Raw genomic sequence first — 72089 nt, forward strand, 5'->3', positions numbered from 1 at the left:
CCCTCTCCCCCCCTTCAGCTGACGTCTCATGTGTCGAATCCTGTACTCTGGCATCCACCATTTTTTTTTTGTGGGGATCTAAGCCCGGGTGAATTCGGGACCAGGTACTTATTTAGACCCGATTGTTTAGGCCCACTTTCCAGGCCTACTGCTGATCGCCTAGTGGTACTTCCCGTGGGGCCACGCTGTTCTTCCCTTTTTTTGGCGGCATTTTAAGATCTCTTCCCTCTTTTCTTATTCCTATTTCCCTTTTTTTATTTTATTTATTATTATTTCCCCCTTTCCTTCCCTCTTCCTCTCCCCTTCTTCAATTGTAGTCCCCCTTCTCAAGTTAATCACAGAGACTCGGTACAGTCAGTAAATTACATCCATGGTTATATACAACGGTTAGTTCAGAGGGGGAAAAAAAAAGGTCCATAATATCAATAGGATCAAGCCGAAGGAAGAGAGGCTCCTTAGAGAGTTGAAGGTCGGGATCCAGACGTATAAGGGATACAGTCGGTTAGCTGATTAGTTCAAAGAAATATAATACAGTTAGATATCTTGAGGGGGATAGGGATTTCTCAGTCGGGGTTATTAGGGTTATTAAGTATTGTACTCCACATTCCGAACACCCCCCCGCTTTTTTTTTTTTTCCAGATTCAATTCAGTTCACTCTGGCACAGTCCACCCTCAGTAACTGCCTCCAATACCAGCCAGGTATCTCAGTGCAGGTTCACTTCCTTTATTCTACGGTGGCCTCAGTCTGCACCCCCATAGTCACAGCCACGATGACAAACTAACCCGCCGTCAACTGCAATCTCAGGGGTACTTAACATCACCACAAAAACCTGTGAATAGTCCTCCTTAAGTTTCCACTTCCAAATAGCTGAGGTGGCCGCCCTTCAGATTTTACAATCAGAGCTGGCCTCACCGCTGAAAATCAGTAAATGTCAATAGGGATCAATAGGACAGGACCTCAGGACCTGACAAGAGCGCCCCCGGATACCATCTCTGTCCGGTCCAAGACTCTACTATTAGCAGGCGAATATCGACCAGAGCTCCCCTTTTAGCGCTGATAGTTAGTGCGCTGTGCTCCGGCCCCACCAGCCTTCATCCCGCCGGCACTTTTGTTCTCTTCCCACAGCACACAAGGCTGCGATATCTCACCACTCACAGACCGACGGCTCAGGACTTCCAAGGACAGAGATCTGGGTCAGACACCAGCGTCGGTCTCTGGGGCAATCAGGGCATCTCACGTGGATGAGCAATCTTGGCGGCCACGGCCTCGGCACGGCAAACTAGCATGGGTTGCGGTGGTCAGGCATTCCAGGCGGCGGTACGAGCGGCCAGTGGGCGGGGGGTGGAGCCCTAGCGTCCCACGTCAGACGCTCTCACGCATCAAAAAAAAAGAGAGATTAGAGATAGAGCCGAGAAACCCAGAATAGTATACTAGGTGTGTTCTCATAAAAAAAAAAAAAAAAAAAAAATTGGCAAACCAAATTTTAAAAGGTCTGCTCATCTCTAATATACATATTTAAGTCTCAAATAATAAAACAAGCAGACAAATAAAGTTTTATATTTTATTAAAACATGTTCTGTAAAAGGTGCAACTGAGCAATTTGTACATAACAGACTATGTCATAGTACTGCTCCACTTCTGCACATCCAATAAATAGTTTTTTGCAATAAAAAAATAATCATGGACAGTGGACTGTGCTTGTTTCCATGTTGAAAAAGCACAGAAACTTATCAAAACCACAGACAGGACTTTTCGTTATAGCCCGATCATATGGCATTTTATTCCAAAGTACTTTTGGATTTTTTCATACCATAACTATATGGCCAAAAGCATGTGGACACTGCAATGGGTAGGACTAAAACACCTAAATAAAGAGCAAACAGGTCAACCAGAGCCGTGTAGCCATATGTGGGTTTTTCAATTTGTGAAATTGGGTGGGTGGTTGAAGCAAGTGGCAAGTATACACTGTAGTCCTCTGTGCATCACCTCAAGCTGCCTTTGAAAGTGGCAGAACTGGGTCTCAAATATAATGAAATGGGTTTCCATGCCAAACACCTGCACACAAGTCTAAGATCACCATGTACAAAGCTGGAGTTGCATAAAGCCCACTGCCACCACTGGACTCTGGAGCAGTGGGAAAGTGTTCTCCGGAATCATGCAATTTAGGATTGGCAGAGAACATTACTTACAGGAATGAATAATGTCTACTATAAAATGTACTATACGATAAAACTTGCAAGCCAGATTTTGGCACATCAGAAATGAATAGGCACAAATTCCCAAAGACGCACTCTAAAATTCATGAAAAGCCTTTCCAGAAGAATGGATGCTGCTATAGCAGGGAAAGGGGGCCCAATACCAAAGGGGTTGTCCACGTTCAATAAGAGCTCAGGCCACCCCTGTAAATTATCTATAATATAACAAAAGAAGAGATACTTACCGTATTTTTCGCCGTATAAGACGCACCTAGGTTTTTGGGGAGGAAAATAAGAAAAAAAATATTTTTAACCAAAAGGTGTGCTGTGGGTTTGGAACTAGGTGGTCTGTGGATGGCACTGTTATGGGGGGATCTGTGCATGACGGACACTGTTATGGGGGGGATCTGTGGATGACGGACACTGTTATGGGGGGGATCTGTGGATGACGGACACTGTTATGGGGGGGATCTGTGGATGACGGACACTGTTATGGGGGGGATCTGTGGATGACGGACACTGTTATGGGGGGGATCTGTGGATGACGGACACTGTTATGGGGGGGATCTGTGGATGACGGACACTGTTATGGGGGGGATCTGTGGATGACGGACACTGTTATGGGGGGGATCTGTGGATGACGGACACTGTTATGGGGGGGATCTGTGGATGACGGACACTGTTATGGGGGGGATCTGTGGATGACGGACACTGTTATGGGGGGGATCTGTGGATGACGGACACTGTTATGGGGGGGATCTGTGGATGACGGACACTGTTATGGGGGGATCTGTGGATGACGGACACTTATGGGGGGGAACTGTGGATGACGGACACTTATGGGGGGAACTGTGGATGACGGACACTGTTATGGGGGGGATCTGTGGCTTTCACTGTTACAGGGGGATCTGTGGCTGGCACTGTTACAGGGGGGGATCTGTGGATGGCACTGTTATACATGTGTCATCCACAGACCCTCCCAGCCCATAACTGTGCCATCCACAGATCCCCCGCCGCTCCAGTATACTAATATAATATGTCTTATTCAATTAATAGTTTTTAAATATGCCTCTTTATTCCTAAAAGTACCTTAAATCCTAAGCGCTTCAGTATAATGCCGGCAGGCCGGGCAGCCGGCGCGGCGCGTCACTCACTGACGTCACTTGCCTGCGCCGCCTGCTTCATTCATAAAGTAGGCGGCGCAGGCACGTGACATCAGGGAGTTACGCTGCCTCCCGCCCGGCCTGCATTGTACGGATGCGCTTAGGATTTAAGGTACTATTAGGCATAAAGGGGTATATTTAATAACCATTCATTGAATATGACATATTTTATTAGTACACCGGAGCGGCGGGGCGGGCCTTTAGTACAGTGACTGCACCGCCCCGCCGCTATTGCCGGCCCCAGCTCCTCCTCCCAGTCCCTCCCCGAGTCCTCGCTCGCTTTACATCGCTGCTAGCGATGTAAAACTGACTGCATTCGCCGTATAAGACGCAGGGGCATTTCTCCCCCATTTTGGGGGAAGAAAAAGTGCGTCTTATACGGCGAAAAATACGGTACATCTTTTCTCACATTGTTTTCCAGTGCTGCACTCTGGTCCTGCCAAAGGTATCTGTGCAGCCAATCATCAGTACACAGGACCAGTAACTGCCTGCAGTGGTGACGTGTATGCACAGAACATTACCGCTGCAGCCAGGGAATCAACTGTAGTCTGGAGGACCGATGCGGCAGGGGAGAAAAGGGGTATCGCCTATTTTGTCATTTCAGACCATTTACAGGGGCTAACCTTGTTTTTCTTGAACTCCGACAACACCTTTACCACCCATAGTATTGGAATACAGTGTCCTGCAAGGTCATACAGGTTATGTTGCAGTATCAAACTACTTTTGGCCAACAGGACGGTTGCTGTAATGCCACGGTGTTAAAAAACAGAATCCAGCAAGAGGCAGTCTACATATTTATATGTAGTCAAAAAAACTAGTTCCAAGTAGATTATTTTTTTACCGTACAAAATAGCACATCAATAGGTCTGTGAAGGTTCTCATTTATCCAGGTCATGGTATATCTAAAGAATAAAATCAAGGCAACTGGACTTACTGTAGATTTCTTGACAAAGTTTCACTCGTTCTTTCAACAAGCTTTCTCAATTCTGAGTGACTGTACAAGAATTATCTGGGGGAAAAAATATGTAACTGAATCTACATCTAGTAATTATACCCAGAATGGGGTCAAAAAGGTGTTGATTCTATTACCCTAATTGGAGTCAGTAGGTGATAATGACCTCCCAGAAAAAGGTGTCAAGACAGCATTGTATGTGGCAGACAATAGATTTCTAACCCCCCCCCCCCCCCGCCTCTATTCAAGCTTGGCTTCTCCATTTTTACGTAGATGGCCTCCTTCACGCCTCGTTTGTACCAATCAGCCTCCTTATCCAAAACACGCACTTGACTGTCTTCAAAGGTGTGACCTGTTTCTTTTAGATGTAAGTACACGGCTGAATCTTGACCAGAGGTTTTGGCTCTTCTATGCTGAGCCATACGCTTATGTAGTAGTTGTTGTTTTGTTTCGCCGATATACAGTTCTGAGCATTCCTCAATGCACTGGACTGCGTACTATTGTCTGCCACATACAATACTGTCTTGACACCTTTTTCTGGGAGGTCATTATCACCTACTGACTCCAATTAGGATAATGGAATCAACACCTTTGACCCCATGCTGGGTATAATGACCTCTGACCCCATGCTGGGTATAATTACCAGATGTTGATTCAGTTACATATTTATTCCCAGAGAATTCTTGTACAGTCACTCAGAATTGAGAAAGCTCGTTGGAAGAACGAGTGAAATGTTTTCAAGAAATCTACAGTAAGTCCAGTTGCCTTGATTTATTCTTTACAGATAGCACATAAATAGATGAACTTGGTCTTCATTATCTCCTATGACATTTAACACCAAAGATAAAATGCTATAGACCTTAAAAATCATTTACGGTATTTCTGAACCATTTTTAAGTCTATATAAAATTTGAGTATCATACAGTCCTTTCATTTACATTTCAAAGACATATTAAATTAAGGCAGAGGTGAGTATCCTAAATCAGACTAAGATGTCAGAAAACATTTATTATTATTACTCCTTAGGCCTGTAAGAACAGCAGAGAAAACTAGGAAATCAGGTGGGCCAAGATGATTTACTAGTTCAAAAGTGATCCTCCTCATACATTCCTGAGATTAAGAGTGTCCAATGCACAGAACCTCAAAGAAGGCAGGACATTCTCTTCACAGTCTCCATTAGCTCCAAAATACAAAATCACTCATTTTCCTCAGAACTTGTTAATGGAGTCAGTTGCTCTTTGGTGATCAGCAGACCCTTCTCAAATAGCATACTGGCTACGGCAAGCTGAAATACAAATCAAATAATGCAATTAATAAAAGCAGTGTTACTATATTCTCTTATTTTATATGCTGTTTTAGTATGTGCCCCCCACCCAAAAAAAGCTGGTGATTCAAATATCTAGCCTTCATGGCTTCCACTGAAATAGTAACTCCGGTTTCCATAGGTAGGAGATTGGGGTCTACAAGGTTATGGCCAAAGCCACTTAAAGGGGTATTACTGTTATGACAAGTTATCCCTGGAATACCCCTTTTAATCGGTTCAGCGAAAAAGTAATTGTCGCCTCATGCACACGATCGTGTCCATATTGTGGTCCACAAATCAGAGATTTGCAAAACACGGATACCTTCTGTGTATAATCTGCATTTTTCTCACTCCCATCACTAAATTACAAAATACAGTCATGTGTATGAAGCCACAGTGGCATATAGCAACATCAATTAGTAATAAGCGGACATGTCTACCTTGTCATCCAGGTCTCCACAGGGAATGCCTTCTACAGTCACATAATGAGGATAACAGTGGAGAAGATATTCTATTACTTCCACATGCTGCAATGGAAAAAGTTATGTTATTGACAACACAAAGTCAGGATTTAAAAAAATTCAGACTACAATCAAAGGCAACGCAGTGACGGCTATTACACGCTCGCACTCGTGACCATGACTCCAGCATATGTAAGAAGCCTGAGAAGCAGATTCTCTTACCTCAGCATTCACTTCAATAGACTTTGGCGCCTCCTGGTGGTACACTCTGGAATTATCTGTCGAGTAGTACAATACACAGGCTTCTCCCTCACTACACAACCTGCAGAGAAGCAAAGATTGGGGTAAATTTCATAAATGCAGTGTGTATATCACAGACACGCATGACTTTCTAATCTCCTGCACCAATAACTAGATTCCATCAATACTACTCAGTTATCTGCAAATTATTTGAAAAGGCTTGTTCCATGTTGGCCCTTCCAACCACAAAGCTAAACTAATGTGTGTCCCTAGAACACATCTGAACAGGTACCTACATAAGGAAGCGGCAACATAAGGCAAAACAGTCCATAACCACTTTAAGCTCCCTGCGATGCTAGGGAGGCTCGTCCCCCGTTGCGGCTATTGACTGCTCCCCCCGTCGACGGATGTTTTAATCTGAGTGATGGGGAGATGCAGCAGTGAACGTGCAGGAATCCGTGGTGCCGGGGAGCAGGTAAGTATATTGTATACAAGGGGCTCGGGCATTGGAGGGCAGCATAAGGTAGTGACAAGGCACTATGATTTCACTAAAAGGTTGTGCCACTAATAAAACGTATTCTCTATCCTATAGGCTACATTCACACGACCGTATGTGTTTTGCAGTCCGCAAATTGCGGATCAGCAAAACACGGATACCGGTCGTGTGAATGTAGCTGGCCCTATGATAGAAATGCCTATTCTTGTCTGCGATTGCGGACAAGAATAGGACATGCTCTATCTTTTTTGCAGGGCTGCGGAACGGATCTACAGATGCGGACAGCACATTGTGTGCTGTCCGCATCTTTTGCGGCCCCATTGAAATGAATAGGTCCGCAAAATACGGTCGTGTGAATGCACCCTTAAACAGTAGTGGAGCTCTTCCACACGGTGGTGCGCTATACACGCAACTTAAAAGATACATGGGATTTAAAGAACAAAAAGGGGCCCATTTCCAGGACTGGGTGAGAATCCAGGGCAGGTAAAAGATTAAATCGTTCTTCTGGAAGGAACCATTTAGACAAATACATTGTTCCTGTTTTGTGCACATTTTTTCAGACCATTTATATGCCAAGATGCCAATATGAAAATCAGAGACATCTCCTAAATTAGGCCATCTAATAGCAATATTTCCTGCCTTATACATAAATAATTCAATCACTATAGTGAAATCAATGCATACAAAGTAAAACACTGCACAGAAAATCCTGAGCCATTCGTGGCCAGCATTTTTACTATATTTTAATTATAGAAACTGGCACAGTCTCCAGCTTGACATTTTCAAATGATCTAACTTTGCAATATATACTGTATATCTTATTAGTTAGAAGTGGCCACAAGTTTGTTGCTATCCTTTCCCTGCCTGGCGGCTCTGTGCAGGAGTCCTATGTTAAAGACTACCTGTCACTGTGAAAATGCAGTACAATCTGCAGGCAGCGTGTTATAGAGCAGGAGGAGCTGAGCAGATTGATATAAAGCTGTGGGAAAAGACCCAGTATCATTTGTATTTCATTCACTTAAATCTTTCGGAGCTCAGTAGCCATGAGGGCAGTCTTATCAGTGAGTGACAGCTTCCCGTGTCCGAGTACGTACACAGAGAAAGCAGTCAATCACTGAGAGGACCACCCACATGTCTACAGAGCACAAGATTAGCAGGGTTTTAAATATATGAATTTTAAGTTTTCCCATAACATCATATATCAATCTGTTTAGTTCCTCCAGCTCTATATCATGCTGCCTGCAAGACTGTACTGCATTTTCATGGTGGCAGGTTCTCTTTAAAAGGGATTATCCGGGAATATTGATGCCCTATCCTCAGAATAGGTCCTCTTTATAAGAATGGCAGAGGTCTGACACCCTAGACCAGGCGGCATCCTCAAACTGCGGCCCTCCAGCTGTTGTAAAACTACAACTCCCACAATGCCCTGCTGTAGGCTGACACCTGTAGGCTGTCTAGGCATGCTGGGAGTTGTAGTTTTGCAACAGCTGGAGGGCCGCAGTTTGAGGATGCCTGCCCTAGACGCTGCCGATCAGATGTTTAAAGAGGATACAGCTCTTAGGCCTTTAGTCACTGTACATCAGTCACGCGGCCTAGGTGCAGCTCAGCCCCATTCAAGTCACACGGCGGTGTGCTTGGTAAGCAGTGAGGATGCCGCAGTGTTCACCGGAGCTCCGGTAAGCACAGCGGCCTCTTTAAACAGCTGATCAGTGGCGGTGCCGGGAGTCAGACCCCAAGTGATCTACTATTCTGAGGATAGGTCATCAATATCGAGTTTCCAGATAACCCCTTTAAGAGCCAAAGGTGGGACAGGATTGTATCGTGGGAGAGAAAAAAGGCTTTCTATATCCAAACCTGTCATTCTTACGATGAACGGGCCAATTACAGGGAACAAATGTGGTGATGAGCATTTATCAGCCCATGTTAAAGAGACATTCGTTGTACTGATGTAATTGTATTATCCAGCTGGAGTAACGGCCCTCTTTGCAGGAACACTCACCAGAAATATTGGTAGGCACTAACAGATGTTCTCAGTCCAATCATTGCTATTGCTTGCCCCACTCACACTGGAACAATTTTTCATGAATTGGGCAAAAACTGTATGCAAAGTGCAGCTAGAGCAATAAAACAGGACAATAAAGGCAGGAAATCTTGCAGTCTGCACACAGATGTGACATGGGCTGAAAAAGCGCTGACTGCTTTGGTTTTAATTATTTGCTTGAAGGAAAATGAAGATCACCTGGAATGGTTGCTACAAGGTTAATTATTGGTTTCAAGGGGATGTTCTGTGTCACCAACATCATATCTGTGGGGGTCTGACTCCACTCCAGGTACACTCATGTGAGCGATACGTCCTCTTCACTGTTTACCTGTACACTGTCTAGATTGTGATGGCGGTGCAGTGAAATTACAGAATATGCAATCGGCTGCGATTACAATACACTGAAGAGGATGCAGCGCTTGCACTGTTGCAGTGGCCTCCTTAAACAGTTGATCTGCAGGGGTGCTGGGAGTTGGACCCCAGCAGATCTGATATTGATGACCTATTCTGAAGACAAGACCTCAATATCATGACACTGCACAACCCCTGGGCTACATGCACACAAACGTTGTTTGTTTCCGTGTCCGTTCCGGATGTCATGTGGTTTTTTTTCAGGTCCGCTACAAATACACACGTGAAATAATAATAATGATCCTTCACCCTCTCCAGTAATTTTGAGAAAAACTGTAAAGACTGACCTTGCTATCCCACCTCTCAGAAATCGTACTGGTGTGTCCTTCTCAAGTTGTATGATGCCGTCTTTCACTTCTCCATTTTCCCATCTGACTGGAGCTCCATGTACACTTTGGTCTCTCTCAGCTGCAAGGGAGACATACATAATGGGGGTGAAGATTTCTGGGTATGCCCGTCAGAATCAGCAGTGCAGTGCGAACTATCACTTAGTGCACATATCTGTTGGAATATGGTGCAGGTTGTACCTGGTGATATTCATTTATCTAAACAGAGATGCAGTAGTAAACGTTCACTGACCAGCCTCAGACTCTTCTCATAGGATAATTGGTCGGAGAAATACATCAGGAGTATTCTCAAAAATAAAAAAAACTTTTTTTGTGGTGGCCCACTGTATAGTTAAAGGGGTTGTGCAGCAACTTATATTGATGACCTTTCCTCGGAATAGGCCATCATTATCTGATCGGCGTGGGTCCGACACCTCCGCCAATCAGCTGTTTGACAAGGAGGCAGCGCTCCATGTGAGTGGCGCTTGTCGGTCATTACATTGTGGAGCGGCGGCATAATGTAATTACAAGCACTCGCTCCATTCAAGTGACGAAGTGCAGTGTAATGAACAGGAGCTCGCATGGAGCGCGGCTTCCCCTTCAAACAGTTGATCGGCAGCGGTGAGAGGTGTCGGACCCCGGCCAATCAGATATTGATGACCTATCATGACGATAAGTCATCAATATAAAATCACTGCACAACAGTTTTAACTGTACGGAGACCAAAACATTGTCCTTTGTTGGCCAAATGGACCCATCTACAATCACAAGGGAAGACAACAAAAGTGGATAAATTAGTAGTAACGTGACTAGAGAATCGGCTTTTATTTTTCCCTCCAGTGTGGAATAGAAAATAAGGGTGCCTTCACACGCTGCGGATTTTGTTGCAGAAAAGTTACAGATTACACGCAGTTTCATTCTTTACACGGGAGAGGGTGAAACCCACAGTATAAATTGACATGCTGTAGATTTAAAATCTGCACCGCAGGTCAGTTTCTACTTTGCTTTGGTACCGTACAACGCTGCAGATTTGCCGTATGAAAACCAGTCACTTGTGAACCCAGCCTTAGGTTTTTTTTTTTTTCCTGGCTGTGACGTTCTGCACTTCGTTTGGACAGTGCTACAGCTAGGGAGAAGGAGACGCCCATTGAGAAACCCTGGCGTCTCCTCCTCATTGTTCAGATGCTCAGTATTCGCATACTAAGCGGGAGAAATCCGGCGGGAAAACAGCAGCGCATATTTAAAAAATAAGAAAATCAAGCAGGATGGCAGCATCAGCAAGTACAGGTATATATCTCCCTTAATAAAAACTAAATCGCATGAAAGGTCCTCTTTAAATTAATTCTTAATTGCCAAGAGAAATTCCTCAAAATAGGGCAGATTTACTAATCCTATAGTCCTGTGATGGCTAACCTCCGGCACTCCAGCTGTGGTAAAACTACAACTCCCAAGATACACACTTTTTTTTTTTTTTTTTTATATACATTTTCACTTTATTTTTATAATCTCAGCAAGTTACAATTTATATAGAAAAAACCCAAGATACACACTTGCTTGGCTGTTCTTAGAACTCTATAGAAATGAATGGAGCATGCTGGGAGTCGTAGTTTCCCCACAGCTGGAGTGCTGGAGGTTAGCCGTCACTGCTATAGATGGTGTAATCTTAGACCGGCTGTGTAGACCTGCACCGGATTTATCACAGCGGCTCTGGCTGGATGATAAATCTGGTGTGGGACTAAACACATTTGTCTAACTTTATACCCCCAACTGGGTGGCTTAGTTAGAGACAGAATTTTATGCCAGGGTTGTGGCCTAATTTTTGTGCAAAATGTGGCACATTAGGCTACCCCTATTTTCCCATGAGGCCACATCCCTTTTCAATTAAAGTATAACTGTCAGCAAACAATAATAAACATGTCCAAGCTTTAGCTTTAAAGTATAACTGTCATATTTTTTTGGGAGTATTGGATTGTGGTGATTAATATCACCTTGGTGGTCCTATTTCAACTTTTCACTGTGTTTTCAATTACCCCTTAATTCCACAGTTTTGTTCCCTGTACTGCCTATTTTTACCTGTGCTTAAAATAGATAGACGGAGCACGCAGCACGCAGGGTCACATTATTGACAGCCAGGGACTGTAAGTAAATGTTTAAAGCCAGGTCCTCCACAGCAGCTGATAACAGTGCCTGGGCTGTGTGCACTTCTCCCTGTCCCTGCACTTGGCAGACGCTCCCTCACTCAGCAGACTGGGACAATGCAGAGTTGAAGCAGAGCAGGGAAGGGAGATCTGCCGTCTGCTCAGTGTATAAGGCCTCTTTCACACTACAGTATGTTGAATTCAGTGTTTTGCGTTCCGTTTTTCACAGATCCGTTGTTCCGTTTTTTGCTTCCGTTGTGGTCCTGTTTCCGTTCCGTTGTTCCGTTCCGTTTTTCCGTATGGCATATACAGTATACAGTAATTACATAGAAAAAATTGGGCTGGGCATAACATTTTCAATTGATGGTTCCGCAAAAAACGGAACGGATACGGAAGACATACGGATGCATTTCCGTATGTGTTCCGGTTTTTTTGCGGACCCATTGACTTGAATGGAGCCACGGACCGTGATTTGCGGCCAAATATAGGACATGTTCTATCTTTTCAACGGAACGGAAAAACGGAAACGGAATGCATACGGAACACATTCCGTTTTTTTGCGGAACCATTGAAATGAATGGTTCCGTATACGGACCGTATACGGAACGCAAAACGGAAAAAAAAAAACTGTAGTGTGAAAGAGGCCTAAATGTAAGCAACATGTGGTAAGAGGACCCCTTTGTGCTGCAGGAGATTAACCCTTTAGGGGAGGGCTCTGGTTACTGACACTTTTGGGGGGCTATTGTTACTGGCTAGTGAGGGCAGGCGGGATTAGCCTCAGGGTGAGGGCAGTGGCGGCCATCTTAAGTCAGTCTAATAGTAACGGATTCTGGAATATCATGTTATTAGTAATTACATATATGAAAATTGAAATTAGGGTCTAAGTGTGACAGTTATCCTTTAAGTCATGCCTCCTTGTCAGACTAGGTGCAGTAACATTAGTAAATGTGAGCTCCTCCAATAAACTTTTTTAAAAAACATTAGCAATACATCACAGCACCATAGAATTAAAACTCTAGAGAACACAATACATTTTACGAAAAAAAAACATGACCAGATCATACCAGGTGTCAGTACAGGAGGTAAGCAATCATGCAGGAATGCCTTCGCCTTCTGATCCACCGCAGCATCGACCGGCGCATATGCTGCCAACTTCCTCATCAGCACCTGAGTTTTTTCTATGAAATTCTTTCTCCGCGGGTCCGACTATACGAAAAAATAAAAAACAAAAACACTATACATTTTAAAAGCCATTAAAATAACTGATAATGGAACCAAAGATAACAGATTAAAAATAAATGGGACCGCCACAGCACCAGCCGTGCGTCCATTGTAAATTATTAGCAGTTTTCTCAAGGCCACGTTCACATTTCCAACCATTTTTTTGTATGTCCTCAGTGCAGACTTCTGGTCCTGCAGCCGCACATTTCTTCCATTTGTCCCCTACTGTGTGAAAATGTACATCTGACATGTTACCCAGAAGACAAATAGAAGGGAATCTGACGCAGGATCAGACTACACTGAAATCCGCAAAGTCTAGAGTTTTGGGAGTCAGGAGTTTTTAAAACACAGCATGCTCTGCAAACTACTTATACTTCATTTTTGCATTGGGATTTCTATTTCTATTAGGCCCCTTTCACACAAGCGAGTTTTCCGTACGGGTGCAAAGCTTGAATTGAACGCACTGTACCTGCACTGAATCCTGACCCATTTGTTTCGCAGCATGTTCTATATTCTGCTTTTTTTCAGGCAGCCCTGGCCCCATGGAATGGAGCTTCCGTGAAAAACGCATTGCATCCGGATACAAAGCGTTTTTCACTGATGGTTGCTAGTAATTCTTCATTTTATTTTATTTTTTTCACGTGAGTGAAAAATGCATGCACTAAAACAAAAAGAACTGACAAAACTGACTGAACTTGCGTGCAAGACCTTTATTTTTTCCCTAAACAGACCGTAAAGCTCGTGTGAAAGAGGCCTAAGACTCTGTTTTCCACAAATTACTTCCGCATATACAGAAAACACTATGGGGGAGATTTATCAAAACTTGTGTAATAGAAAACGGATTTGGTTTCCCATAGCAACCATGCAAATTCCAACTTTCATTTTTCAAATGAAAAATGAAAGTGGAATCTGATCGGTTGCTATGGGCAACTAAGCCACTTAGTTACTTACAACATCCTTCTAGCCCAATTAAAGGGGTTTTCTGGGAGTACAATATCAATGACCTATCCTCAGGAAAAGGATCTAATGCAGCTTTGTACCCCACGGCTCTTCAATCCTACCTGGTCCTGGCTGGACACACTAGAAATGCCAGGAAAGACCTGTTCAGCCATTCACTGGGCAGAGCGCTGACCCGTCTCACCCTATGCCTGACTGAGTGCGATTTTCCTAGCGCTTCTGCCATGTCGAGGCAGGACCAAGACGTGAAGAGCCGCAGGGAACAGAGAAGCTTTGGAACGGTAGGCGGGATCAGTGAAGATGAGCAATGCTTTTTTATTTTATTTTTTATTAACCCCTCCTGACCCGTGTTCTTAATACGACTAATGATAGAGATTGGTACATTTTCAAGGTGAAAACAGAAACAAAATGCACTTACTGACTCCACGTCTTGTACTCCCATATAATCAAGGAAATCTAGAGGAAGTCCTTTGAATGCCCCTTTAAAATAGGTCTCCTGGGAATAATACTTTTTTTGGAAATGCCCCCAGCCTGCCTCCATAAACAAAGCTTCATACTTAGGTCTCATGCACACGACTGTTGTGTGTTTTGCGGTCCGCAAATTGCGGATCCACGAAACACAGATGGCGTCCGTGTGCGTTCCGCAATTTGTGGAACGGCACGAACAGCCTTTGATATAACTGCCTATTCTTAGAACAGGTTATATTTTTTTTGTGGACCACAGAACGGAGCAATGGATGCGGACAGCACACGGTGTGCTGTCCGCATCTTTTGCGGCCCTATTGAAGTGAATGGGTCCGCATCCAAGCAGCAAAAACTGCGGCTCGGATGCGGACCAAAACAACGGTCGTGTGTATGAGGCCTTACCTGCACATCACCGCTGAAGCCAGTCATTGGCGGCAGTGGTTCACGTGAACACGACCATGCGGCAGCAGATGTAAACACCACGGGGACTGGAACATTGACATGTGGGAGGCAGCGTGGAGTACCGGAGCAGGAGGCAGCATGCAAGTACGAATCTTCGGTTTACAGAGGCAGGCTGCAATAATGTCATGATTTCTGGACCCTTTAAGATGATAAAACGAAGGCTTGAGGAAACATTGTGTCAGATGGATCCTCTGATGTGTTCACCTTAATAAATGCCTTTACAAGCTTAAAGGTACTTGAAAAACAATTGAGTCGCCTAATGCCTCACAGTACAACAAATGGTATTATGTGTGCTGGCTACCTGCCGCTTTCAATTTCCACTTAATGGCAGGCACTTACAGGCTCAGCTTGACATTGCTCTATGTTTTTATTTCTATTCTTAAAAAAAAAAAAAATATATATATATATATATATATATATATATATATATATATATATATATATATATATATATATATATATATATATATATATATATAGCAGACGGAGTACAGGATACTTTATAATGACACTTTACTCTTAAAGAAAATACGACTAATGATAGAGACCGATACATTTTCAAGGTGAAAACAGAAAAAAAACGCACTTACTGACTCCACATTTTGGACTCCCATATAATCAAGGTAATCTAGAGGAAGTCCTTTCCGAAACTCAACATCCTCTTCAGCAGCAATCTGGAGGGCAGCTGGAAGGAGCTGGAAAAAGGTCATTACAAAGGAGACAGTCAGGAAAGGTTATATGAAGAATGGCAACAGAAAATAAAGTTAAAGGGGTTATCTGACTATTTGTAACTGATGACCACAGGGGAAGCAGGTGGCATGGCAGGAGGCCCGGTTGTACCAAGACTGGCATGGGAGGGCACATATGCACCAGGGTATTCTGCTTTGTTCTTTTTTCGCTACTCACCTTTTTTTCCCCCACAGGTGAAATCCGCAAGCAAATCTGCACCAAAAGCCACAAGACTTGGTGTGACTCTGAAGTAGCAGATTTCCCTGTAGACTCCTGCAAAAACTTTCTGTAGCAATACAGCCAAGTGTGCATGTAGCTTCACAGCTGGCCTCAGGAAAAACAACATCCACAGGGTGAAACGCTCTTGGAATCTAAGCGGCATTTGTGGAAAAGGCGCACTGGATTTCTACATGGATTTATCAATATAAGGGCTCATGCACACGACCGTACACCCTCCGAGACATACGGTCCGTGAGTGGGCCATATGTCGCGGAGCGGCATACATTGTGCGCATGGGAGTACACAGCATCATAGGTGCTGTGCGCATTGGGCCGCCCGCCGGACTATTGTCCTGCACTCATATGATATCAGGACAACAGCCCCAAGGGCGGCCCAAAACGCACAGCATCATAGTAACCCATGATGCTGTGTACTCCTGTGCGCACGATGTATGACGCTCCGGGACATATGGCCCGCTCACGGACCGTATGTCTCAGAGGGCATACGGTCGTGTGCATGAGCCCTAATGAAGAGGACGTTGTTGAGCTTTTGTACCACTGGTACCGTTCTCACCTTGTCCAGCAGGTCCAGCCAACTGTTCCTCTGAAATGAAGAGACAGTTATGTGCAAGGAGTGAGCATCAGGAAGGCAGTCACCTTGGTGAATAAAACCTCTAGGAAAGTACAAAAGGTCTCCAGCTTCCAAAATGGTTTCTAGAATGGGCTCCCCAAGGTCACCATCGGTGAAATTCACTGTTGGTAAAAAGCAAAGCTCAGACTGGAAAACTGGAACAAAAAGCTAATATAAAATACTTTGGGGCACATTTATTAAGAACGGCATCTAAAACGCCAAGCCCTAAGCTGGCAGTGGTTCCGCTGAAGTTAAGAGGCCACAGCCTCTCCATGACTTTGGCGCATCCAGCGCCAATTCTAATTGTAAGCGAGTATTTCAGTATAATAAATGACCCTCCTTGTTCCTACTTTGGGGGAGGGGGGGGTCATAGATAGTTAAAGCGGTTGTGCAGTTTGTTTAAATTGATGATCTATCCTCTGATCTGATCGGCGGGGGTCCGACACCCGGGACCCCCGCCGATAAGCTGTTTGAGAAGATAGCGGCACTCCAGGAGCGCCGCGGCCTTCTGGCTGTTTACCGCAGGCCCAGTGACGTCATGACTTGTATCGATGGCCTGGGCGGGGCTAAGCTCCATTCAAGCGAACAGAGCTTAGAAGCGCTCAGGCCAGTTGATAAAAGTCGTGATGTCACTGGGCCTGCGGTAAACAGTGAGAAGGCCGCGGCGCTCCTGGAGTGGTTGTACTCTGGTGCTTCTGGAGTTGCCAGTTTTCTACTTTCAGATAAGTCTTGTCTTTTCTTATTGTTTTGTGTTTGTTATATTCCCTGTTATTTGTATCTGGGCATGAGACAGATTTCCATTCGTCCATCTTGGGTCCTGATTAAAATTCGCAATTCGAACATTCGTGATCAACACTAGTCCTAACCTCATTCCAGGGCCTTATAGGGATATAAGGGCCTAGGTATCCAGCATATCAATATTCCTACCTTCAAGGTCTATTCCTATCGATAGGTAGTTAGGGCCTGGATTAGGGTTGTTTAGGAGGTGACCTGTTCCTTCTCTAGTTTCCAGGCCCAGTTACTGTTCCCCTTCCCTCCTGTGTTTAGTGTGGAGTTTTTGCCCCACACTGATCGTGACAGCTGCACATGCTCAGTTTTATCCTTCAACTGTCTCCTGAGCTGTGATAGGGAGACCATGGACACACCCCCTTGGCTGCAGCAGAAAAGACACTCCCCTTGAGCTGTCATCTTTATATAAATCTAGCAGAGCAATGAATGGGGAGATCTCTGGACCCATGTGAGGTACAGAACTGGTTCTAGCTTGTCCTATACTATGTAATCTGTGATTTTCATTTTTTACATTAATCATGGGATAACCCCTTTAAAGCCCAAAGTAAAATTATTCTATTCAAAATATTGCATTAGGAGCCGCTCATCAGCCTGATCTTCCACCTCTAATCTTGAAAAATACTCCTTATAACATTGCTACCAATGGTAAAATAGAAGACATTAAAAGGGTCCATTCACACGTCCGCAAAATGGGTCCGCAATTTTGCGGAACGGGTGCAGGGGGGCCGGAACGTGCTGTCCGCATTTGCGGATCCGCAATTCTGCATCCGTTTCCGCAAAAAAAATAAAAAATATATAGAACATGTTCTATTCTTTTCCGCAATTGCAGAGAAGATTAGGCATTTTCTATTATAGTGCTGGCGATGTGCGGTCCGCGAATTGCAGAATGCACATTGCCAGTGTTTTGCGGATCCCCAAAACACTTACGGACGTATGAATGGACCCTAACTGGTACACTGTAAAGAAAATGTTATCTATGCAGTAGAGCAGGCTGGTCCTTACCACTTGAGAACTGAGGAAGCATTTCAGATGAGTTCCTGTAACAAAGATACAAGTCAGTTACACCAACTGCATTAAATTAAACCCTTTCAGGACGCAGCGTAATTTAGCAAATCTGGCATGTGGCACTTTATGTGGTAACTTTAAAAACGCTTATCCAGGCCATTCTGAGATTGTTTTCTTGTCACATATTGTACTTCATGACAGTGGTAAAAGAGTCAAAATATTTCATTTTTATTTATAAAAAAAATTAAAAAAAATGTACCCAATTTTTTTTAAAATTAGCAAATTTCTACTTTTAAAATAGATAGTAATACCTTCAAAAATAGTTATTACTTTACATTCCCCATATGTCTACTTCATGTTTGGATCATTTTGAAAATGACATTTTATTTTTTGGGGACATTAGAAGGCTTAGAAGTTTAGAAGCAAATCTTAAAATGAGATGATGGTTTGATTGGTACTATTTTGAGGTGCATATGAGTTTTTAATCGCTTGGTATTCCACTTTTTGTAAGGTGACCCCAAAAAAAGAGGCTTTTTTACACTTTTTTTTTTACGGTATTCACCTGAGAGGTTAGGTCATGTGATATATTTATAGAGCAGGTTGTTACGGATGTGGCAATACCTAATATGTATACTTTTTTATTTAGGTTTTACACAATAAGATGATGAAACCAAAAAACACATGTTTTAGTTTCTGCATAGTCTGAGAGCCATAGCTTTTTTCATTTTTCGGGCAATTGTCTTAGGTAGGTTATCATTTTTGCGGGATGAGATGACTATTTGATTGGCACTATTTTGGGGTGCATATGACTTTTTGATCGCTTGCTATTACACTTTTTGTGATGTAAGGTTGCTATGGACGCGGCGATGCCTAATACAGTGTGTCTGCTTTTTTTTTTTTTTCATTAAACACAATACAAGCATTTTTGAAACAAAAAAAAAACAAATCAATCAGGTTTTATTTTATTTTTTGGGGGCAATTGTCTTAAGTAGGGGCTAATTTTTTGCAGGATCAGGTGACGGTTAGATTGGTGCTACTCTGGGGGGGCATACACCTTTTTGATCACTTGATGTTGCACTTTTAGTGATGTAAGGTGACCAAAAAATGTTTTTTAGCACAGTTTTTATTAAATTTTTTGGACGGTGTTTATCTGAAGGGTTAGGTCATGTGTTACGGACGAGGAGATACCCAATATGTCTACTTTTCTTATTTACCCTATTTTGTACAATTTTTTACTTTATTTTGGGAAAAGAAAACGAGATTTTTGTATAACTTACCAGTAAAATCTCTTTCTCGCTCTTTCCTTGGGGGACACAGAAGACCTTGGGTATAGCTCATCTCCATAGGAGGCGTGACACTAAGTGAGAACTGTTAAGCCCCTCCTCCACAGCTATACCCTCAGCCTGGAGAGAGAGACTGCCAGTTGCGTGTCCAAGTAGTGAGAAAAGGCAAAGTCCAAAAGTGGAACCAACAAGCCAACTACCCAACGGGTAAAACAAACTCGGAAACAAAGAATGGGTGGGTGCTGTGTCCCCCAAGGAAAGAGCGAGAAAGAGATTTTACTGGTAAGTTATACAAAAATCTCGTTTTCTCGCCCAATTTCCTTGGGGGACACAGAAGACCTTGGGACGTTCAATAGCAGTCCAAGAGGGGAGGGACCACAGCACCAGGGCAAAGCACCCGAAGGCATCAAGAAACCGCCGCCTGCAGACCAGGCGGCCCAAGGCAGCAGACGCCGAAGCCCCAGTGCGCACCCTGTAGAACCCAGTAAGGTGTGCAAGGAAGACCAGCGACCGCCTTGCACAAAAGCATGGCCGAAGCCTTATGCCTCCGGCCCAGGAGGCACCGACCGCTCTGGTGAAATGAACGGTGACACCAAAAGCAGAACCCTGCCCTTGGTGCGGTAACCACAGCAATAGACACAGAGAGCGAAGGAAAGCCACCCTGGAGGCCGTCAACCCTTTGCGCGGACATCCTGGAAACACAAGAGACCGAACGCCGACAAGAGCCGGAGATCTCCAAGTAACAACTGCAAACCCAAACAATCTCCAAGCGGTGAAGCGCCCGTTCCCGGAGACGGGAAGGGGATGACCAAAGCCTCGTAGATAAGAAGGCAGATACCACCCTCAGTAGGAAGGGACGGGATGGAGAAACAGCCCCGTCCTGGAAAAGGACAGAGGGCACAGAACACGAAGGGCCACCCATCAGGCACCCGTCAGACATGATGGCAACAGAAAACACAACTGTACAGGACAGCAGGAGTAGGGAGAACTTCTACAACGGCACCAAGGGAAAGAGTGGAGCGCCAAGAGCTCAGTGTGTAGTTCCCAGGGCGGTACCAGGGAACGGTACAGAGGAACCAAAGAGCCACTCTGTGGAAGAAGGTCATGACAGGCCCAGGAGGGCCAGAAAACGCTGCAAGGGGAAGGACAGCGCCGACACTTGACACTTCAGTAACAGAGTCCCAGTCCCAGGGTCAGGCCGGACTAGAGAAAGACAGAACCAAGGGAGAGAAAAGCAGAGTGGGGGAATGCCCCACTTACCACAAAACCTAGTCAAGAACCCTAAGTCCGACAACCGAACCCGGACGAAGCACAGTCGGGAGCGAACACTAGCGCGCTCGCAGGAATCGCCTGGCAAGCGGGAAAAAAACCCAATGTGATCAGGCGCAGACCAGTAACACGGCCCAAGGGTCGGAAGAAAACTCCCGTCGGCCCCCGAACAACATAGTCCCGTATCCAACCGGAGTGGGTGAGCAGAAGGACAGACGGAAGAAACCGGAAGGGTCCGCCCAGCAGCCGACAGATGCCAGGACAAGACAGGCCAAAGTCCAAGTCGACGTAGCCACCACAGGAAGGAGTTCTACAGTCCTGGTGAGGGAAAGTCAAGGACAACCGTGACCGAAGGGTAGTCCTCCCAAGTTACCGAAAAGGTAAGTCCAGCAGGACCATATGCCCAGAATGGAAAGGCAATCTGCACCCAGCGGGAGGACAGAACGCAATAGGCCTGGCAAACAGGCACACAGCTAGTACTGCCAGCGAAAACGAGGGAGACGGTACGAGACCACAAGTAACACCGGAACCATCCAAATGAACAACCATGCTCACCCCCGAAGGGGAGGGGGCAATGACGAAACAGCCTCTGAGGCCTGGCCGGTGCAGAAGCCACCTCGGAGTGACAAACTCAGAGAGGAAGCCAAAACAACCGAGCCGGCGAGGAAAAGCAGTCGAGACAGAGGTCGGCATAACACCCTCCAAACCGAAAGGAGGAATGGCAAACAGGGAAGCCACAGGACAGTTCAAAAGCCGAATACCTGCTACTCTGTGAGACGACCTGCACATCGCCTCGCAGAAGGCGAAAACCCTGAAGAACCCAAAAGTGGAGGTCCCTCAGACCTGGATAGACGAGCACCCAAGAGAAGTTGGGTGACCTACCCGAGAGGAGCGGTCTGTTCCTGGTAGCAGATCAGACTGAAGTGCAGAAGGCGCCAAAGACAACGCTCTCGACCCGACGGCTTGCGCGGGGAAGCAATGTCACGAGAGGACGAACGGGTACGCATCAAGGTACCCCGAACACCCCCCAGGTGGAAGGGCCAATGAACATGGCTGGTGCAGTCACAACGGGACCACACCAGAGAATGAGTGCCACCCAGCTCGGTGCAGTAGCGAGCCAGCAGAGCCCGTCTACATATATACAAGGTATACAGCGGTGAATACATTGGGCATTCATTTGTTGTGTGTTGGACAACACCTTAGGCTCATACAGGTGGACAGAATGACCTCTTCAGAAAAGAGTGCAAAGCTAGCGACAAGCAGCCTCACCCCAAGAGAAAAAAGTATGTCGCAGGAGGAAGGGAGGCATACGTACTAGCAAACCGCAGGCAGCGAGAAGGCCAACCCACCCACGGGAGGAGAAGGCAAACACGGCCCAAACAACGCACAGAGCGCACAGCCAAGCATCCCACAGTATCCATGGAAGTGCAAGTGCAACCCGAAAGGGAGTTATGCACAAGGCTAGTACAGGGGGCATGCTATGGAACGCAAGCAGTCCGCCCAGAAAAGGGGAGAGAAAGGCACCTGGCAAACTCTGCAGACGGCAAGAGTGCAAAGGCCCGCACCAAAGGACCTAGTGAAGGGGGAAGGGCATGCACAGGATTATCCTGGCATTAAATTATTGTGCAATAATCCACCCAACACCGAATTTTGTGAGAGTGCAACGAGTAGTTCGCCAATGAAAGGGGAACGTCCAGTACAGCATATAGAAGGACAGCCGTGAATCTCATGAGCGCGCAAATTACCGCCCACGGAATAAGAAGTGGTCATGCACAAGGCCAGCACCGTTTCCAAAGGGAGTGCAAGCAGCGCACCCATGTTTAGAGGGCCATGCTCCTGGCCAGCAACGTATTCGGTGAGGGTGCAATGAACCGCACACGGCAGCATCGCATCCCAGGAGAGCGCGAGCACCCCGCCACGGACGGGGCCATGCACATGGCCAGCAACGTACTGGCGCAAGAACAAACACCGTCAGTGAAGGTGCATGTATGTCGCCTGAGGAGAGGAGGCATGCCCATGCCGGCAGCAAAGCCAGCGAGAGTGCGGTACACCGCCCAAGGAAGGGGGGGGCCATGCCTATGGCTGGCAGCGGATCCGGTGAGAGTGCAAGCACCCCGCCATGGAAGGGGGTCAAGCACGTGGCCAGCAACCTACCGCGAGAGAACAACCCCAGCCAGGAAGAGTATGTATGCCGCCCGAGAGAAGGAGGCATGCTCAAGGCCGGCAGCGAAACCAATGAGAGTGCAGCCTACCGCTTATGGAAGGGAGTCATGCACAAGGCCGGCAGCGAATCCATTGAGAGTGCAGCGTTCCGCTTATGGAAGGGGGACGTGCACATGGGCGGCAGTGAACCCAATGAGTGCAGTGTTCCGCATATGGAAGGGGGACGTGCACATGTTTTATACCCATGGCCGACAGCGAACCCAGTGAGAGTGCAGCGTACCGCCATAGAAGAGGGTTACACACATGGCCGGCAGGAATCCAGTGAGAGTGCCGTGCTCCTCAAGGAGGGGGGGTCGTGCACATGGCCAGCACCGTATCCGGTGAGAGTGCAATTCTTCTGCCCCAGAAGGGGGTCATGCACCTGTCCAGCATTAAATCCAGTGAGAGTGATGCACATGGCCAACCTGTAACTGGAGAGGCGACGTTCTGCCTATAGACGGGGCGCCTGCCTTTGGTCAGCGCCGTATCCCGGGAGATGGCAAGGGTCCGCCTAGAAGGGGAACATGTAGCTGGCCAGAACCGCAGCCGAGGAGCGCAACATGCCGCCTACGGAAGGGGGGCATAGCGTGCGGCCAGCACTACTGCATCAGGCTGCAGCGTCCTGCGCAACCATTCCGTTATTTATTAACTTTATTATTATTTTTTTTTTATTTTTTTTTTTAAAACACAGCCACTCTGAGGCAAAAAAAGGGGCCACCATACAGGGGCACAATCTCACACAGGCCCACCAGGAAGCCCAGAACATAGAGGGTGTCCTCTAGATGGGAGCCGGCCCCTGGTGGCCGGTACCCAACAGGTTAACAAACATCCGGCCTAGGGGGCGGCGCTGCGATCCCCTGGGGGCGGGGGACCTCCAGGCGGGAAGAATTCGCGCCGCGAGAAGTTCCCGCCCCCTCCAACCGAGGCTGGAAGTTTGTGGCCTAGTAGGCCGTGAAGCCGGGGCCTAGATTTTCGCGGCGCCCGGCCGACCGGGAGTACCGGCGGTCGGCCGGGACCGGGAGGGAGCCGGCTGACGCATGCACTAACGGCCGCGGGTGCCCACCCCGCGGGCCGGCAGAGACAAAGGGCCGGTTGCGGCCTTGCAGGCCGAAGCCTGGGTCAAAAGTTTGCGGCACCCGGCCGGGAGCCGGCTGACGCATGTACTAACGGCCGCGGGTGCCCACCCCGCGGGCCGGCAGAGACAAAGGGCCGGATTGCGGCCGAGCAGGCCGAAGCCTGGGTCAAAAGTTTGCGGCTCCCGGCCGACCGGAAGCCTCAACAGTCAGCCGGGGCCTGCTGGAGCATCGCGCTCAGTACATGCAGGCCGTGAGGGCCTTGCGTCCGGCAGCTTCTGGAGCCGGCAGCTTCTGGAGCGGGCCCCTGGCCCTAGACACCGGTAAGGAGGGCGGGGGACGGGGACCCTGAAGTCCAGCACTGCACCCCCTGCCCTAACGGACCAGGCGCCCGTGGAGGAGGGACAGGGCAGTCAGCGCGGGCCCCCTGTACTGAATCTGCAACCGGTAAGGGGGAGGGCCGGCATAACCCCTGTGTCAGAGGCAGCTAGGAGCGGGTCTCCGGTCCTAAGGCAGAATTCCTCCACAGCAATCCATTGCTCACCCCTGTGCAATGCCCTATGAAGGGGCAGTGTATAGTCGCCCCGCGGTCACCAGTATGGTGCTGGTGTGGGGCTTGGGCAACAGCTGGATATGAGAGACAGCCCTGGAGCCAGAAACATGGCTGTTCCCAACGACACCTCAGGGGCCAGCCTAGGTCCAGCAGGGACCAGTATGGGGGTCCAGCACGCAGGAGACCGGGGAGGGAATGAGAGGAACGTAGGGCTGGAGAAGCCTCTCTCTTACCACAGCCGTCTTCACCCTCGGTCCGTTCCAGCAGGGTCGCCCCTTCAGCTACTGGCACCGTAGTGGCAGGACGCTGGAAGAGGGACTTGGGCGTGCGGGCGACCCTTGCGCTGGCGGGATGCAGGGGAGCTGGGCTGCCCTGGTCCACCTTGCCTTCTGTGGGGGAGGCAGCAGTGCGGATGACCGGCACTGGCGCAGCTCGACCCCGGGAGAAACAGAGAGGTCTAGTGCGTCTCTGTTGTCCCTGATGATCTGAAGAAAAAGACAAAAGCAAAAATCAAAACTAAAAACCAAACAGGAGAAAAACAGCCCTGCAGTAGCAGGGAGTGTCTTGCCTCCTTGGACACTAAGCAAAAAACTGGCAGTCTCTCTCTCCAGGCTGAGGGTATAGCTGTGGAGGGGCTTAACAGTTCTCACTTAGTGTCACGCCTCCTATGGAGATGAGCTATACACAAGGTCTTCTGTGTCCCCCAAGGAAATTGGGCGAGAAAGCTTTTTTTTTTTTTTTACTTGAAACCAACTTTTCTCACTTTTTATATTTGTCCCACTGTGGGACTTCACGTTTTCAGGGTTTGATCCCTATTTCAATTCAGTACAATACAGCGACAGTTGCCTAGGAGACCCAGTCCCCAGGCTGGATCTCCTGGGCTTCCATAGCTGGCAGGCTCCAAAGCCTGTGGAAGGCATCAGGGCTGCCATGGCAACCATTGGCCTCCTGCCAACGCAGCGTGTGGGGCCGATTGAGTCAGAGGGAGCCCCCTCCCTCTGTAAACCGCACGTGCCGCGGTCAGCAGCATGTAAAAGGGTTAATCCGCCGGAATCACCACATACAGCCGGGCCCGTGATGATCATATCACATACATGCACGTGGGAATGCGGTAAGGAACCTTCGAGGTCAACCACACAGTGTGGCCTCACAAAGTGGAGTCCCAATGAAGGAACCTACCATAATGTGCTGTGCACACAATGTGAATATGCTGGACTCTTATGACAACATGTCACATGTACAGATCATAAAACATATTTAAAACGTTTTCCTTACCACTGTTGCAGCACTAACCTTGGATTGTAGACCCTCCAATGTTTCTTGCCTTCCAACTGAACCACAAAGGCCTCAATGTCATCATAATGTGGTGCAAACCCCTGAGTACCAGGAGGGGTGAGGTATCTGTGAAAAAAAGCCAAGTATCAAGGAGTTTAGCAAGAAAAATCAAACTTAAAATCAGAATTATATGTAATCAAATATATGAATAATATATGAATGACTATGAGCAATACCTCTAGTTATTATTATTTGGTTACACTAACGCAACATGATAAATTTAGTTACGCAGGGCACCAATCACATGGAACCTGGCTTTTTAATATTGATGAAGGGAGGAAATACATAAAAATAAAACTTTCTTTTTTTTTTTTTTTATCTAGAAAAGTAGATATTCACTTAAAAGTGCCCCATACCAGTAAATAGAAAAATAAGTTGCCTAATTCTGTTTTATTTCCATATTGAATTTAATAAAAATTTGTTAAAAAAAAAAATATATATATATATATATATATATATATATATATATATATATATATATATATATATATATATATATATATATATATATATATATATATATATAGTATTTTTCTTATGAAGATAACCCTGTCCATATGGTCTATTAGGGCATATGGGAGCCACACAGGAGTTGGTCCTGATTTGGGACTTTCCTTCTATGAGCCGGTACAGAGCAGAGGTGGGAATAACCAGAGTAAGCTCCAGGTGGAGGTAGGCGGAATCACAAACATCCGAGTCGGCTGTACTTCGTTGTTTCTCTGACTCCCATAGCTATAAATGTGTCCTACACAAATAGCACTATATGGTTTCTAAAACCCCTGAGCTGTTTGCATAGCACCCATTCATTATGGAAGTTATCAAAACAGAGGAGCAAAGCCAGCTCAGATGTTTCCGTAACTCTGGCCACCCCACCCCAGTGCTTATACAGGGTATATGAAAAACTGAGATAGGAATACCCCAGTAGGGATGATCCACATGCTGGCAGGCTCAAGCAGTTCACGTATTAAAGGGGTTGTCTCACTTTAACAAATGGCATTTTTCATATAGACAAAAACCATACAAGGCACTTACTAATGTATTATGATCTTCCATATTGCCTCCTTTCAGCAGCAGTGGCCATGCTTGCACACTATAGAAAAAAGCACCTATGCGCCCTCCAACAGTCCCGCCCACCAGAAAGATCAGTACCATTGACTACAGTGTGCAAGCACGACCACAGCTGCTGGATTGTAGGGTGGTCATAACCCCTGGATATGAGCAGTGTATAATGTGATGAAAATATGAATCAGGCCAGCAAAGGAATCAATATGGACAATCACAATACACTATTAAGTGCCTTGTAATAACTTTGTCTATATGATGAATGCCATATGCTGAATACCACATTTTCACTGTAGAGCAGGGATAAGCAACCTTCGGCACTCCAGCTGTTGCAAAACTACAACTCCCATCATGCTCCTTTTACTTCTGTGGGAGTTCAGAGAACAGCCAAGCAAGTGTGCATGATGGGAGATGTAGTTTCACAACATCTGGAGAGCCGGAGGTTGCCGATCCCTGCTGTAGAGTCTTCTAAAGGAGAGATGCTTGGCCGGTCATAGCCTCTGCTGCAAAATCAGCTGTTTATCAGGAGTGCCAAGACTCTGATCCACAGCAATTAGCTGATCCTTGTGGAGGCAATAAACAGAATGGTCTGTATCATCAGAAACAATCCTTTCACCCAGCAACCAAATCAGAATATAAAAGCGTACAGAATGATATAGACTTCACTGGATTTTAAAGGTAACGTGCACAGTGCATAGCTGAGGCTAGTTCCACACTAGCGCTTTTGTATCCGGCAGGATCTCTCTGCATTCCCAGAAGCTACCGCGTTGCCTTCTGGCCCCATTAACTATAATGAGGACCTGGTGGAGATCCGGCTGCACACAGTTGTGTCAATGTCCCAATATTTATGGACCTAATTCTAACATTTTTGGCTCTATACACCACCACAATGGATTTGAAATGAAACGAACAAGATGTGCTTTAACTGCAGACTGTCCGCTTTAATTTGAGGGCACTTACATCCAAATCAGGTGAATGGTGCAGGGATTACAGCAATTTGCATATGTGCCTCCCAATTTTTAAGGGACCAAAAGTAATGGGACAAAATAATCATGAATCAAACTTTCACTTTTTAATACTTGGTTGCAAATCCTTTGCAGTCAATTACAGCCTGAAGTCTGGAACGCCTAGACGCAGGGTTTCATCCCTGGTGATGCTCTACCAGGCCTCTACTGCAACTGTCTTCAGTTTCTGCTTGTTCTTGGGGCATTTGCCCTTCAGTTTTGTCTTCAGCAAGTGAAATGCATGCTCAATCGGATTCAGGTCAGGTGATTGACTTGGCCATTGCATAACACTCCACTTCTTTCCCTCAAAAAACTCTTTGGTTGCTTTTGCAGTATGCTTCGGGTCATTGTCCATCTGCACTGTGAAGCGCCGTCCAATGAGTTCTGAAGCATTTGGCTGAATAGGAGCAGATAATATTGCCCGAAACACTTCAGAATTCATCCTGCTGCTTTTGTCAGCAGGCAAATCATCAATAAATACAAGAGAACCAGTTCTATTGTCAGCCATACATGCCCACGCCATGACACTACCACCACCATGCTTTACTGATGAGGTGGTATGTTTAGGATCATGAGCAGTTCCTTTCCTTCTCCATATTCTTCTCTTCCCATCACTGTGGTACAAGTTGATCTTGGTCTCATCTGTCCATAGGATGTTGTTCCAGAACTGTGAAGGCTTTTTTAGATGTCGTTTGGCAAACTCTAATCTGGCCTTCCTGTTTTTGCGGCTCACCAATGGTTTACAACTTGTGGTGAACCCTCTGTATTCACTCTGGTGAAGTATTCTCTTGATTGTTGACTTTGACACACGTACACCTACCTCCTGGAGAGAGTTCTTGATCTGGCCAACTGTTGTGAAGGGTGTTTTCTTCACCAGGGAAAGAACTCTTCGGTCATCCACCACAGTTGTTTTCCATGGTCTTCCGGGTCTTTTGGTGTTGCTGAGCTCACCGGTGCATTCCTTCTTTTTAAGGATGTTCCAAACAGTTGTTTTGGCCACGCCTAATGTTTTTGCCATCTCTCTGATGGGTTTGTTTTGTTTTTTCAGCCCAATGATGGCTTGCTTCACTGATCGTGACATCTCTGAGTCTCATTTTGAGAGTTGACAGCAACAGATTCCAAATGCAAATAGCACACTTGAAATGAACTCTGGACCTTTTATCTGCTCATTGTAATTGGGATAATGAGGGAATAACACACACCTGGCCATGGAACAGCTGAGAAGCCAATTGTCCCATTACTTTTAGTCCCTTAACAAGTGGGAGGCACATAAGCAAACTGTTGCAATTCCTACACCGTTCACCTAATTTGGATGTAAATACCCTCAAATTAAAGCTGACAGTCTGCAGTTAAAGCACATCTTGTTAGTTTCATTTCAAATCCATTGTGGTGGTGTATAGAGCCAAAAATTTTACAATTGTGTCGATGCCCCAATATCTATGGACCTGACTATGCCGAGAATCGGCCAGATGAAAAGTCCTGCGAGCAGTGGTTTTCGTCCGGACGATTTTCAGAATGCTTGCCGGGATGCGGCCAGAACTCCACCGGTCCCCATTATAGTTAATTGGGCCAGCGGGTATCGGGTAGTGTCCGGCAATGCCGGATCCAGGTATCTCCAGCAGGCTGCTCCCTGCCGGAGATGTATGACTATAGTGTAAAACTAGCCTGAGAGAAAAGCAGCATACATACGTGTTTGCCCCAACCATGCTACCAAAAAGTTCCTGTAGCATAGACAAGACATTCCACACGGTGGAGCAGAAGCTTTGTGGATTCAGTAACCTCAGCGAACATCCATTCTGCAAATACAAGGAAAAGCACAGATTACAGTTACATAGCAGCCAGCTTTTATTACAGCTGAAAATTTCTATGAGAAAGGGGGTCATATTCACTAAAGTTTACAAACATGTTTGAAAATGTCTGAGAAGATATTACTGCATCATTATCGTGTTAGCAGAATAACATGACCGACAGTGCAGCAACACCCAAAACAGCTGCTAGTATATGTATAGTGTTCTGGTGTAAAGACTGATGGAATTGATGAATAAACCCTCCCCAATAGGATACTGATGGCCTATCCTAAGAACAGCTCATCAATATTGCACTCTCAGAAAACATCTAAGTGCATATTTATTTAACAGGTTCTTTATTTACCGTGTAGTAGTCCCATACGACCAAGGGTAACGCTCTGCCAGGAGGATTGTGCGTCTCTCGCACCCCTTCAGTGTAACTGGTAACATCCAAGTTAACCCCAAATTGCACATTATCCTAGATTTTAAAAAGGTAAAATATGTCAAATGAGCATTATACAGTCAAAGCCATCAAGCTCATTTTTTTTTTTTATTTCGATGTGCAAGTCACAAAGCTTTTTAGGGATGACAACTTCCCCAAAACAAGTTTAGGATCAGCCGCCACGATCAGTAGACAATATAGATGTCATCACTGGAGATTCTGGACACCTAGAAGCCATATAAGCTACAAGCCTTCCACATTTCAAGCTCATTTTTAATTATTAAAAATAAAAAATACTTATGTAGGCTTCCCTTCTCGCCAACCACCTGAGTGAGGTGCCTTACAGTCATTTACGCAATGAGTTATTGGGTGGTGTTAGAAATGTACTAGCCACCAACAGAAAATTACTGTATTTTTCACCCTATAGGACACACTAATGGGGTAAAGACTAATGAGCACTTCCATTATGGAAGTGCTCATTAGCACCGGAGCTCAGAAAAGCGGTGGATGCTGCACTCCCCGGGCTCTGTACCGCTTCCTGGTCCTCTGCAGTCGGCTGTGCTGTGAGCTCATGCTGTATGGGTCAGGTTACAGCACAGCGCGCGACAGGAAGAAGACAGCTGGATCCTAGGAGTGGCTGCGTCCGTGGCAGATGTAAGTACATTTATTTTATTTTATTTGCTCTAAGGCTGTGATGGCTAACCTCCGCCACTCCAGCTGTGGTCAAACTACGACTACCAAGATGCACACTTGCTTGGCTGTTCTCAGAACTCCACAGAAATGAATGGAGCATGCTGGGAGTCGTAGTTTCACCATAGCTGGAGTGCCGGAGGTTAGCCATCACTGCTCTATGGCATGGGGAGGGGTGCCTCATGTCATCTAAGGTCTGAATGGGGGGGGGGGGGGGGGGGGTCTTATTTATATTGGGGCTCTTATGTGAGGTCTGATTGGGGGTCATTCACATTGGGGTCTGAGCGGAGGTCTGATTGTGGGGCTGATCTGAGATTTTATTGGGGTCTGATCTGGGATCTAAAAATTTTTTTTAGGATTCTCCTCCTGTAAAACCTAGGTGCGTCTTATGGGCAGGTATTCGTACAATAAAATAAAAAAGCCAGAACAGTGATAAAATATGCATTACATACAGTAATAGGCCACCACATACAACATAAAAAGAAGGCTTTTAAAACATAATGTCTTCGTGACAAAAGGAGATAGAACAGCCTGATAGCTTAATATGCCTTATCTGTCAGAATCTGCTGTGCCACAATGAATCCATGGTAGGGCACATCTCACAATGCCGTCTGCATTCTCCAGTCTAGTCAAATATTCAAACCAAACACTAATTCTGTATGTTAGCGGGGTTTCTATAACACCATGATCAAAGGACATTGAATACTGAGAAAATTACAGGAAAATACCTTATGGTTGTTGACTATGCGCCTCATGGGGTACAAAACCCCATAGTGACTGCTACACATGCAATACCATTCCTTTTGTCTGTCATGCAGTTGTGCTTCAGCCATAAGGATTTTTGTTACATGGCTCAGCCATAACATTAAAGCCTCAACTCTGACCAGTCAAGGCGAGGACTCCATAAGACTACTGACTGTGTCCTGTGGTCTCTGGCTCCAGGACATTAGCAGCAGATCCTTTAGGCCCCATGCACACGGCCGTGTTTCACAGCCGTGTGCGGGCCGTGGAACCGCGGCCTGGATCCCTCCTGAGAGCAGGAGCGCACGGCGTCACTGGTTGCTATGACGCCGTGCGCTCCCTGCTGCCGGCACAGTACAGTAATACACTGGTATAGATCATACCAGTGTATTACTGCATAGCGGCGGCAGCAGGGAGCGCACGGCGTCATAGCAACCAGTGACGCCGTGCGCTCCTGCTCTCAGGAGGGATCCAGGCCGCGGTTCAACGGCCCGCACACGGCTGTGAAACACGGCCGTGTGCATGGGGCCTTAGGTTGGGAGGAGGGACTTAAATTTTCAGACTTTTCAGCCAGAGACACTTGATCTGATTGATATCTGGGAATTTGGAGGAGTCAACATCTTAAACTCTTTGTCATGTTTCTCATACCATTCCTGAACCATTTTAGAATAAAGCCACTGCCATTAGGAAATACTGCTGGCATGAAGGAATGTACTTGGTCTACGGCAATGCTTAGTTAGGTGGAACGTATCAAACTCACATAAATGCCAAAACCCATGGTTTTCCAGCAAAACATTTCCCAGATCATCATGTCTCACCAGCTTGCCTTCTTTCCCATAGGGCTTTCTGGTGCCCTCTCTTCCCCAGCTTAGTGCCACTACCGCACCTGGCAGTCCACATTATCAGAGAAACCAATTCAATAGATCAGGCCACCTTCTTCCATTGCTGCACGGTCCAGTTCTAATGCTCACATGTTCACTGTAGGTGCTTTCGGTGGTGGACATGGGGCTCTGATCGGAGGCTACACAGCCTCAAATGCAGGAAGCTGTGATGCCCTGTGTGTTCTGACTCCTTTCTATGATAGCAAGCAGTAACTTTTTCAGAGATTTTTCCTACAGTAGCTCTTCTGTGGGATTGGAGCATGCAGACTAGCCTTCGTGTCACTTGCATCAATGAGCCTTGGGCATCCATGACCTAGTCACAGGGTGCCCTTCCTCTGCCTACTCTTGGTAGGTATTAACCACTGCATACCTGGAACACCCTTGCAAGATCTGCCATTTTGGAGATGCCCTGACCCAGGTATTTAGCCATCAGAAAGTCACTCAGATCCATAGACTTGCTCAATTATTTTGCTTCAAACTCATCCACTGCAAGAACTGACAGTTCTTTTGCTGCCTAGTATATCCCATCCCCTGAAAGGTGCCACATATGGATAGGGGGTAAGTTGCGTTATTTGGACAACCCCTTTAATATATCTGACAATGGTAGCTGTAAGGCTAGAATCACACAAGAAGATTGTGTCAGTCTTTGATCCAAGGCCACAAATAGATCCGAAAACAAGGAAACAAAAGGAAAGTCTGAAACGTTGCATTTCTTTTGAAGGCACTTTGTCTGTCTGCCATGGGGCGGGGATGCAAAGTGGAACATAAAAGGGGGGAAGGGGATGCTTATTCACATCAAGGTGGGTGCTTCTGGCAATCTGTGGGCATTATAGTGTGTATGAATAGTCTACGGCAGGGATGGCCCAACCCGCAGCCCTCCAGCTGTTGCAAATATACAACTCCCATTAATCTGTACTGTAAAAAACCATTTCCCGAACTCTGGTTCAGTTCCAAGGTACCACTCGGAACCGAATCAGAGTTCAGGAAATAGTTTTTTACAGTACAAATTAATGTAAGAAGTTATGTGAAGTCTCGCGAGACTTCACGAGGTAATAACTTCGGCTCATCGGAGCCAATACATTCTAATACTGTACGGAGCTCCTGCTGTACAGTATTGGAACAAAGTTTTATGCACATCGACTTTGAATGTTTCACCTGAATTCGATTCACTCATCCCTAGCCCTGATAGCTGTAGGCTGTCCAGGCATTCTGTGAGTTGTAGTTTTGCAACAGCTGGAGGGCCACAGGTTGAGCATCCCTAGTCTACAGCATGCCCATCACATTGCATCTGCTGTAATATCATTGTGGTGGAGTGGAAAAAAAGTCTGAAGACATCTTGCTTTGAGTATGGGGCTCTCAAATGACTCTTCAGTAGCCTCCTGTAAGGAGGATCCAACCTACAGACTTTAACACTAACTGTCCATACAACTAAGGGCTCATTCAGACGGCCGTATGCTGTCCGCAAAAACGCGGATCAGTTTTTTTGCGGATTAGATGCTGTCCTGTTCACTTCTATGGGGCTCTTTTCTTCCATTGCATGGCTCAGCAAAAAAATTAAACATGTCCTAGACTTCTCCGTGAAGATCAGGACATGGCCCTATTGAAGTCTATGGATCAGCAAAAAAACATAATGCAATCCGTTTTTTTTGTGGACATGCTGACCTGTCGGCGATAAAACGGATCCGCATTTTTGCGGACGGCATACGGCCGTCTAAATGAGCCCTAAAAATGTGGATTTCGCAGATCAGAGGGCACTCACTTCTCGGAGAATCCGGTCAAACTCTGAAGTGGAAAAGAATCCATCGTAGTATTTGCTGTTGTGACGCTTAATCAAAGCAGGCTTATTCTCCCAAATACATCTGTAAGAAAAGAAAATACCAGAAAAAGGGAACATACAGTACAGAAAAAGCCGCCACACAGGAAGTAATCCAATATAGGAAAAAAGATCCGGCCATCAGCACATTGACAACCAGATATGGTGGAATGACTACATTTATGGCCATCTAAAGAGGCCTAGAAGTGCCAGGCTCATTTGTCTACATCACGAAGGCCAAACATGAAGCCCAACATCTGAACCCCTCTAACTGTCACAGCGTTTTCACAATGCACTGACATTTTTGTGTTTTCATCCCTAGAGCCATAACATTATTATTCTGTTAGAGTAGCTATATGAAGACTTGTCTGTTATATTGATTTATGATGCTATGTAACCCTTATAGTTCTGGAATGTACTGGATAACACTGGCAGCATTATGCCAGTGTTATCCAATACATTCCAGAACTGTAAGGGTTACATTTCCTGAAACAAATGGAGGAGCGCGTAGACATACACGACCTACCGGAAGAAGTCATCTGGTTTCACAGGAGAAATAAGCCATTCAAACATGGCTTTAGCTCTCGCCTTACTGTTCTGGATTTTTCCTAAGTCCTGCAGCACAGAGTTTAGCGGAGGTCCCACATGCCGCCTGCTGCTGCCCTCTGTGCCCTGGAACAAGGTGACAACAAGGATTGATGTTAGAAAACACAAAGTACATGGAAATTCTCTCCTGAATGGACATAGTCTATAATCTCACACACATTAGTGTCTCGCTCTACAGGTCCTTCTAAAAAAATTTGCATATTGTGATAAAGTTCATTATTTTCTGTAATGTACTGATTAACATTAGACTTTCATATATTTTTGATTCATTACACACAACTGAAGTAGTTCAAGCCTTTTATTGTTTCAATATTGATGATTTTGGCATACAGCTCATGAAAACCCAAAATTCCTATCTAAAAAAAATTTGCATATTTCATCCGACCAATAAAAGAAAAGTGTTTTTAATACAAAAAAAGTCAACCTTCAAATAATTATGTTCAGTTATGCACTCAATACTTGGTGTAACGGACTGTTTCAGCAGACAAGGGGTTAAAATCTGTTTAGGCGATATGCCCCTTTCTGAGAGACAGGCTACTGCAGAACACCAAACTCCCGAACTGGATACAAAATAGCACTCCAAACTGAAACCTCGCGAATAGCTGCTAGCAGACGAACAGGAAAAAGCATACAATCAGCTTACACTCCTGACAATCAGTCTCTAACAGCATACAGGGAATCCCCCCAATAACGAGACAAGGCTCCGTGTTGAGGGTCAAGCAGTGGTCTGTGAGTTAAAATGGCCGCTATCTATTGTTCTCACCATGTGCTTCATCCATTGTTCTCACCATGGGAATAGTAAAATTCAAGCAAGTAAGGCATATGATGCAATCCAGGGACAGAGGGCTCAGTACCAAGTGCCTTAAGACCCAATAACTTAAGGGACCATAATCCCAGGGCAGGAGGCTGGCAAACAGCCCCCTCCAAAACACCGTGGCGAGGTTGGTTTCACCACACTTGGTCGGGAATCCTTTTGCAGAAATGACTGCTTCAATGCGGCGTGGCATAGAGGCAATCAGCCTGTGGCACTGCTGAGGTGTTATGGAGGCCCAGGATGCTTCGATAGCGGCCTTAAGCTCATCCAGAGTGTTGGGTCTTGCGTCTCTCAACTTTCTCTTCCCAATATCCCACAGATTCTCTATGGGGTTAGGTCAGGAGAGTTGGCAGGCCAATTGAGCACAGTAATACCATGGTCAGTAAACCATTTACCAGTGGTTTTGGCACTGTGAGCAGGTGCCAGGTCGTGCTGAAAAATGAAATCTTCATCTCCATAAAGCTTTTCAGCAGATGGAAGCATGAAGTGCTCCAAAATCTCCTGATAGCTAGCTGCATTGACCCTGCCCTTGATAAAACACAGTGGACCAACACCAGCAGCTGACATGGCACCCCAGACCATCACTGACTGTGGGTACTTGACACTGGACTTCATGCATTTTGGCATTTCCCTCTCCCCAGTCTTCCTCCAGACTCTGGCACCTTGATTTCCGAATGACATGCAAAATTTGCTTTCATCCGAAAAAATTACTTTGGACCACTGAGCAACAGTCCAGTGCTGCTTCTCTGTAGCCCAGGTCAGGCGCTCCTGCTGCTGTTTCTGGTTCAAAAGTGGCTTGACCTGGGGAATGCGGCACCTGTACCCCATTTCCTGCACACGCCTGTACACGGTGGCTCTGGATGTTTCTACTCCAGACTCAGTCCACTGCTTCTGCAGGTCCCCCAAGGTCTGGAATCGGTCCTTCTCCACAATCTTCCTCAGGGTCCGGTCACAGCGTTCTCTGCCACACTTTTTCCTTCCCACAGACTTCCCACTGAGGTGCCTTGATACAACACTCTGGGAACAGCCTATTCGTTCAGAAATTTATTTCTGTGTCTTACCCTCTTGCTTGAGGGTGTCAATGATGGCCTTCCGGACAGCAGTCAGGTCGGCAGTCTTACCCATGATTGCGGTTTTGAGTAATGAACCAGGCTGGGAGTTTTTAAAAGCCTCAGGAATCTTTTGCAGGTGTTTAGAGTTAATTAGTTGATTCAGATGATTAGGTTAATAGCTCGTTTAGAGAACCTTTTCATGATATGCCATTTGGGGTTTTCATGAGCTGTATGCCAAAATCATCAATATTAAAACAACAAAAGGCTTGAACTACTTCAGTTGTGTGTAATGAATCTAAAATATATGAAAGTCTAATGTTTATCAGTACGTTACAGAAAATAATGAACTTTATCACAATGCTATTTTTTTGAGAAGGACCTGTATATCAGGGGTAGGCAACCTCCGGCACTCCAGCTCCCAGCATGCATACTTCTCAAGACTCTCATAAAAATGAATGGAGCATGCTGGGAATTGTAGTTTCACAACAGCTGACCTCTGCTCTATATCCTTTTCCCTGTTAAAGGGAATCTGTTAGCTCCCAAACTAGAGTAAGGGGCGCATAGTGTAGGTGGAGTAGAGTCCGGTTATGTGATTTTTATCTGCATACTAACGCTGCGCTCCGACAAACCAGCAGCACTGAGAGGAGTCCTCTCTATTATGAGCCCAGCATCAGAAAGCAAGTGACTAGGACGATAAAAATGACATAACCGGACTCAGCGTCACTTACACTATACACAGCATACTCTGGTTTGGGGCTATTTTGGAACCTACAGATTCCCTTTAATAAGATGGTGAAGTGTCTTTCTTCTGCTTTTCTCCACTCCTTTTAGATTGATGGGCTATCCTCAGGATAGGCCATCAATATCTGCTCAGCAGGGGTCCGACACCCCGCACCCCCACTGATCAGGAGAAGTTCAGCGCTGAAACGACACAACTACGTCCACTGGATGGAGTGCTGGTCCCATTGCCGTATGATGGGGGCTATCACCTTGAGTCGCTGAGGTGGCACTTCTTTCCCGTTGGTGATCTTGCTTGCTGCTTTGCCCCCTTTAGTTGAGCTCTTTTTCTTGTTTGAGGAAATAAGTGGTTGTAATGTGCAGGAGCCATCTCCTTCTTGAGCTTCAGATTTTCTTAATAATGCCTTACTCCTTGGCTTCTTTTTCTTTTTCAACACCTTTTGTGAAGACTTTGAGATTCCGCCCTGGTTGTTCTTCTCCAAACCCAACTTGAATAAAAACGAGACATCAGAGTAAGTGGAAAGTCTACATAGTTACGTCACATGCCACAGAAATGGATTCACTCACAAACTGTACCTGACATGGACCCAGAGATCTCCACATTAATTTACTAGATTTTATTCAGGCTCCCTGAATCTGTTCCAACTTCTAATAGTAAATATGGCTGCTGGTAGTTAAAGGATGAACTGAGCATGTGCGACCTCCTCAGTGATGTTACAGTACGTCGAGGTGCAGCTCTTGGTCACACGCTCTGGGTCCAGCATATCATGGGTAATACATGTTTTGTTGTTACATTTCTTTTTATATATCTCTATTACCATCTGCACTTGGCACACTTTCCTCTGTCTGTATTGTACAGTTCAATGGCTATGTGCATATCTAATGCATCCATCCCAGGTTTTTGGGTGGGCTAGTTTGCCTTGTGCTATTTGTACATTTTTTCATTTATCTTTCTGTGCATGCAACATACATACCAGTACATGTTCCTTAGAGTGAACCTACAGTTCCTACAATTTTCATGCTGATGTATACCTAGGGCTGTGGCATCTTCTTCCCTGCCTGTTGGGTGTTTGGGAGAGAGGTTGTATCTGACCTCCTTACATGAAGTCTCCCCCCCCTCCTGTACACTTGTGCCTTTTGTTTCATATATTGTTTGTTATGTGATCATGTCTTAATAAATTACATATATTTTATATGTGTGTCTCCCACTTTTCTTTGGGGTTATTGGTTCTGTTCTTGGGTTGGCCGCAGGTTGAGCATGCCTGCTTTAAGGTATTGAGATCCGGCAGCAGAATTAACAACGCAAGTGTGAAAGTAGCCTTAATAAAGAAACCAACTTCAAGAAATGCCACCCACACGTCTAATACACTGCGCCCTGGCATGTGTGCCATAGTTATAAAGCCCAGCAGATGCCCTTCTAAGGCCTCGTTCGCATCCGTGGAGAATCCATCTGTGTTTTATCCTTGTTTCGTCCATATTCCACAGACACTGCTCACCTGAAAATTAAACTTCCAAAGCAACTCCTACCAATGATCCGTGATACACTGACAGAACATGGATGCCATTTGTGTTGCGTCAGTGTTTTTTCACAGACCCATAGACTTTAATGGGCCGGTTTGGGCTGCATCACTGACCAAAGTAGTGCAAGTCTCAGATTTTTTTCACTGACTCATGTTCAAAAAATAAATAAAAAAAACCAAACACTAATGCATGAACAAACCATTAAAATCAATGGGTACGTGTGCTGTCCGTGGAAACTGACTAGCACACATCTGTAAAAAACAGAATTTTGCGAACGCAGCGTGTGCTACAGAGACATGCGCTACTTTGTGCCATGAAGTGGATCAAACAAGCCCTTTGAAGTCTGTGGGTCCATGAAAAACTACTGACAGAACACAGACACTCTGTAAATTAAAGGGATATTCCAGTTGTTGATAGAGGATAAGTATCAGATTGGTGGGGGTCCTACTGCTGGGACCCCCACCGATCACGAGAACGGGGGCCCCATAGGCCCTCTGAAATGGACATGTGCGTTGGCCGCTCCATTCAGCTCTATGGGAGAAAAGAATGGAGCGGCCGCACGCTTTCCTGACCGGCCGCTCCGTTTACTTCAGGGTAAGCAGTGTCCGTGGAATACGGACGGCATCCAAACATGGATTCTTCCCAGACAAAACACGGACGTCAAACAGAAACAGAAATGCGAACAAGGCCTTAAATAAGTCTGCACCTATGCGTTTCTGAGGGTCTGTCACCAAGGAACCCAATAACCCTAATTTGTAAGTCATAACCATATCGCAGAGCACCAATAAGGCTAGGTCTACACGACGACATTTGTCGCGCGACATTTTGTTGCACTAATGTCGCGCGACAATTTTTATAATGGCAGTCTATGGTGTCGCACTGCAACATGCGACATGCTGCGACTGCGACGCGACAGTCGCAGAAAATCCATTCGAGATGGATTTTCTGCGTCTGTCGCGTCGCAGTCGCAGCATGTCGCATGTTGCAGTGCGATACTATAGACTGCCATTATAAAAATTGTCGTGCAACATTAGTGCAACAAAATGTTGCGCAACAAAATGTCGTCGTGTAGACCTAGCCTAATTCTACAGGTCATTGGCATTAAAATCTGCAAATATTCTCCATTAACTTAACCCTTTAACCTCCTAGGCCAAGCCCATTACTTCCAGCATGTTACACACAGTCAAGGCAAAGCTATGAGTGAGAAAAAAAAATCCAAATGGACTCTCGTTCGCGACACTTATTGTCGCACTTTGCGTGCTTCCAAACTTCTGCTGTTCTCCTTGGCACAAGATGTAACATGTAGTCCCACCACATCCGAGAGCATGATCTAAACGCTCCAGTCACGGCAACCAGCAGTGTATGACAGACCTGAGCGCGGTGTAACTCACCTGCGGCTTCGGCTCCTGCTTTACCTGCTGAAATACAGCGAATGCTGACACACGTGGGGGAGCCATAGCCACCATCTACAGATGTCTAGTAAGGGAGAAGTCACGTACGAAGCAGCTTCAGTTGCCAGTATTACGGCCTGACGTCGCCGGACGTCTTAAAGAACACGGGTAAAGTAAGAGACGTTTGGAAAGTGCTCCATCTGGTGGCGAGTAGTGCCATAGCAAGCGCGTGCACGCCACATGGTGCTCTTTTTATATAGTTCTTGTTACTTTTTCCACTCTTAATTTATGATGAATTTATGATTATGTTTGTTGAACACATGGCTTAATTGTTTTAAAGAATATCTATCTATATACAGCTGACAAAACTTTACTTGGGGCCATGATAACCTACTCTTCCCCACTCCCTTATTGATGTGACAATGTGTGCGACCTGTATATAACAGTTATAAGCTAAACATTTACATTGGAGAAGATCTACTTATTCTGTCTTAAATCTAGACAGTGTAAATTAGTGCTGGGCTACTTTTTTCAACCGAGCAATCTCTGCAGATCTGAGGAGGAGCCTGGATGTGGCAACACAGATTAGAAGAGGTCTGTGGCCTGCAGCGCAAGGAACGGGAGTGAGGTAAGTGGCCCTGACCAAAGACACCCGTCCATGATGGTCTGGACTAAATGGAGAAGAAAAGGGAAGCAAACAACCGAAATCCGTGCATACGTCACGTGTAAGTCACTGGATCTGCCCTTGACTGCTTCTTTTAACCACCTCCCGTCCGGCCGTTGACTATAAACGTCCGTGAGGTGGTTCTCTATCTCTGAATGGACGTTTCTGAATGTCCATTCAGAGATCGCTGCTGCACGCTAATCGTGCAGACGCAGATTGAGTTGCCCGCTGTCAGTGACAGCAGGGCAACCCTTAGGCCGGGTTCACACATAAGCATACCCGATAAGAGCTGTTTACAAGCGTGCTTATCGGGCGTTTACATACGTGCGAGGAAACAAGCAAACGCCCATTGTTGCGCGTTCCCGCTAGGTCTATGTGCGGGAACGCGCAACAATGCGCCCCAAAGAAGCTCCTGTACTTCTTGGGGCGTAGGGCGTTTTACAGCGCGTTCGTACGCGCTGTAAAACGCTCAGGTGAGAACCATGCCCATAGGGAAGCATTGGTTTTTGCCTGTTGAGCGTTTTACAGCGCGTAGGAACAGGCTGTAAAACGCTCAGGTGTGAACCCAGCCTTAGAGAAGGCAGGGACAGTTCCCAGGTGTCCCTGCCTTCTAGATCACTGTATACACAGCGCAGGAAGCGCTATGCGCTTCCTGTTCTGGCCCGGCGGTCATGTGACCGCCGGAGTCGGGTGAGTGCAGGAGCTGTCGGGTCTTTCACAGACATCGATCAGCCCTGCACTGAGGCTGAACAGTATAGTATTATGCTGTACAGCCTCTATGGGGGATGAATTTCCCCTGTAACAGCCCCAGTTACAGGAGAAATCAATAGTGATAAAAAAAAGTTAAAGGGGTTCTGCACTTTCATTTAACTGATGATCTATCCTCTGGACGAAAAGTGTAAAATAAAAAAAAAGGTTTCACATGTAAAAAAATAAAATCAAGTAAGGAAAAGTAAGGAATTAAAAAACATTTAAAAATATAAATAAAAAATACATATTTGGTAATGCCGCGTCCGTGACGGTCGGCTCTATGAATATATCACATGATCCACCCAGTCCGATAAACACTATAAAAAATAAAAAATGTGTCAAAAAAAGCAATTTTTGTCACCTTTCATCACAAAAAGTGCGACACTAAGTGATCAAAAGGGTGTATGTCCCACAAAATGGTACCAATAAAATTGTCACCTCATTCCGCAAAAAGTGAGCCCCTACATAAAAAAATCGCATTTTTTTTTTAAAAACTAGCTCTCAGAACATGGACACATTAAAGCGAACCTTTCACCTCAATTTCACTTTTTAAACTAGCAACAGTACCTTATAGATCATCTTCAGTGTGTTCTTATATATCCTTGTGCCGCTTTCATGCGCTGTATATGCCTGAAAAAAACGTCTTATAAAGTAATCATTTCCTGCTCCAACAGTCACGCTAGAAGTCATTGGGGTAGCCCTTCCCTCACTTCAGGCTGTACCTCCCCTGCCCTAACGCGGACTCAAGCGCCTATTGCGCGGACTCAAGCGGGATCGTGTGGCAAATGAGGAGGACGGAGCATGCGCAGCCTGTACAAGCGCGGTCCCGGCGACTGAGCCGGGTGTCAATTACAGTGCATAGAGGCGGGGTTAGGGCAGGGGAGGTACAGCCTTAAGTGAGGGAAGGGCTACCCCCTTGACTTCTAGCGTGACTGTTGGAGCAGGAAATGATTACTTTATAAGACGTTTTTTTCAGGCATATACAGCGCATGAAAGCGGCACAAGGATATATAAGAACACACTGAAGATGATCTATAAGGTACTGTTGCTAGTTTATTAAGTGAAATTGAGGTGAAAGGTTCGCTTTAAAACATAATTTTATTGTTTCAAAAATGCTATTATTGTGTAAAGCTTAAATAAATAAGAAAAAGTATACATATTAGGTATTGCCACGTCTGTAATGATCTGCTCTATAAAAATGTCACATGACCTAACCCCTCAGGTAAACGCTGTAAAAATAAATAAATAAAATAAGCTAAAACAACCAATTTTTTGGTTACCTTGCCCCATAAAGTGTTATAATGAATGATCAAAAAATCATATGTACCCGAAAATAGTACCAATAAAACTGGCACCTTATCCCCTAGTTTCCAAAATGGGGTCACTTTTTGGGAGTTTCTACTGTAAGGTTCATCAGGGGGGCTTCAAATGGGACATGGCATCTAAAAAAAAACAGTTCAGCAAAATCTTCCTTCCAAAAACCATGTGGTGCTCCTTTTCTTCTGCGCCCTGCCGTGTGCCCATACAGCAGTTTATGACCACATGTGGGATGTTTCTGTAAACCACAGAATCAGGGTAATAAATATTGAGTTTTGTTTGGCTGTTAACCCTCGATGTGTTAAAGAAAAAAATGGATCAAAAAGGAAAATCTGCCCAAAAAGTTAAATTTTAAAATTTGATCTCCATTTTCCTTTAATTCTTGTGGAACGCCTAAAGGGTTAACAAAGTTTGTAAAATCAGTTTTAAGTAACTTGAAGGGGTGTAGTTTCTACAATGGGGTCATTTATGGGGGTATCCACTATGTAAGCCCCACAGTGACTTCAGACCTGAACTAGTCCTTATAAAGTGGGTTTTGGCAATTTTCTTAAAAATTTTAAGAATTGCTTCTAAAATTCTAAGCCTTCTAACCCGATCCGAACTTCGTCCCGAACCCGAACCCCATTGAAGTCAATGGGGACCCGAACTTTTCGGCACTAAAAAGGCTGTAAAACAGCCCAGGAAAGGGCTAGAGGGCTGCAAAAGGCAGCAACATGTAGGTAAATCCCCTGCAAACAAATGTGGATAGGGAAATGAATTAAAATAAAAATTAAATAAATAAAAATTAACCAAAATCAATTGGAGAGAGGTTCCATAGCAGAGAATCTGGCTTCACGTCACCCACCACTGGAACAGTCCATTCTCAGATATTTAGGCCCAGCACCCAGGCAGAGGAGAGAGGTCCCGTAACAGACAATCTGGCTTCACGTCACCCACCACTGCAACAGTCCATTTTCATAAATTTAGGCCCAGCACCCTGGCAGAGGAGAGAGGTCCCGTAACAGACAATCTGGCTTCATGTCAGCAGAGAATCCGTCTTCATGTCATAGCAGAGAATCAGGCTTCACGTCAGCCACCAATGCAACAGTCCATTGTCAGATATTTAGGCCCAGCACCCAGGCAGAGGAGAGAGGTCCCATAACAGAGAATCTGGCTTCATGTCAGCAGAGAATCAGTCTGCATGTCATAGCAGAGAATCAGGCTTCACATCAGCCACCACTGCAACAGTCCATTTTCATAAATTTAGGCCCAGCACCCAGGCAGAGGAGAGAGGTCCCGTAACAGACAATCTGGCTTCATGTCAGCAGAGAATCAGTCTTCATGTCATAGCAGAGAATCAGGCTTCACGTCACCCACCACTGCAACAGTCCATTTTCATAAATTTAGGCCCAGCACCCTGGCAGAGGAGAGAGGTCCCGTAACAGACAATCTGGCTTCATGTCAGCAGAGAATCAGTCTTCATGTCATAGCAGAGAATCAGGCTTCACGTCAGCCACCAATGCAACAGTCCATTGTCAGATATTTAGGCCCAGCACCCAGGCAGAGGAGAGAGGTCCCGTAACAGAGGATCTGGCTTCATGTCAGCAGAGAATCAGTCTTCATGTCATAGCAGAGAATCAGGCTTCACGTCACCCACCACTGCAACAGTCCATTTTCATAAATTTAGGCCCAGCACCCAGGCAGAGGAGAGAGGTCCCGTAACAGACAATCTGGCTTCATGTCAGCAGAGAATCAGTCTTCATATCATAGCAGAGAATCAGGCTTCACGTCAGCCACCAATGCAGCAGTCCATTGTCAGATATTTAGGCCCAGCACCCAGGCAGAGGAGAGAGGTCCTGTAACAGACAATCTGGCTTCATGTCAGCAGAGAATCAGTCTTCATATCATAGCAGAGAATCAGGCTTCACGTCAGCCACCAATGCAACAGTCCATTGTCAGATATTTAGGCCCAGCACCCAGGCAGAGGAGAGAGGTCCCGTAACAGACAATCTGGCTTCATGTCAGCAGAGAATCAGTCTTCATGTCATAGCAGAGAATCAGGCTTCACGTCACCCACCACTGCAACAGTCCATTTTCATAAATTTAGGCCCAGGACCCAGGCAGAGGAGAGAGGTCCTGTAACAGACAATCTGACTTCATGTCAGCAGAGAATCAGTCTTCATATCATAGCAGAGAATCAGGCTTCACGTCACCCACCACTGCAACAGTCCATTTTCATAAATTTAGGCCCAGCACCCAGGCAGAGGAGAGAGGTCCCGTAACAGAGGATCTGGCTTCATGTCAGCAGAGAATTAGTCTGCATGTCATAGCAGAGAATCAGGCTTCACGTCACCCAACATTGGAACAGTCCATTGGCATATATTTAGGCCCCGGCACCCAGACAGAGGAGAGGTTCATTCAACTTTGGGTAGCCTCGCAATATAATGGTAAAATGAAAATAAAAATAGGATTGAATGAGGAAGTGCCCTGGAGTACAATAATATATGGTTAAGGGGAGGTAGTTAATGTCTAATCTGGACAAGGGACGGACAGTGCCTGTGGGATCCATGCCTGGTTCATTTTTATGAATGTCAGCTTGTCCACATTGGCTGTAGACAGGCGGCTGCGTTTGTCTGTAATGACGCCCCCTGCCGTGCTGAATACACGTTCAGACAAAACGCTGGCCGCCGGGCAGCACCTCCAAGGCATAAAAGGCTAGCTCTGGCCACGTGGACAATTTAGAGACCCAGAAGTTGAATGGGGCCGAACCATCAGTCAGTACGTGGAGGGGTGTGCACACGTACTGTTCCACCATGTTAGTGAAATGTTGCCTCCTGCTAACACGTTGCGGTTGGTGGTGCAGTTAGCTGTGGCGTGTTGACAAAACTTTTCCACATCTCTGCCATGCTAACCCTGCCCTCAGAGGAGCTGGCCGTGACACAGCTGCCTTGGCGACCTCTTGCTCCTCCTCTGCCTTGGCCTTGGGCTTCCACTTGTTCCCCTGTGACATTTGGGAATGCTCTAAGTAGCGCGTCTACCAACGTGCGCTTGTACTCGCGCATCTTCCTATCACGCTCCAGTGCAGGAAGTAAGGTGGGCACATTGTCTTTGTAGCGTGGATCCAGCAGGGTGGCAACCCAGTAGTCCGCACACGTTAAAATGTGGGCAACTCTGCTGTCGTTGCGCAGGCACTGCAGCATGTAGTCACTCATGTGTGCCAGGCTGCCCAGGGGTAAGGACAAGCTGTCCTCTGTGGGAGGCGTATCGCCATCGTCCTGCCTTTCCCCCCAGCCACGCACCAGTGATGGGCCCGAGCTGCGTTGGGTGCCACCCCGCTGTGACCATGCTTCATCCTCATCCTCCTCCACCTCCTCCTCATCCTCGTCCTCCTCGTCCTCCAGTAGTGGGCCCTGGCTGGCCACATTTGTACCTGGCCTCTGCTGTTGCAAAAAACCTCCCTCTGAGTCACTTCGAAGAGACTGGCCTGAAAGTGCTAAAAATGACCCCTCTTCCTCCTCCTCCTCCTCCTCCTGGGCCACCTCCTCTTCCATCATCGCCCTAAGTGTTTTCTCAAGGAGACATAGAGGTGGTATTGTAATGCTGATAACGGCGTCATCGCCACTGGCCATGTTGGTGGAGTACTCGAAACAGCGCAACAGGGCACACAGGTCTTGCATGGAGGCCCAGTCATTGGTGGTGAAGTGGTGCTGTTCCGCAGTGTGACTGACCCGTGCGTGCTGCAGCTGAAACTCCACTATGGCCTGCTGCTGCTCGCACAGTCTGTCCAGCATGTGCAAGGTGGAGTTCCACAGTAGCGTGTGTGTGAAGTTATTCTGAATAACCCTATGTGCACCTTGAATATTATATACCCTTTTAGGGATGTATTTAAAGTAGGCCTGATACAGCAGGAACCACTAAATTAGGAAATTGCTAAATTGGGAATTGTATTTCAACCCAGAACAAAAAATGTGCTTTGACGGACACTAAATAACTTGCCCAGCCAGAACAGTACACCAGTAACGACAGATTTAGCGGGATATAAATTTGAGGCCTAGTATTTAGGCGCTGGGTGACAGGTATAGATTTACTGACAGAATTAGACTTGGAAATGCACAGTAGCGTGTGTGTGAAGTTATTCTGAATGACCCTATGTGCACCTTGAATATTATATACCCTTTTAGGGATAGATTTCAAATAGCTCTGATACAGCAGAAACCACTAAATTAGGAAATTGCTAAATTGGGAATTGTATTTCAACCCAGAACAAAAAATGTGCTTTGACGGACACTAAATAACTTGCCCAGCCAGAACAGTACAGCAGTAACAACAGATTTAGCGGGATATAAATTTGAGGCCTAGTATTTAGGCGCTGGGTGACAGGTATAGATTTACTGACGGAATTAGACTTGGAAATGCACAGTAGCGTGTGTGTGAAGTTATTCTGAATAACCCTATGTGCACCTTGAATATTATATACCCTTTTAGGGATAGATTTCAAATAGCTCTGATACAGCAGAAACCACTAAATTAGGAAATTGCTAAATTGGGAATTGTATTTCAACCCAGAACAAAAAATGTGCTTTGACGGACACTAAAAAACTTGCCCAACCAGAACAGTACAGCAGTAACGACAGATTTAGCGGGATATAAATTTGAGGCCTAGTATTTAGGCGCTGGGTGACAGGTATAGATTTACTGACGGAATTAGACTTGGAAATGCACAGTAGCGTGTGTGTGAAGTTATTCTGAATGACCCTATGTGCACCTTGAATATTATATAACCTTTTAGGGATAGATTTCAAATAGCTCTGATACAGCAGAAACCACTAAATTAGGAAATTGCTAAATTGGGAATTGTATTTCAACCCAGAACAAAAAATGTGCTTTGACGGACACTAAATAACTTGCCCAGCCAGAACAGTACAGCAGTAACGACAGATTTAGCGGGATATAAATTTGAGGCCTAGTATTTAGGCGCTGGGTGACAGGTATAGATTTACTGACAGAATTAGACTGGGATATGGCCAAAAAATAACCACACTATTGCTGGTTAAATGCACTTGGTGTGACAGCTTGACCAACCACACTACTGAGGGTTAAATGCACTTGGTGACATGCGCAGCTTGCCCCTGATGTAGTATATGGCCAAAAAATGAACAGACTATTGCTGGTTAAATGCACTTGGTGTGACAGCTTGACCAACCACACTACTGAGGGTTAAATGCACTTGGTGACGGGCGCAGCTTGCCCCTGATGTAGTATATGGCCAAAAAATGAACAGACTATTGCTGGTTAAATGCACTTGGTGTGACAGCTTGACCAACCACACTACTGAGGGTTAAATGCACTTGGTGACGGGCGCAGCTTGCCCCTGATGTAGTATATGGCCAAAAAATAAACAGACTATTGCTGGTTAAATGCACTTGGTGTGACAGCTTCACCCTGATGTAGGCTTTAGCCAAAAAACAACCACACCATTGAGGGTTAAATGCACTTGGTGACAGGCGCAGCTTGACCCTTATGTAGTATATGGGCAAAAAATAAACAGACTATTGCTGGTTAAATGCACTTGGTGTGACAGCTTCACCCTGATGTAGGCTTTAGCCAAAAAACAACCACACCATTGAGGGTTAAATGCACTTGGTCACAGCTTGTGCTGGCGCACCACAAGACACAAAATGGCCGCCGATCACCCCAGAAAAAAGTGACTGACAAACGGTCTGGGCAGCCTAAAAACAGTGAGCAATTGAGTATCAGCAGCTCAATGATCCACAGCTGCAGATCGATCAATAATCAAGTCTTTTGGAGGAGTTAATCTGCCTAATCTTGCCCTACTGTCGCAGCCGCAACCTCTCCCTACGCTAATCAGAGCAGAGTGACGGGCGGCGCTATGTGACTCCAGCTTAAATAGAGGCTGGGTCACATGGTGCTCTGGCCAATCACAGCCATGCCAATAGTAGGCATGGCTGTGATGGCCTCTTGGGGCAAGTAGTATGACGCTTGTTGATTGGCTGCTTTGCAGCCTTTCAAAAAGCGCCAAGAAAGCGTCACAAAAGCGCCAAGAAAGCGACGAACACCGAACCCGAACCCGGACTTTTACGAAAATGTCCGGGTTCGGGTCCGTGTCACGGACACCCCAAAATTCGGTACGAACCCGAACTATACAGTTCGAGTTCGCTCATCCCTAGTGATATATATTGATTCAAATTTATGACCATCATGAAGTACAATGTGTCACAAGAAAAAAATCTCTGAATGGCTTGGATAAGTGAAAGTGTTCCAAAGGTTTTACCACATAAAGTGAGATATGTCAGATTTGCAAAATTAGGCCTGGTCAGGAAGGGGGCAAATGGCCCGGATGTGAAGTGGCTAAATGTGTTTTTGGCCTCTTTCACACGACCGTATGGCTTTTTCAGTGTTTTGCGGTCGTTAGAAAGTAAGGTCACTTTTAGGCCTCTTTTACACGACCATATGGCTTTTTCAGTGTTTTGCGGTCCGTTTTAAACGGATCCGTTGTTACGTTTTTTGTTTCTGTTGTGTTTCCGTTTCTGTTCCGTTTTTCCGTATGGCATATACAGTAATTTCATAGAAAAAATTGGGCTGGGCATAACATTTTCAATAGATGGCTCCGCAAAAAACGGAACGGATGCATTTCCGTATATGTTCCATTTTTTTTTGCGGACTCATTAACTTGAATGGAGCCATGGAACGTGATTTGTGGGCAATAATAGGACATGTTCTATCTCAAGGCTCCATTCCGCAGAATGGGTCCGCATCCGTTTCCGCAATTTTGCGGAACGGGTGCGTACCCATTAATTCTCTATGGGGACGGAATGGATGCGGACAGCACACAGTGTGTTGTCTGCATCCGCAATTGCGTAGCGCGTCCCCGATCTTTGGGTCCGCAGCTCCGCAAAAGATAGAACATGTCCTATTCTTGTCCGCAGCTTGCAGACAAGAATAGGCATTTCTATGGGGGTGCCGGGCTGGTGTGTTGCGGACCCGCAATTTGCGGGTCCACAACACATCACGGACGTGTGAATGGAGCCTTAAACGAAACGAAAAAACGGAAATGCGGAAACCGAATGCATATGGAGTACATTCATTTTTTTGCGGAACCATTGAAACGAATGGTTCCGTATACGGACCGTATACGGAACGCAAAAAACGGCCCGCAAAACGGAAAAAAAGTGTGGGGAACGTAATTTGCCTGCTCCACCTAGGGAGCCAAAATACTGCGTCCAGGCTGCAGCATCTGATCGGCGGTTGTCCAAAACCCAGGACCCCTGCCGATCAGCTGCATACACTGGGTTGTGGCACATATGGTGATTAGGGATGAGCGAATCGACTTCGGATGAAACATCCGAAGTCGAATCGCATCAAATTTCGTTCTAATACTGTATGAAGCAGGAGCTCAGTACAGTATTAGAATGTATTGGCTCAGATGAGCCGAAGTTATTGCTTCACGAAGTCTTGTGAGACTTCGCGTAATAACTTCATAAATTAATTTGTGCTGTAAAAAAACATTGTGGATATTTCTGGAAATTGGTATCCTAAAAAAATAACTTTTATTGTTACTTAATAAAATAAATGCCCTTAGGTATTGGTGCACAAATAAAGAAGATGGGGTGAACCAGAGTCTCAGCCCCTAATATTACCCTACTCAAAGGGCCCTTCTCCTGGTATACTCCAACCTCCTATATTGCCCCTATGTGTGTCCCTATGCAGTGCTCCGACTGCCCAGTTTTGTCCTGAAGGGGTAGGGAAAAGGGGGGGGGGGGGGGATTCCCTAGAGCTCAATTGTACAGCACCCACAGATGGACTCCCAGAGCCCTGGGAAACCACTGTGTACAGTGACACTGGGCCGGTAAAGACTGGTGTCCTGCAGAAGAGGAGTGTTAGTGGGTGTCACAGCCATGTATCACCCAACACTCAATGCTGCGGTAGGCTGGAATAATTAATAATAATTGGTGGCCCGACGCGTTTCCCTGATGTGTGGCAGTTCGTCAGGGGCCCACAAGATTGATATCAGCATTAATATCAATGGCCGACCCACAATTAGGGGCAGGTCACTGGCATTTCAAACAAATGTATTCAGCAGTGATTGGTTTACAGCAACTGATAGATGTGTGGTTCAAACTTCATAGATTCCCATTGTGTGGCAGTATAGCATTATCATAACATTAGCCGCAGTCACAGATGGGGGTAGAAGGATATTACTTATCTCGTCAGGAGACACTGGTCAGTGGACCTGTTCCCACGGTATGGACTGGTTGTAGTTTCACGCCAGTCAGTGCGTTGAGTCCCGCGTGTGGCAGTATCGCAACGGGCGCCGGCGTCACTGCACCATTTAAAGCCGTGCGCACTATAGCTCCACCTCTCCTCCCGATCAGCTGATCCATCACGTGACCACAACGTCATGGTCACGTGGGGCGTCATGTGAGCGCAGGTCCTGCGAACAATACTAGGACCGGGGGAGACTCATGGGGAGGCTGTCACGATGGGGGGCGTGCTCAAAAATGGTTCGGTCACACCCACCGGTCCCCTCTGCTTCAGTCTCAAGAGGATGTAAACCTAGTTTCTACATATGAGACCTAGGTGGAGATGGTTTGTGGGAACGCCCTACAGGGATAGGGGTAGCCCACACTATAGATGAATGAAATTCCAGATTCCAGATACATTAGCAAGACTAAGCGGGAGCTACGCAGGAGGATAGGAGAACACTTGGGGGATTTACGTCATGAAAAGGACACCCCCCTGGCACGCCATGTGACAACCTGTCATGGCGGCGACTATTCGCAAGTTCGCTTTATGGGCATTGAGGTCGTCCTACCCCCAAATAGGGGAGGCGACTGGGACAAAAAGATCCTACAAAGAGAGACCTGGTGGATCTTTCAATTAAAAACCGTCCACCCACAAGGATTAAATGAACAGCTTTCATTCAGCTGTTTCATCTGAACCTACCCCCTACCTCCTGCGTGGCGACCTGTCCTGTGTCCTGTGCCATTCTTACTGGTCTTGCCACTGTATTTGTTTCTAACGTGTTACACACGTTGACTGCATTAACCCTTCCCCTGTACAACATGTCAGGGGATTTAGTGAAAATACTCGGTCTGAGTCGTTTTTGATCTCCACCAGCCAAAATACTTTCAAGGGTCACGCCGCGCCACTCAGGTGTGATTGACAGCGGCGTCCCGGTCTATGAATGAATCTGGAATTTCATTCATCGATAGTGTGGGCTACCCCTATCCCTGTAGGGTGTTCCCACAAACCATCTCCACCTAGGTCTCATATGTAGAAACTAGGTTTACATCCTCTTGAGACCGAAGCAGAGGGGACTGGTGGGTGTGACCGAACCATTTTTGAGCACGCCCCCCATCGTGACAGCCTCCCCATGAGTCTCTCCCGGTCCTAGTATTGTTTGCAGGACCTGCGCTCACATGACGCCCCACGTGACCATGACGTTGTGGTCACGTGATGGATCAGCTGATCGGGAGGAGAGGTGGAGCTATAGTGCGCACGGCTTTAAATGGTGCAGTGACACCGGCGCCCGTTGCGATACTGCCACACGCGGGACTCAACGCACTGACTGGTGTGAAACTACAACCAGTCCATACCGTGGGAACAGGTCCACTGACCGGTGTCTCCTGACGAGATAAGTAATATCCTTCTACCCCCATCTGTGACTGCGGCTAATGTTATGATAATGCTATACTGCCACACAATGGGAATCTATGAAGTTTGAACCACACATCTATCAGTTGCTGTAAACCAATCACTGCTGAATACATTTGTTTGAAATGCCAGTGACCTGCCCCTAATTGTGGGTCGGCCATTGATATTAATGCTGATATCAATCTTGTGGGCCCCTGACGAACGGCCACACATCAGGGAAACGCGTCGTGCCACCAATTATTATTGATTATTCCAGCCTACCGCAGCATTGAGTGTTGGGTGATACACGGCTGTGACACCCACTAACACTCCTCTTCTGCAGGACACCGGTCTTTACCGGCCCAGTGTCACTGTACACAGTGGTTTCCCAGGGCTCTGGGAGTCCATCTGTGGGTGCTGTACAATTGAGCTCTAGGGAATTCCCCCCCCCCTTCCTTTCCCTACCCCTACAGGACGAAGCTGGGCAGTCGGAGCACTGCATAGGGACACACATAGGGGCAATATAGGAGGTTGGAGTATACCAGGAGAAGGGCCCTTTGAGTAGGGTAATATGAGACCCAGCATTCCCTCCCCCCTTTCTATACCCTCCCTAGTACTATTGTACACGCACCACGAGTGGGGTGCTCGTTCACCCCATCTTCTTTATTTGTGCACCAATACCTAAGGGCATTTATTTTATTATAAGTAACAATAAAAAGTTATTTTTTAAGGATACCAATTTCCAGAAATATCCACATAATCATAAGGTACCTACCACTCGAATTACCTATCTTTGAGCTAGTTGTACAGTCTGTAAAAAAACATTTCCCAAACCCATGTTCGGTTCCAAGTGGTACCTTGGAACTGAACCCGAGTTCAGGAAATGTTTTTTTACAGTACAAATTAATTTATGAAGTTATTACGCGAAGTCTTGTGATAACTTTGGCTCATCGGAGCTAATACATTCTAATACTGCATGGAGCTCCTGCTCCGTACAGTATTAGAACAAAGTTTTATGCAAATCGACTTCGGATATTTCAACCCCTTAGCTCATCCCTAATGATGATAGTATGTATATATGCGTGTTTTTTTTTTTAAATCACTTTTAAAAATAAAACCATTAGTTATTAATTACTCCCACCAGGGGACATTGTTTTATGATGTATCGGTATAACTTGTTGCATTCATAGGGGTCAGATGGTGACAAAGGGAACCCACTCCCACTGTGTAACTACCTAGATGCATTGGTCGCTATTGACCAGGGCATCTAGGGGGTTAAGTAGCCAGGATCAGAGTTATCTTCGATCCTGGCCACTGCAATAGGACATTGACTTCAATCAGTGTCGGGCTCCTGCAGTGATCCAGAGCAGGGTATCAGCACAGTCTGCGTAGGTTCTGTTCAGTCCCTGCTGCCCGTACCAGGATTAATGGTGCAGATGGCAGGGACTAAACAGACACACGTGTACTGCACTGATACACTGCTCTAGACAAAAAAAATTTACTGAAAATTATATCATCTGACGCAAAAAGGGCTAGTTAACTCCATTGTATCACCCGCCCTAGCATAAACTGAGGCCACTTTCACACTTGCGTTGTTAATTCCGGTATGGAGATCCGGCAGAAGATATCAATACTGGAATTAAACGGATCCGTTTTTATTTTGCACATCAGGATGCATCCGTTCCGTTAGGATGCGGTGGTGTGAAATCAAAAAGCAAAAAAATGGATCCATCACTAAATACATAAACAAATTATGGGTTATGGATCGTTTTCTTTTTTTTTAAACGCATCATTGACTTATATTGTTTTCAGTGCTGAATCCTTTTTTTCCATTTTATCACCTGACACAAAAGCTTGCAACACTTGCAGCAGTTTTGGGTTTGGTCACAAAACGGAATACTAACAGAACGGAAGACATCCAGATTAGGCATGAGCGAACTTGTGTTTTCAAGTTTGGCGTACAAGGTTTGGGTTCGGGTTATCTAAGAATTCTGTTATGGATTCCACTACCACGTACCATAAGTTATGGTTCGTGGTAGCGAAATCCACAACTGAATTCTTTGATAACCCGAACCTTGTATGTTGAACTTGAAACACAAGTTTGCTCATCCTTAATCCTGATGCATGCTGAACAGATCTAACGACCTCATTATGATGCCGCCACATCACATCCGGCATAGCCAGAAACTGTTGGAGCACATCCAGGCCCCATTGACTGTAATGGGACCCGGTGGGGATCCGGCCTGTTTTCAGCATTAGTGCCGAGATTCGGCCAGACAAACACCACTGCAAGCAGCAGTTTTTTGTCTAGCTGTATCCCGACACTAATGGAGACAGGCTGTATCCCCACCGATTCTTATTATAGTCAATGGGCTTTGGCAGGGAAAGGTAGTAACCGGCTATGTCGGATATGATGAACTTCGGCAGGCTATTCCTCTGCCAGACGATGTTAGTACTAGTGTGAAACTAGCCGTAAAGGGGTTGTTCAAGTGCGTCGGGCGCCTCCCCCCAGAGCCCTTTAAGAGTACTAGTACTTGTTTTGTGACGCCAGTTGCAATGAAGCAACAAGGGCACAGGGCCCCTGTTAGGGATATTGTGGATGGTACCCAGGTGTCGGAATGCTAGAGTGGTGTAGGCTGGCCTAAATGTCCCTTAATGTTGGTGTACGTGTCACGGTGCTCCTACCTGGATACACTGGATCCCAGGTGTTGGCCCCAAAGCAATGAAAGGGGGGTTGTAGATGAAAAGGAAGAAGAATAAATGGAGTCCAGACCTTGTGATTAAGTTCAATAACAGCTTTACTTTCAATGAACGTTTCTCCAAACGATTTACAGACTTTGTCTTGGTTCCCAGTAGGTTTTAGCATTAAAATTGTGGTAGGCAAACTCCTTTCTGCTACATCTGTCACTCGCTGGTTCTGCTGTGCTGACAGGCTGGCTATAGAACTCAGCTTCTTCTTTATGCTGTACTTCACTTTGTATGGTATGGTCTGTCTCTAGATTTGTCCAGGGAAAACTTTACTCGTGGCCTCAGAGGCTTCAAGAGGTGGCCTCCATGTCCAGCAGAGCTGAAGGTGCTCCAGCTGGTTTAGACAGGGCTCGTCCAACAGGGACGTGCTCCTGCTGCCTTCCCCTAGCAGGGGGTACTCTCCACTGACATCTAACTAGGACTCCACCCACCCTGCAGCAAGTGAGAACCGCCCACCACACCACAGAGGGGGGTGTTAGGGTCTATTCACACGTCCGTTGTTTCTTTCCTGATCTGTTCCGTTTTTTGCGGAACAGATCTGGACCAGATCTGGACCCATTCATTTTCAATGGGTCCTGAAAAAAAATCTGACATTGTGCTGTCCGATTTTTTTCAGGACCCATTGAAAATGAATGGGTCCAGATCTGGTCCAGATCTGTTCCGCAAAAAACGGAACAGATCAGGAAAGAAACAATGGACGTGTGAATGGACCCTAAGAGTGGAATAGAAAGCTCCATTCTATGTACCTGTAGCTCTGCCATTGATGCTGTCACCTGCATTTTGCACTTAAACATAACACATAATACAAACCGGATTCCAAAAAAGTTGGGACACTAAACAAATTGTGAATAAAAACTGAATGCAATGATGTGGAGATGGCAAATGTCAATATTTTATTTGTAATAGAACGTAGATGACAGATCAAACGTTTAATCCGAGTAAATGTATCATTTTAAAGGAAAAAGTAAACTCTCCTATTCTGCCGGACCTGCAAAGGGAGGATGACTTACCTGCTTACCGGTGCTGACCCTGACTCCTTCACCTGCAGGCCTGTGATACTCTACTGGGCTCCATCAATGTCAACATCCAGTTTGACATCACCACAGCCAATCATAGGCTGCGTCAGTGTTCGGTTCCCCATGCGTCATGACAAATTGTCACATGATGCAAGGGGAGCTAAACATTGCCTCTGCGTGTGATTGGCTGCGTTGATGTCAAACAGATGTTGACATCGATGGAGCCCAGGCCTGCAGGAGAAGGAGCAGAGAGCCAGCGCCGGGAAGCGGGTAAGTCATCTTCCTTTTGCAGGTCCAGCAGAAAGGACTCACCCCTCCTCCCAATCTTACACAACCCCTTTATGGGCAACCAGCTCTGAAACAGTTGTCTGGTGTGGCTTACAGTTGAAGTCATACAGTACATGTACCTTAGGCACATTCATTAAAATTCATGAAAGTTTTCTTTTAAATTCCTGACATTTAATCCTAGTACACATTCCTCTGTTAGGTCACTTAGGTTCACTACTATATTTCAATGTGAAATGCTGGAATAATACTAGAGACAATGATTTATCTCACTTTTTATTTCTTTTATCACATTCCCATTGGCTGAGAAGTTTACAAACCTCAATAAGACTGTGCCTTTAAATCGCTTGCAAAATTCCAGAAAACGATGTCACGGCTTTAGAAGCCTCTGCTACGCTGGCATCATTTGAGTTAATTGGAGGTGAACCTGTGGCATTTTTTTTTAACAATATAGTGCAGTTTTACAGATTTGTATAATAATACATTCATATACCAAAATGCATAATATGAAAAGGTAAGGATGGACTCCAGATGGGCCCATAGATTTCTTTAGGGCCCTTCTCATGTAGCAAGGAGAGAGAGCTTGTCTTGTGCACTGCACTTCTCTCCCCTTGTTCTAGACTTTGGTGGGTGTCAAAACTTTGATATGTCTCTATGACAGTTTGGGAATCCTATTATTACTACTGATAGATGCAAACAAAAACAGGCCAAAATGTGGTATTTATAAGTGAACCTTGTACAATCTACAACTCCTCAGTGGAAGGAGTCACTGCCAACTCCGAAACGCGTCTGGTATTAAGTCTCAAACAAAGAAAATTGACGCAGCCGATATATCTGCGCACCATTTTGGAATTCCTGGAAGCGCTTATTCACGGAGCTGATAGTATCAAACACAAGCTTCAAAGCGTCCGGGACTAAAGATATCAACTAACGCCGAACTCTACATTGGGTCTGGATTTTCTTTGACCCTGGCGTCTTAATCAATGGTCCATAACAGACTCACCTGTTAATAGGAAGGAACCGGAACCCAGAATACACGCTGCTGACACACAGTGCGGGCGAGCAGCAGTTTAGTTATAATCGCTGTGAAGAAACAAACTATAAGACTGTTCATGTATTTACAATTATCGGCCACACAGGTGCGGTAAGAATCAATATAACATCGGCTACATAATGCGGTTTAACAAGCAGACTACGTTATACCCGCTGTGAAGACATTCTATAGTCAGGACTGTCTGTTGAATCATTAACTACGGCCAGAAGCCTGGTTTCCAGTAGAGGCAGTGAGCATCTAGTCTTGCGCATTTGAAACATTGTAATTCCCACATCAGTCAAACTGGATACTATAGAGTCCACCCATTGATACTTAGTTATTCATGTATTCTATGTATCACCATATATGCATATGTATCTTATGTGAAAATTGAGGATCCTCATTCTATTTTAGTGTATTTTAGTGTTTATTATAGTGTGGCATTTAATAAAATAATAATTGTTACACATATATTGGCTGGTTGTCCATGTGATTTCCATGTGTAGGTGTGCCCCTCACATTTTGTCATTTATATTTACCTACTTTGAAAGATTGGGGATATCTTTTTTGGGGGAGCACCCATCCTTGTAATTGATAGGGTGAGCCAGTCCATTCATTTAAAACTCATTTTTTAATTTAATTTTGTGTCTTTCTTGACATGTGGCCACACAAACTGTCTAAGTATTTTCAAAGTAATTAGAAAGGGTACTGCTGCCATGTACTATAGTTGGTAGCCTGTACTGTAGGTAGGATGTTTATACTCCTTATTTTAAGCATAATTTTAAACCATAGTAGTCAAAGTGTTAATATGAACTGACAAGCATTGACTGCTCAACATGTACACAACCTGTTGGTTAACTTCACATTGAGGACCCTAGGCTACAATCTTGCTGCACATTTTAAGAAACATTACCTGTGATTCTAAAACATCAGTAATTGTGAATTTCATACGTGTAGCCACTTGACTATATTGTCTGTATGTTACTTTTGTTGCCATTTTAGGCAAGAGAAGAACTTGCCTAAAGCTATTTTCAGTAGTAAAATCAAGCTGTTTAGTTTTCTATGAAACTGACAAGATTTATACATTACCTTAAACAGATGTGATGGATGAGATTGACCATTCATCCTTTTCCTGTATCCAGCTGCAACAAAGAAGCACACCATGGGCTACAACATTGGAACAGTAACATGAATATGCAACTATATATTTTTTTAACCCCTTCATTACCCAGACACTTTTCACCTTAAATCCCAAGCCGATTTTTGCAAATCTAACATGTGTCACTTTATGTGGTAATAACTTTGGAATGTTTTTTTTCTTATCCAAGCCATTCTGAAATTGCTTTCTTGTGACACTTTGCGCTTCATGTTAGTGATAAATTTGAGTCAATATGTTTTACATTTATTTATTAAAAAATCCCCAAATTACATAAAATTTGGAAATATTCACTATTTTCTAAATTTGAATTTCTCTGCTTTTATGGCAGATAGTGATACCCCACAAAATAGTTATTACATTACATTTTCCATATGTCTACTTTATGTTTGCATCATTTTGTAAATGTCATAAAAAAATTTAGGATGTTAGAAAGCTTAGAATTTTAGAAGCAATTCCTACATTTTTTAAGGAAATTTCCAAAACTCACTTTTTTAAGGACAAATTAAGTCACTTTATACAGATTACATAGTGACCACCCATAAATGACCACATTTTAGAAAATACACCCTTCAAGTGATTCAAAACTTATTTTACAAGCTTTGTTAACCCTTTAGGTGTTCCATAAGAATTAAAGAAAAATGGAGTTAAAATTTCGAAATTTCCCTCAATATTTGTTACCCTGATTCTGCAGTTTACAAATCCTCCCCCCATATGTGAGGAAAAACTGATGTATGGGCGCATGATAGGGTTCAGAAGAGAAGGAGCACCATAGGGCTTTAGGAGGGCTGGAATGGTTTTTGGGAGCTATGTTGCATATGAAGACACCCTGAGTAATGATGATCGAGCACCAAAGTATTCAGCCCGAACACATTGCTATATTCGTATGCTCGACCGAGCACCCAAGTATAATGGAAGTCAATGGGGGATAACCAGGCACCCCTGCTCTGAAGGGGGGGAGGGTGTCTTTTCCATTGGAAAAAGTCAGAAAGTGACATAAACACCACCGAAATGGATCGGGCACAGCATGGGGATGATGTCTAGATGCATCTTGGTCGCTGCTGGGAACCATGTTGTCCGAGTTGTATGCCATTTTTAAAGACTGACAAAAATACGCACAAAACCCCCCCCAAAAAATCTATTTTACAGGAAACAGTTTTAGGAAACATTCTTTCCCGTATATTCAATTGTATATAACGTGCAAGAGCTGCAAAAAATTACAAGCAAGGGGCACTCCTAAACAGCCTGTATATCACATAAAGGAGGGCCTCATTCCCATTGTGGTACAATAGTTCAGGTAGTGGGACTCCTACACTCATAAAGCCTATGCACTAAGTGAAAGGGCTGCCAAAATTTACAAGGAACCGTCACTCCAAAACACCCTTTGTTACACATAAAGGAGGGCATCATACACACCCTTGAAAAATTATGATTGGTGGCCTGCTGGAGACCCTCAAAAATATTTGGAGCAAGGGCTTGCTGATCTGACCATCCAAAACATGAGGGGGCGAGGGCCTGCTGCTGAGCTGACCCTCTAAAACATTAGGGGCGAGGGCCTGCTGGTTAGCTGACGCTCTAAAACATTATATCCGAGTGCCTGCTGGTGAGCTGATGCTCTAAAACATTATATGCTAATGCCTGCAGGTGAGCTGATGCTGTAAAGCATATGCGAGTGCATGCTGTTCAGCTGATGCTCTAAAACATTTTAATGCGAGTGCCTGCAGGTGAGCTGATGCTGTAAAACATTATATGAGAGTGCATGCTGTTCAGCTAGCTGATGTTCTAAAACATTATATGCGAGTGCCTTCAGGTGAGCTGATGCTCTAAAACATATGCGAGTGCATGCTGTTCAGCTGAAGCTCTAAAACATTATATGCGAGTGCATGCTGTTCAGCTGACGCTCTAAAACATATGCAATTGCATGCTGTTCAAATGACGCTCTAAAGCATTAGATGCGAGTGCATGCTGTACAGCTGACGCTCTCAAACATTATTTTCAAGTTCATGTTGTTCAGCTGACGCTCTAAAACATTATTTGCGAGTGCCTTCAGGTGAGCTGACCCTATTAAATAAAAGTGGAGGGAATATATACAATCTGGATTAGGAGGAGGAGAAAACAAGATTCAACCATATACTCATTTTTTTTGTGGTGGAAAAGGTGCATGGGAATACACTACAGTAGATAGAGTACTTTATAAATGATAGATTGAAATTGCCTTTATGTTCATCATCAGCTCAGCTGTCCTGTGGTGGAGTGGAGAAGTCAGGGGCAATCCAGGCCTTCATTTTTATCTGAGTCAACCTGTCAGCATTGCCAATGGACAAGCGGATACGCTTATCTGTTATAATGCCACGAGCAGCACTAAATACATGCTCAGACAAAATGCTGACGGCAGGGCAGGCCAGCACCTCCAAGGCATAGACCGCAAATTCATGCCACGTGTCCAGCTTGGACACCCAGTTGTTGTAAGGCACTGAGGAATCAGTTAGAACGCTAACATGGTCTGCTATGTATTCCTTTACCATCTTCTTGTACCACTAGGCCGTGCTTCAGAGTGAGGTTGCTGGCGGGGTGTCATGAAAGTGTCCCATGCCTTGGAGAGTGTTGCCCTGCCTTTGTTGGAACTGCTGTGTGTACCCCTTGTCTCCTTGCCTCGGTTTCCTAAGGAAGTATGGAATCTACCGGCCGCGTTGTCAGATGGAAAATTTTGGAGCAATCTCTCAACAAGTACCTTCTGGTATTGCACCATTTTACTCATCCTCTCCACCATAGCAATGAGATATGAGAAGTTCTCTTTGTAGCGGGGGTCGAGAAGGGTAAACACTCAGTAATACGTGTTATCTAAAATGCGTATAACGCAAGGGTCACGGGAAAGGCAGCCTAACATGAAGTCAGCTATGCGTGCCAGAGTACCAACAGGCAAGACGTCGATGTCAACATCTCCTCCTCCACATCCTCTTCCTCCTCTTCTGCCCATTCACGCTAAACAGAAGGAATTAAAGTTCCATGGGTACTACCCTCTGTAGCAGAGGCAACTGTCTCCAGCTCCTCCTCCTCTTCATGGTCCAATTCGCACTGAAAAGATGAACTGTGGGTGGTCTGCCTATCACCCTGTGTAATGTCCTCCCCCATTTCCTCGTCTGTCACATTCAGAGCGCTGTCCTTAATTGTGAGCAGCGATCGTTTGAGTAGACACAGCAGTAGGATTGTAACGCTGATAATAGCATTATCGCCACTAACCATCTGTGTGGAATCATCAAAGTTTTTTAAACCTCACAGAGGTCTGACATCAATGCCCACACCTTGCTTGTGAATGGTGGTAGTTGACTCGAAAGGCGAGGCGAGGCCGCAAGCACTGCTAAAGGGCTGTCAGACTGGCTGAAGCTGTGGACGACTTGCCGAAATGGGCACACACGTGCCGCGCCTTCACTAGTAACTCTGGCAAATTGGGGTAGGTTTTGATAAACCGCTGAACCACTAATTTTAAGACGTGGGCTAGGCATAGGATTTGCGTCAGGTTTCTGAGCTCCAAGGCTGCTACCAAGTTACGGCCATTGTCAGACACAACCATGGTTGTAGGTTGAGTGGCGAGAGCCACAGCTCGGTCTAGTCCCTTATACCTTACCACAGCTCTGCGGTGGTGTGCTGTTTGTCCCCTTAGCAGATCACCTTCAGAACGGCCTGTTCACGCTTACCCACAGCAGTGCTACACTGCTTCCAGCTAGCGGCTAATGGATGTCTGTTGCTGGAGGAGGAAGTGGAGGAGGAGGCGGAGGAGGAGAAGTGGGGGTTGGAGCCAGTAAAATAGCTGCTGGCGGAGACCCTGATGGACTTAGGGCCCGCAATCCGGGGAAATGTAGCATCCCTGGCCACCAGCACTTGTCCATGTATCCGTGGTTAAGTGTCACCACCAGACATCTGAGAAGCTCTGACAGACGTCTAGAACCTCCTCCTTGAGGTTCCTTTGTTTTGCTTTCATTTTCTCATCTCGTTAGCCTCTCTCAGCTGTCATGTAGTTGCACTGATTGCATCCCTTTAAATCCTTTTCCCATAGTGCATCACTTTGCGGTTTATACAACTTCCTGGAGTGTGTGCATGCTGTTCTTTCTTCTGAGTCTTCTACAAGATAAGTTTTGTTCATTTATTTGTGTTTTTCTGTTTGCTGGTTCCCAGGTGACCCTGACTCCCTCCGTATCTAGAGTAGGGAGCCGGTGGTCGTGTCCCCTCACTATTATAGGGTGTTCAGGTGTTATACAGTCGAGGTACAAGGATATGCGATCATCTACCATTGGGATTTTCGCATAGGCTGAGCAGTCAGGGAGAGAGCCAGGTCTGATGCAGGGCTCTCCCTTTTTGTTTCTTAGTTTTGGATCCAGTCAGTCGTATATTCATTTTGTGTTTTCTAGTTTCCTGCACACCTTCCGTGACATTAAGTGGACCTTCCCAGTAACTGCATTGGTCAGGGCACGGGTGATGTTCTGGGACACATGCTGGTGTAAGGCGGGCACGGCACACCGAGAAAAATAGTGGCAACTGGGAATTGCGTACCGAGAGACGGCCGCCGACATCAGGCTGCGGAAGGCCTCAGTGTCCACAAGCCTAAATGGCAACATTTTAAGAGCCAGTAATTTCAAAAGTTGCGCATTTAGTGCTATGTTCTGTGGGTAGATGGGTGGGTATTTGCGCTTGTGTTCAAATGACTGTGTTATGGACATTTGGACACTGCGCTGGGACAGGAAAGTAGATGTCGTTGCTGATAGTTAATGCGAAGGTCCAGGTGCAGGGCGAGGGGCATCCGGGCCTGCGCCTTCGACGGGGGATTGGCCAGCAGTGCGTAACACAGGGGAAGAGTAAGCAGTGGTGTGACCCGCAGACCCAGGTTGTGGACCCAAGCGTTCGGCCCACTTATTAGGGTGCTTGGATGCCATGTGGCGGATCATGCTGGTGGTGGTGAGGTTGCTAGTGTTCACGCCCCGGCTCATTTTCGTACCGCATAGGTTGCAAACTACCACTCTTTTGTCGTCGGCACTTTCCTCAAAAAAGCGGAACAGCTACCCCTTTGCAAGGTAGATTTACACATGGGGGTCCTCGGTGAAACGGTTGCGGGCCTGTTTGGTGTGTGCCGACTTCTCCCTTTTGTAACCCCACTGCCTCTTCCAGCCTGTATTGGAGCTGTGGATCCCTGCCCCTCTGTATTGCTGTCCTCGCTCGGCTTTTCACCTTCCCATGATGGGTCAGTAACCTCATCGTCCACCACCTCCTCTTACACTTCCTCACTCTGCTCATCCTCCTGAGCTGACCTAACCACAACCTCAGTGATTGACAACTGTGTCTCATCATCATCCACCTCGTGAAAGAATGATTGCTGTTCACCACCGTCATTTTCTTGAGACTGTGAAGGCTCAAAAGGTTAGGAATCCAGGCACAATATCTTAGGTCCCTCTTCAAGCATGCTGGGCGTGAGGGCCAAATGTAATAGTGGTGCTGGAAAGTGTGGGATCACTCGTTTGGCAAGCCTCTCCATGGTGGGAGGAAGGATGATCAGAGTGAGGATTCGGTTGACCAGACTCTTGGCTACAGAGACTGGACTTGGTGGAAGAGAGGGTGGTGTTTAACCGACTGGAAGCATTATCTTCAGCAATCCAACCGACCAACTGTTCGCACTGGTCCGACTTGGACAGTGTTGTCCTGCGCCGCCCAGCTAAGTTGGACATGAAGCTGTGTACGGTGGATGTTTTTTTTTTCCTGGTGCACTGGCAGCAGGCACAGTTTCATTGCACCAGGGCCACGGCCACTGCGTGCACCATCAGCAACACGCCCACTTCCCCTTCCCTTAGTGCTTGCCTTCTTCATATTAATGGTTTTGTCACTAGATGTGGCGCAGATTGTTTTACTGTCCGCTAAAGACACAGTTTTCAGATGCAGGACAGTATATGTCACAGACACCCACAGAATATGGACACTATATTAGGCCCAGATTATTGGAATCTGCAATACAGACGCTGTTTTCTGATGTAGTACAGTATTGGTTACAGAACACCACAGATTATGGGGACTATATTAGGCCCAGGTTATTGGAATTTGCAATACAGACACTGTTTTCTGATTTAGTATAGTATTGGTTACAGAACACCACAGATTATGCACACTATATTAGGCCCAGATTATTGAATTTGCAATACAGACACTGTTTTCTGATGTAGTACAGTATTGGTTACAGAACACCACAGATTATGGACACTATATTAGGCCCAGATTATTGGAATTTGTAATACAGACACTGTTTGCAGATGTATTTCAGTATTTTTTACACAAAGCCACACACTATGGACACTAGATGTGGCCCAGATTATTAAAGACACAGTCTGCGGATGCTGTAAAGTATATGTCACTAATAGGTATAAAATAAAAATATCTTGCTGCTGTCAAACACACACAGTAGTCCTTAAAAGTACTTTGGGGTGTTTGAAAAGCTTTTGGTAGTAAAAACATCAAATTTCTCTCCCTGCACTATCTGTCCCTTCCTCAGCACTGTCCCTGAGACTGCAGGTAAATAGTTTTGCTGCTCTAAACACACACACACACACACACACACACACACTAGTCCTTAAAAGGAGTTTTGGGTCTTGGAAAAGCTTTCTCCGAATAAAAACTGTGAAATTAGCTCCCTTCTCTGTCTTTCCCTTCCTACACTCTGCTCTCCCTGTCTACGTCTGAGCCGAACATGCATCATCGGGTGCTAGCCAGGGCAGTACTTACCTGCACCTTTATTGGCTGCTTAAAACCCACGAAACGTGCGGGGAGGAGAATCGAGCATTGTGCTCGAGCACATGTGGTACTCGGTCGAGTACTGCCATTTGCCGAGCATAGCGATGCTCGAGCTGAACAGATATTTGGCCGAGCATGCTCGCTCATCACTAACCCTGAGGTATCCCTACAGTGGAAACTCCCTAAAAGTGATCCATTTAAGGAATATTTCAAGGTGTGTAGTGATCACTTTGACCCCAAATATGTTTTATAGATTTAGGAAACACTTGGCTGTGCAAATAATAAAATTACAATTTCTTCCAGAAAAAGTTGCTTTAGACCCACATTTTTCACTTTCAAAGCGGTAACAGGACAAAATGCACCCAACATTTTGTTACTCATTTTTCCCTGAACACACTGTATATGCTTGTAGCGGGTGCACAACAGTGCTTTGAAGACAAACGATAAAATATGGAATTTGGAGTCCGGAATTAGACATGGATTTTAGGTGCCATTTCACATGTAAAAACTGAAATACCCCAAGAAGTGACCCCGTTTTAGAAAGTGCACCGAACATTTTAAGGGGTGGAAAGAGCAGCTTTGACCAAATAGGTGTTTTACAAAAGGCAGAAAAATCAAAGGATTTAAAAGTACAGCTGTGAAAATGAAAAATTACTACCAGACCCCAATTTTTCACTTTCACAAGGGGTAAGAGGAGTAAATGGACCCCAGTATGTGTTACCCATTTTCTCCCCATTATGGCAACACCCAATATGTGCTTGTAGCTTGCTGTATGGGCGCACAACAGGGTTTTTGAGGCAACTACCTCCCCCCAGGCCCAGACACCATCTTTCTTGACCACTTTAACAACTGGCTCCTACACTTTATTTCTGCCGACATCCCCACTATCATCATGGGTGACTTCAGCATCCCCATTGACACCTGCCACTCAGTCACTTCTAAACTCCTATCACTCTCTTCCTCCTTCGGCCTCTCAAAGTGGTCCTCCGCTCCCACCCACAGAGATGGTCACACTGGATCTTATCTTTAGCCGCCTCTGCTCCCTATCTAACCTTTCTAATTCGCCTCTCCCCCTGTCCGACCACAACCTACTTACCTTCTCTTCACTGGTCTCTTCTGCTGCACCCCCAGTCCGCACACTTACACCCCCCCCCCCCCGCAGGAACCTTAAACATCTCGAGTTTCACTTGCTTTCTGACTCTCTTCTGCCACTCTCTACCATTTGTTCTCTCCAAGACCCAGATAAGTACAGCTCTAGATGTTGTTGCCCCCCTTACACACAACAAAACCCGAAAAATCAACAGGCAACCCTGGCACACCAACCTGACCAAAAATCTCAGTCAAGCTTAGAGGGCTGCTGAGCGGTGATGCCTTTCTAAGGATCACTTCACCACATACAATCCCTCCTCATTTTCAAATCCTCACTCGCTGATGCAAAACAGGCCTGCTTTTCATCTCTCATATCTTCCCTGTCCCACAGTCCTAAACAACTTTTTAACACTTTTAACTTCCTTCTCCGTCCCCCACCCTCTCATCTCAGCTGAGGACTTTGCCACATACTTCACTCAAAAGATCCGTCAACATCAGAGAAAGCTTCAGTGCACAGTCCCCACAGACCCTCTACACAACTGCTCAGTCCTCTTCTTCCACAACCCACTTCTCCACCATTATAGAAGAAAAACTCTCCACTCTACTGTCCAGATCACATCTCACCACCTGTGCACTTGACCCAATCCCATCCCACCTCATCCATAACCTCACCGCAGTGTTTATCCCAGCTCTTACTCATCTCTTCAACCTATCACTAACATCTGGTGTCTTCGCCTCTGGTTTTAAACATGCTACCATTACACCCATCCGCAAAAAGCCTTCACTTGGCCCATCTTCTTTGTCCAGTTATCACCCCATATCACTTTTTCTATATGTCTCAAAGCTATTTGAGCAACATGTCCATTCTGAAATGTCCTCTCACCTCTCCTACTGCTCCCTCTTTGACTGGCTACAATCTGGAGTCTGAACCCCCCACTCAACTGAGACCGCCCTTACTGAAGTCACCAATGACCTACTAACAGCCAAAACCAAAAACCATTACTCTGTCATCCTTCTCTTTGACCTGTCCTCTACCTTTGACACTGTCGACCCTCCCTTCTGTTACAAACTCTCTCATCTCTTGGCATCACTGACCTGGCCCTCTCCTGGATCACATCATACCCCACAGACCAGACATTTAGTGTCTCCCACTCTCACACCACCCCCTTGTCTCATTCCCTCTTTGTTGGTGTCCCGCAAGGCTCTGTCCTAGAACCCCTGCTCTTCTCTATCTACACACTCCGCCTGGGACAGCTCAAAGAGTCCCATGGCTTTCAGGATCACTTTTATGCTGACAACACACAAATCTACCTCTCTGGTCCAGACATCACCACCTTACTGTCCAGAATCCCCCAATGTCTATCTTCCATATCCTCCTTCTTCTCCTCTCACTTTCTAAAACTTAACATGGATAAAACATAATTCATCATCTTTCCCCCATCTTGCTCAAGATAGATAGACCTATCTATCACAATGAATGGCTGCACACTTTCTCCGGTCAACCAAGTCCGCTGCCTTGGAGTGACCTTGGATTCTGCCCTCTCCTTCTGACCACACATCCAAGCCATTTCCACCACCTGCCGGCTCCAACTCAAAAACATCTCCCGCATCCGCGCTTTCCTCAACTTTGAGACTGTGAAAATGCTTGTACATGCCCTCATCATCTCCCGCCTAGACTATTGCAACATTCTCCTCTGTGGCCTTCCATCTAGCACTCTCGCACCCCTTCAATCTATCCTCGACTATGCTGCCCGACTAATCAACCTCTCACCCTGTTACTCCTCTGCCTCTCCCCTCTGCCAATTCCTTCACTGGCTCCCAATTGCCCAGCGAATTCAGTTCAAAATACTAACAAATACTTCTAAAGCAGTCCACAACCTGTCCCCTCCCTACATCTCTGATCTACTTTCCTGATACATCCCCACACATAATGTACGATCAGGGGCGTACATAGAAATCACTGGGCCCCATAGCAAGAATCGAAATTGGGCCCCATTCCCCGTTTATAGCCCTTCCCACTACCCATTCCAAGCTTCTCTCTTTGTTCCATGAACTATTCTTGCTGCTGCGTTTTATAATTTATGCCTTCAGGGCCGGATTCGGATTACAAAACAGCCCTGGCACACAAAATAGGTATAATAGATGCAGTGTGTACAGATATATAGTATATATAGCAGTGTACTGTTATTTGAGGTACGAGGTATAATAGATGCAGTGTGTACAGATATATAGTATATATAGCAGTGTACTGTTATGTGAGGTACGAGGTATAATAGATGCAGTGTGTTTAGATTTATAGTATATACAGCAGAGTACTGATTTGTGAGGTACGGGGTATAATATATGCAGTGTGTACAGGTATATAGTATATACAGTAGTGTAATATGTGAAGTACGAGGTATAATAGATGCAGTGTGTACAGATATATAGTATATACAGCAGTGGACTGATATATGAGGTACGACCTGTAATTTATACCTCATACCTCACATCAATACACTGCTGTATTTACTCTATACCTGTACACACTGCATCTATTATACCTTGTACCTCACATATCAGTACACACTGCATCTATTATACCTCCTACATCACATATGTGTACACACTGCATCTATTATACCTCGTACCTCACATATCAGTACACTGCTGGATATACTATATATCTGTACATATTGCATCTATAATACTGTGTAATATATGCAGTGTGTATATATATATATATATATAAGAAAAATAAATAACTGGCAGCACCACCGACCAAAATAAAATAAGGTAAAGCGGGTGCAATATCCGGATATGGTAACTGGTGCTTACCCACTAATACAAAGATAGAAAAACGGACTGCACTCCCAAGGATCTTCAGTGAAAAAAAGGTTTATTCACCCATAGGTGGCACAAGCGACGTTTCGGCTCTCACATGAGCCTTTCTCAAGCATTGATAGGAAGTGCATATGTTACATATAAAGGTGTATCAATCAAAACAATCAGTGCTTCAGCTTAATTGACAATTTACAGAGTAAATAAAAAAAGACATATTACAGTGTGAAAAATACGCATACAATTTGTTAAAATGAATAAAGTGACACGTGCAATGAATACTTGAAATACATGATATAGCAAAATCTCATATAGTTCTTCTAGGTCCATGATTATTCTCAGCTGTGTTATATCTCACGTGTTAATCACATACATCTTAATAATATACATGTGAAGAAAAAAAGGAAAAGGGGAAATCAGTTGATTACTACCTGGTGTGGTACTGGCGACCCCATAAACCATCGTGCTGTACAGCGCGTTCTTGTGATCACACTGCGCATGTCCCGATAGGCTGCCTCGTCATATTCAAGCGCCCGCTATGGTAAATGCGTGCGTCGTAAGGTCACTAGTCAGTGACGTCAGCGGCGCACTCCGTGATGACTCACGGCATCCTGTGCGTCTATCAGAAGAGTGCAGCGCATGCGCAATAGGTCCTTGTATATAAAGGAGCCCATGTCTGATATGGGAACATTGCCCTATTATTGTCACATGTTACTATATGTTCAGCCGTTTTTTTTGTTCTACAATGGGTCACTCTGGGTCAATCCCATACATCAGCAGGTTGGAAGAGTCTTCACCTTTTCCAAGTAGGAGGCTCAATTCCAATAGTTACCCAAGCTCTGTGGGCACGTCAGTACCACCAGCGCTAGGGTCCCAATCCTGCTGAATACCGTGACTCTGAGGGATTCTCCTCATTATATGTATCAGAACAACCTCTTATTACAAATCGGCAGTAAAGGATTCAACCGTATATTCTACCCTGTCTATAAATAAAAAACAGGGGAAACAAAAAATAGAGAGCAATTGTCTAACACGCGCCCTCGGGACATATGCAGAAAAATCACAAGAAAAACAATTTTGGGAGGAAAACAATAAAGTTTTTCTACATGCAGGTCTCTCTCCCACCATCCAGGTCCATCAACTTTACAAGACCCCTTTCTCCACAAGTGTAAGTGCACCTAAAAAAATAGAAAAGAATTGAGAGTGATGCATCCTCAAAACCCTATATATAAAATACTGTGGTTTATTCCACATTTTTTTAAAGAAAAGGGGGGATAGATATCCTTATCAATAGATCCGTCTACTGCAAGTGAATTACTTCACACACAATCAGAACATAACATGGCAAACCAACCTACTCATAACCCACCGACGTATTTATAGTCAATATTCAAACCATTGGGGTATAGACTATTTAGGGTTTGTATCCAATACATTTCCCTCTTTTTCAGTAGGGATACTCGATCACCACCTCTCCGTGGCATGTGCACCTGGTCGATGATCCAGCACCTAAGATCCTTTTCACTGTGCTTTTTCAAGCCAAAGTGCCTAGGTACTGGAAGATCTGTGCGCCCCTTTCTAATAGTATGACGGTGGTTATTCAATCTCGTCTTTAAGTCGGTGGAAGTTTCTCCAACATAAAGAAGATGACAAGGGCATGATAGAACATATACGACGTATGAGGAGTCACATGTCAAATGGCATTTAATAGGATAAACTTGTCCTGTGCTAGGATGTGTAAATACTCTTGATCTACATATTATACGACAGTTGACACAATGGAGACATGGAAAACATCCAGTCCCCAATGGTGCCAACGTTGTCTGCCTAGAGACTGTTTTGGGTCCCACATCAGCTCGCACCAGCTGATCTCTGATGTTTTTACACCTACGAAAGGCACACAATGGTAATAACCCAAATTCTGGTACTGCCGTCCGGCAACATCTCAGTATCGCCCAGTGTTTTTTCAGTATTTTATTGATGGCACTGCTCTGTTCTGAGTAAGTGGACACAAATGTAATTCTGTTATGTTTTTTTCTCTCTTTCTTGTCAAACAACAGGGTATCCCTGCTCACTGCCAGTGCTTTAGATTTTTGTGCTTCAAGCAGTGTACTGGGGTACCCCCGCTGTTTGAACTTGGTAATCATACCATCCACTGTTTTTCCAAGGGCATCCTCATCTGCCACAATCCTCCTGGCCCTAAGAAATTGTGAATAAGGCAGATGCTTCACCATACTCCTAGGGTGACAGCTCTCGTACCTTAACATCATGTTTTTGTCAGTGGGCTTTGTATAAAGTTCAGTATGTAAAGCCCCATTGGACACTATTACATTCGTGTCCAAAAACTGA

The 72089-nt window shown here is 45.5% G+C and overlaps 1 protein-coding gene across 1 annotated transcript; it reads right to left on the bottom strand.

Moving 5' to 3' along the window:
* Positions 1-5044: 5044 nt before the first annotated feature.
* On the bottom strand, positions 5045-40583 carry RIOX1 (ribosomal oxygenase 1). The gene is made up of 15 exons (XM_044289862.1): positions 40462-40583; positions 37801-38037; positions 34866-35011; positions 34286-34385; positions 30137-30250; positions 29675-29781; positions 25878-25985; positions 18202-18236; positions 16354-16532; positions 15423-15527; positions 12792-12933; positions 9551-9671; positions 6298-6397; positions 6055-6141; positions 5045-5596 (listed from the first exon to the last, which is right to left on the bottom strand). Exons 1-15 carry the CDS (start codon positions 40534-40536, stop codon positions 5507-5509), a joined length of 1746 nt encoding a protein of 581 aa, XP_044145797.1. The 5' UTR covers positions 40537-40583; the 3' UTR covers positions 5045-5506.
* Positions 40584-72089: the final 31506 nt, after the last annotated feature.

This window comes from Bufo gargarizans, chromosome 4, assembly GCF_014858855.1.
Source record: "Bufo gargarizans isolate SCDJY-AF-19 chromosome 4, ASM1485885v1, whole genome shotgun sequence".
NCBI lineage: Eukaryota > Metazoa > Chordata > Amphibia > Anura > Bufonidae > Bufo > Bufo gargarizans.

Coding starts and splice junctions, on each gene's coding strand:
- RIOX1 (XM_044289862.1), bottom strand. CDS start 40,536: ATGGTGGCTATGGCTCCCCCACGTGTGTCAGCATTCGCTGTATTTCAG. Junction 29,782..30,136: donor TCGTATGGGACTACTACACG/GTAAATAAAGAA, acceptor TTGTATTTGCAG/AATGGATGTTCGCTGAGGTT. Junction 6,398..9,550: donor CTGAGAGGTGGGATAGCAAG/GTCAGTCTTTAC, acceptor GCTTCTCTGCAG/GTTGTGTAGTGAGGGAGAAG.